Source organism: Phaseolus vulgaris, chromosome 8, assembly GCF_000499845.2.
Source record: "Phaseolus vulgaris cultivar G19833 chromosome 8, P. vulgaris v2.0, whole genome shotgun sequence".
NCBI classification, from domain to species: domain Eukaryota; kingdom Viridiplantae; phylum Streptophyta; class Magnoliopsida; order Fabales; family Fabaceae; genus Phaseolus; species Phaseolus vulgaris.
In genome coordinates, this window is record NC_023752.2 from 3,802,186 (window position 1) to 3,874,274 (window position 72,089).

At 29.5% G+C, this 72,089-nt stretch overlaps 7 protein-coding genes and 1 pseudogene across 8 annotated transcripts; 2 read left to right on the forward strand and 6 right to left on the reverse strand.

Moving 5' to 3' along the window:
• Positions 1–1,149: 1,149 nt before the first annotated feature.
• On the reverse strand, positions 1,150–3,551 carry LOC137826629 (MDIS1-interacting receptor like kinase 2-like). The gene is made up of 2 exons (XM_068632681.1): positions 1,699–3,551; positions 1,150–1,531 (listed from the first exon to the last, which is right to left on the reverse strand). The coding sequence occupies exons 1-2, from the start codon at positions 3,533–3,535 to the stop codon at positions 1,170–1,172; spliced, it is 2,199 nt and encodes a 732-aa protein (XP_068488782.1). The 5' UTR covers positions 3,536–3,551; the 3' UTR covers positions 1,150–1,169.
• A 3,351-nt stretch (positions 3,552–6,902) lies between these two features.
• On the reverse strand, positions 6,903–9,351 carry LOC137826633 (GDSL esterase/lipase At5g33370-like). The gene is made up of 5 exons (XM_068632687.1): positions 9,010–9,351; positions 8,645–8,772; positions 8,282–8,524; positions 7,766–8,018; positions 6,903–7,427 (listed from the first exon to the last, which is right to left on the reverse strand). The coding sequence occupies exons 1-5, from the start codon at positions 9,257–9,259 to the stop codon at positions 7,189–7,191; spliced, it is 1,113 nt and encodes a 370-aa protein (XP_068488788.1). The 5' UTR covers positions 9,260–9,351; the 3' UTR covers positions 6,903–7,188.
• A 4,462-nt stretch (positions 9,352–13,813) lies between these two features.
• LOC137823547 (MDIS1-interacting receptor like kinase 2-like) lies at positions 13,814–21,271 on the forward strand (annotated as a pseudogene).
• Positions 21,272–23,462: 2,191 nt separating this feature from the next.
• LOC137826631 (AAA-ATPase ASD, mitochondrial-like) lies at positions 23,463–25,266 on the reverse strand. The gene has a single exon (XM_068632683.1). It carries the CDS (start codon positions 25,166–25,168, stop codon positions 23,657–23,659), a length of 1,512 nt encoding a protein of 503 aa, XP_068488784.1. The 5' UTR covers positions 25,169–25,266; the 3' UTR covers positions 23,463–23,656.
• Positions 25,267–34,145: 8,879 nt separating this feature from the next.
• LOC137823552 (uncharacterized) lies at positions 34,146–35,082 on the reverse strand. Its single transcript, XM_068628738.1, has 2 exons — positions 34,681–35,082; positions 34,146–34,208 (listed from the first exon to the last, which is right to left on the reverse strand). Exons 1-2 carry the CDS (start codon positions 35,080–35,082, stop codon positions 34,146–34,148), a joined length of 465 nt encoding a protein of 154 aa, XP_068484839.1.
• Positions 35,083–40,151: 5,069 nt separating this feature from the next.
• Positions 40,152–42,073, reverse strand: LOC137826630 (AAA-ATPase ASD, mitochondrial-like). Its single transcript, XM_068632682.1, has one exon. It carries the CDS (start codon positions 41,976–41,978, stop codon positions 40,452–40,454), a length of 1,527 nt encoding a protein of 508 aa, XP_068488783.1. The 5' UTR covers positions 41,979–42,073; the 3' UTR covers positions 40,152–40,451.
• Positions 42,074–48,482: 6,409 nt separating this feature from the next.
• On the reverse strand, positions 48,483–55,168 carry LOC137826632 (uncharacterized). 2 transcript variants are annotated; one of them, XM_068632686.1, is made up of 15 exons: positions 55,036–55,125; positions 54,614–54,817; positions 53,970–54,055; positions 53,691–53,872; positions 53,027–53,099; positions 52,824–52,898; positions 52,624–52,734; positions 52,380–52,422; positions 51,532–51,625; positions 51,188–51,290; positions 51,013–51,108; positions 50,860–50,892; positions 49,961–50,060; positions 48,994–49,078; positions 48,483–48,910 (listed from the first exon to the last, which is right to left on the reverse strand). In XM_068632686.1, the coding sequence occupies exons 3-15, from the start codon at positions 54,045–54,047 to the stop codon at positions 48,781–48,783; spliced, it is 1,203 nt and encodes a 400-aa protein (XP_068488787.1). In that variant the 5' UTR covers positions 54,048–54,055; positions 54,614–54,817; positions 55,036–55,125; the 3' UTR covers positions 48,483–48,780. The 2 variants fall into 2 exon arrangements, with proteins under 2 accessions (XP_068488787.1, XP_068488785.1); XM_068632684.1 differs by lacking the exon at positions 54,614–54,817 and having other exon boundaries at positions 55,036–55,168.
• A 13,818-nt stretch (positions 55,169–68,986) lies between these two features.
• On the forward strand, positions 68,987–71,861 carry LOC137826634 (homeobox-leucine zipper protein HAT3-like). Its single transcript, XM_068632688.1, has 4 exons — positions 68,987–69,413; positions 70,058–70,365; positions 70,530–70,609; positions 71,376–71,861. The coding sequence occupies exons 1-4, from the start codon at positions 69,245–69,247 to the stop codon at positions 71,695–71,697; spliced, it is 879 nt and encodes a 292-aa protein (XP_068488789.1). The 5' UTR covers positions 68,987–69,244; the 3' UTR covers positions 71,698–71,861.
• The last annotated feature ends 228 nt before the right edge of the window (positions 71,862–72,089 follow it).

A 72,089-nucleotide genomic window follows, 5' to 3' on the forward strand; every position in this document is an offset into this window, starting at 1 on the left:
AAATGTAGTTTTTTTAATATTTATTTTTAAAAAAATCTGTAACTTTTTTGAAAAAATTATATTTTTTTTATCTGAGTCCGATAATATTTTTATTCAGAATGAAAAATCAGGAATTATGTATTTCTAAAAGTAAAAAAAAATATGTGTGTTGATATTTCTTAAAAAATTAATCTTTTTAACTAGTTTTTATTTTAATTTTTAATTATTAAAAGCAGGCTATCTGACAAGCCTATTCCATATATTTGACTTGACAGTTTGGTGAGTTAAGCGTGACGAAGCAAAGTGGACTCTTATGTTGGAAACATCAACCCGATTTATTAAACTTTTGCGAAGTCCTTTTGCCACCTAAAGCATATGAGTTATAGAGAGTTCATATTGCAACTTGTCTTGAGTATATATATTTTTTTATAAAATATTAAAACGGTGAAGTTTATGTTATTAAGGAAAAAAATATGATTACATCTTGGATTTTTATTCCAATAATATTGATAATGATGGTGTATTTTAGAAACAAGTTTAACTTTAAGCTTCTTTAATTTAAGAAAGAATCATTGTTTATCCAACTTAAAAATATTAAGAAACTGAAAGAAAGAAAAAAGGCATAACAGTGAGGAAGTTATTATATAAATGGATAGATCTAAATATATTCAGTTTTTTCGTAAGTAATGAATACACGCTTAGATTTATCTTAAAACTGTTTGAAATTTTATGAATTCATACTGTTAAATGGAATAACAAAAAATATATAAATTACTATTTAATAAGAGACTTATGAATTTTGGACAATAATTACTTATAAATTCATAATTCTGATATTTTGTTATTACTATTCCTATTATAATTATTATGTTGTGTTTTCAATGTCACTTAACATACCTTTTTTTAATCAGCAGCAAAGACATAGCATACTTTAGATAGTATTTTGTTATCATATAACAATTGTTTTAATCACCACGATAAAAACAACTTGTGTTAGACATTGTAAATTTGTACTAAAGCTTTGTAACTAATTTACAATTTAACTAATATGTAACTAATTTATAAAATGAAATACAATTTAACTTAAAAAGAACATAATTTGAACTTAAAAAAACATAATTTGAAAAAGTTTTGTATGATAAACAACTACAAAATCTTTATTGAAAGTTGAACTAAAGATTTCACAATGTTCACAATTTTAAGTAGTGAGTGAGTTCTTGACTCATAAGTTGCTGCAATGAAATATGATGTAAAGGAATGTTGAATGGTGTGAGCCGAGTAAGAAAACATTGAGAGATGCATTTCATTGTTGGACGAGAGCAAGGATTTGGATTTAAGCATGCAAAGGCCACAATGGCAACAACAACTATGTCTTGTAAAACTGAAACGGTTGGGTGTGGAAGACGTTGGTCCAATATTTCACATACTGTAGAAGTTGTTTGAAGTGATGAGAGTATATTCTTAGGATGTTTTCCCATCAAAGTTTCCAGTGCCACCACTCCGAAACTATACACATCACACTTTTCATTCACAACCGTTGTATACGCAAGCTCTGCATATTTTCAACATTACAATCAAACATTCAAAGGAAAATAACTGAAAATAAAAATGTAAAAAACTACTCCATATGCTTCTTGTATGTATTTTCATTAGGCCTGATTTGCATTAAATCACAAATATATAAACAAACAAAACTAGAGAAAAATATGAATAATTTACCTGGAGCTATGTATCCAATGGTTCCAACAACTATAGTTTGATTGGATGAATCAAGGTTCAGAAATCGAGCTGTACCAAAGTCAGAAACAGTAGGTTCCCAATTGGAGTTAAGCAAAACATTGCTTGTTGATACGTCTCTATGCACTATTGGAGGGACACAATCATGATGAAGATATGAGAGAGCATGTGCAGTGCCTTTCACGGTGTTAACCCTCTTTATCCAATCCAATTCCATTGCTCCCATGTCATCAAACAAGATAGAAAGCATGCTTCCTTTTTCCATGTACTCATAGATCAAAAACACAATTCTTTTGTGAAAGTAGAATCCGTGGAGCTTGACGATATGTCGGTGTTTTATTTCTGACAATACTTTGACTTCGTTTTTGAAACTCCCATCAAATGTGGGGACCTCTGCTTCAAAGCCATGGAGTTTTTTCACTGCAACAATCTTACCACTTGGTAGTTCAGCCCTATAAACACTCCCGTACGCACCTGTTCCGATACAATATTTGATGTCAAAGTCTTCAGTTGCTGTAATGATGTCTTCATAGGCTATGCTTCCGTCATAGTTCCATATGCAGAACAAGTCCCCATTCTTAGACGTTTCTGTTAACCTTGCATGTTTTTTCTTTATTGCAACACGATTGAGCCTCGTATATAAATATAGTATGAAGGCCATGGTTAAAAAAATGGTGATCAAAAGAATTATGACCAACTGATTCTGATTATGATTCCAATTTAGTGTTAGTTTCTTGTGGCGGACTGAACAAGGTTGAAATTGGTATTTTATTTGTATATTTAAATTGTCACTGCATACACCCTTGTTTCCTTTTAGCGCATATGGATTTAAACCTTCTGGAATGGAACCCTTCAAATTATTGAAGGAAATGTCCACATCATGGGAATTCAAAACTAGAGGCAGACCGGTAAGATTATTGTAGCTTAGATCTAGACTTTCTAAGAATGAAAAATCTCTTCCTGCGAAGGGTTTTAGGGAATCGGTGAGTAGATTATGTGAAACATCTAGATTTTGAAGGTTGGTGAGGTTTGAAAGTGAAAAGGATAAGGTTCCATTGATTTTATTGTAAGATAGATCTACATCACTAAGATTTCGCAAGAATGACAATTCAAAAGGAATGGAGCCTTCTATGTAGTTATTAGAGATTACTAGGCTCCATAGTTGAGTTAGATTTTTTATTGTGCTAGGTATTTCACCTTGAAGAGAATTGTATGATAAATCAAGATAAGTGAGTTTGGAAATGTTTCCTATTGTGGAAGGTATTTTACCTTGAAGAGAATTGTGGTATAAATTAAGATGAGTGAGTTTGGAAAGATTTTCTATTGTAAAAGGTATTTCGTCATGAAGAGAATTGTGGGATAGATCAAGAAAAATAAGTTTAGAAAGACTTCCTATTGAGAAAGGTATTTCACCTTGGAGAGCATTGAAGGATAATTCAAGATAAGTGAGTTTGGAAAGAGTACCAATTTCAGGTGGAATAGTCCCTCCTAGACAGTAGGCGACCTCAAAGAATTCTAAATTCTTGAAAGCAGAGAGGTTTAGTGTTGCTAATTGAATCCGTCCTTTGAAACACAAATATTTGATACGAATTACACTTCCATCATCATTGCAATGTATACCATGAATCAATGAACAGATATTATGTGAATCTGAGGAGGAGAGATTCCACCATCCACTATTGATTATAGCGTTTGCTTCCAATTGAAGCTGCGATGGTGTAGACGCGGATCCTAACTCCCAAACAGAGCTCAAAAAAAGCAAAACATAAATAAGAAGAAAGGACATACCATAGAAATTGGAATTAAAAAAGTGCATCATCTGCAAAAAGAGGTAATAGAAGGAATGTTAATGATGAGAGAGTAGTATGGTAGCTGCTGATTCTTATACTGTCATAACCCAAGTTGAATAAAAGAGCCATAAACATAGAAATTCCACAAGCCTTTTGCCCCCCATTGACGCTATGCATGCATCTCACGGCATTGCTTGACTTAGATAGTCTAATCTAGATATTTTTTTTGCCTTTTACTAATCTTTGTGTGTTAATTATATTACCTGATTTACTTTTATGTCTTTTATTGTATAATATAATCATTAATATTGAGTATTCTTTTTATAACGTTATTATTTTAATTTTTATTACCATAAACAAAGTGAATAATAGGTACCTCTGGCTCTACACAATTTCAAATATTTCTTTCTTATAATCTGTAAAAAGGTAATTGTACCTAATAATAAATATAATAAAAGTAATAATAAGTAAATGATATTATGCTAATTTACTGTATATACTAATTAAGATAAAATGTAATTGTAGCCTATATTAGTATGACATCACTTTCTTTTCACAAAACTCTTTTTTGCTAGGATACAGTTTTAGTAAATTTTCTACATTTTTATAATAGCTTTTATAAATAGGTTGGGAAAATTTTGGCTGATAAAGTGAAAGTTTGAGACTACGAAGAGTTTGAATAATATTCAAAATCATGAGTGGAAAATTGATGAGATGTTGATTTTGTAGCATGTTATGGTAATTAATAGGTATGATGGTGCAAAGAATTCCACAACGTTTTGGCCCCATAGACGGTGCCCACGCGGAGTGAACTTTGAATATTTGAATGCAACCATTTCTGCGTTGTTGCCTATCCTCTCACAAACACGTCCCATAGATGGTGTTATTTTCTAAATTTAGATTCTATGTATAGAGATTTTTTAGGTATAAATGAAGTATGATTAGATTTTATGTATAAAATCTTCTAATTTTAATAAAAAAATTATTTCAATATTGTTCTTGTGTTTTTTATTTTTTTATTGTTGAGAATCCAATAATTGATATCGTTTTTGGGAATAAGGAAAAAAAGCCAATAAGTAGAAAATATGACCACCAAATTTGACACTGAGAAGTTTTTTTGGGGTTAACAACTTTGGATTATGGAGAATCAAGATGGAAACAATCTTAATACAACAAGGATGTGTTGATGCTCTCAAGGGTGAGGTGAACATTTCAACATCTATGTCTCAAAAGGAGAAGAATGACATGATTACCAAAGCTAGAAACACGATAATCATATGTCTTGGTGATAAGGCATTGAGGGAAGTCGATAAGAAAAAAATTGATAAGTTGATATGGGTGAAACTTGAGTCATTGTATATGACTATATCTTTGGCACACATATTATGTTTGAAGCAACAATTGTATTTGTTATGGATGACACAATGGTGGAGCAGCTGACGAATTTCTGTAAATTTTGGATAACACCATGTACCTAACGCAATGAATTATAAGTTAAATATATTTATCATAATGAGATGTGTAAGTCAAGCAAAAAATGTGCCTAAAGTCTCTCCCACCAATTGGACCTTTGTATTGGACAAAGAGACTCGAGCAATAGCATCTCAAGCTTTATCAACCACCACTCATGTCCAATCAAAACAATGATCTAGGTAGACTGTGAAGTCATTTTGCCTGTCTGATTTTGTGGGAGTATCCTTCCATATTCGGAGTGTGGAGGTGGAGATACAAGATCAATTGTCTCTGCTTGTGCCTTTATGAGGCGTTCTTGCATCAATGTGTACCCCCTCGTGACAAAAGATGGAAGGCATCGTTTAGCTTATGCTATTGCTTGGCGACAATTCTTTTTTCATGTAATGCAAATAAAAATATTTGATGACCACAAATTGTAGGTAGAAATTTGTGTAAGTATAAAAATATTAACAAATTAATATGCCAAGACACATCGAATTGACTGACTCAAAACTAAATCCAATCCTCCTCAGTTATTTGGTTACACAGATTGTCATCTTTATGCTTTTTGAATATGTACTCCCGTGTCAAGAAAGACTTGAAGTCCCTCCACCTAGTGGCGATGATTGATAAGATCTTCTTTGTGGTCATCTCAGTATTTGGAATGCCAAATTTTGTTGTAATATATATATATATATATATATATATATATATATATATGTCAATCAATTGAGAATGTAAAATAATAACAAAATTAACTATTAAGGTGTTACCATAAAATGGTGTAATCCTATTGTTGTCACATGAGATTTTTCTCTGTCTCTTCGACCTCATCTCATGAAAAAATGATAATAGATTCATGTCGTCAAACTACTAATCCTAAATAACTACTAAAATTAGTACATTTGGGCCTAGTGATGATCTATGTCAACCTATATCATCTCTTTATCAAATTGTCTTGTAATGAGCTAAAATAATAAGGTCAATGATCTTTCAAGTTTACTCTTTCCACTATCAAATCTAAAGTTTGCCATAATCTTAAAAAATAACAATATCAATAAATTATTTAAAAAAAATTAAAAATACTATAAAATTAAAGTTTTAATGCAACAAATATTTAAAAATGCTATAAAAAATTTCAATTAATTTATAATCAACATCACATTCCTAACAAGTTTCAAACATTAAACTTCAACTACCTAAAACATAATTCTCATGTCAATAAGTCATTTTACAAAAGTATCTAAAAATATTATAAAAATAAATGTTTAAAATAAAACATATTTAAAATACTATAAATTACCAATTAAATATTTTCTAGTCAAAATCACATTCTTAACAAGTTTTGTTTAACTTCAACTACCTAAATCTAAATTCTCAAGTCAGTAAAGTTATTTCACAGAAGTATCTAAAAATACTATAACAAAATAAATGTTTAATACAAAAAAAATATTTTAAAGCCCTAAGATCTTTTCCTCTTCTTACCTTGTATTTAAAATACTTCTTTGGATTCATTCCATGTATGAGTTTAGAAGACCATTCAATTTGGATGCACCCAGATCAAGTTTATTAAGTGCATTGATAAATATTGTGATGTGAGCAGCTCTTCCTATTCTACCTACAAGCTTACTTGTTAATGCAACAGTTTAGAGTTTTTTTTTTTTTACATTTTTTAGTTTTCTAAAATTTGATTTTTCTATTTTTTTGTTGGAGTGAAGTGTTTCTTAAGTAATATGTTGGAATAACCACTTCACTTCTATGGTTAGGAAGTACAATTTCATGGCCCTTTACATAGGGATTGACTTAATTTAGACTTTGATGAATTAGGTACGTACGATTATTAATTAGTAGTTCTTTTTTAAAAAGTGTTGAAGTATCCACATTCTTATATTTAATATATTCTTTATTAATTGTTGATAAAAAAAAATTATTGACACAGTAAAGTTTATGAACCTAAGGGTTACTTTCCCCCCTTAAACCTTAACAATCATGAATATAAATTCTTAAGTGAAAATACATAATTTGTTATACAAGGGTAACAAATATTTTCTATTAATCATTTCCTATTCTACAGCTTGTAATTGTTAACTTGAAAGTTGAAACTTGAAGCTCATACAATATAAAAAATTACAGAAATTGATTCCATAAAAAGAAAAGGGTGCAGAAGCATTGAGGATGAGGATGAAGATGAAGTTAGTGATGAAACAATGTTTATTAGGGTTGTTAATGTTCATGAATGAGGTCGAGCATCCATGGCCAGAACGGTGCTGAGGTTGATTGGGTTCATATAGTTGGCAGAACCTGACATAATTTGTTGAACAACAAGTTTGTTTGTCTTTTCAGTTGGATGAAATGCATCCCAAAATACATGCAATTCTCTGTTGGGGCATAGGTTGGAGATTGGCAAGCATAACCCCATACCATTGTAGGGTCCTTGTCCACAACAAGCTACTTTTGATGTATCAAATCCTACCCAATTTCACAACATCAAAAATCTTAATACCAAACAACAAAATCATCTTCATTGCAACTAAGATTTTATTTGGTAATTAATTCAGTTGACATATGCTGAATATACTATAAAAAGCTATATCTTCTATCTTTCAGGGATAAAAAAAAATAATCAAGAATATTAAATTTGTCAATTCATTATTGTTGCTACTATTCTTTTACTATAATTAACTAAAAAGGTAATTTAAATTTGCTAAAAGAATAGTACCAACAAGAATAGTTCCCAACTTTGTCACCTTGTCACTGAGATGAACTAATTAACAACTTAAAAGAAATGATGATAAGAAACTAATTACCATAAGCTTTGGGATTGGTGATGAAGTCATTGTGCATCAGTGCTGTATTTGCAGCAATGAAAATGACAGTGCCAATTTTGCTGTTGAGCTCAACTATCATTTGCTCCAACTGAGGGTTGTACAATGCTGCAGCACGTTGTAGCTCAGAAGAACATTCTCCATTTTTGCCACGCATAGCCAATTCTGCAGGTGCACAACCCATTGGTCCTGTCCCTGTCACAATAACTCTTCTACCTCCCAGATCATACAGTTTCTGCATTAATACATCATGATTATTATTATCACTATAACAATGGAAATGCTTTTTGTGTCACACAGGAATTAGATGAGGAGCCCTTAACATAAACTTTGTTGTATATATTTGTTGAGAATAAAACTCAGTTCATGTATTTTTCTTTTAAGAAGTTAAATGTAAAAAGTTTTATACAAGAGTTAATAGTGTGTAAGTTTATATCAGCTTATAAAAAATATGTTCATTTTATGTTGTTATTTATGAAAGATTTATGCACTATATACCTGTAAGTGCTTTCTGTAACGAGAGATGAGAAAGTTGACATAGTCTGGGAGTGGATATTGACGAGATCTTGCAGTAGAATTCACCAGGAAGTAATTGTTTACAAAGTCATTACCACCAACAGTGATGAGAATTAAAGCTTCATTCACCAGTCTTTTGGTTCTCGAAATACCAATTAGAGAACTCATTCGTTGTTGGTACTCTTTAAAATTCTCCAATTGCTTATGCATTTTAATTATGTTCATCTGCAAAGCTTGCATGTCAGAAAACAAACTCCAATATTCCTTTTTTAGCACATTATCTTGTATCAGGTAAAATTAACTGTAGCAATATAAATTTCTGGTATCAGTTAATCAAGTACTTACAAAGTGATCTCCTGTGTCATTAAGGATTCCAACACCAGCTGAAGCAAAATTTGCACCAACTAATAGATTCTCTCTTGTTAAGTCTGGGCTCGAGTATGGCATTGTAGACTCAGCACCAAGTTCTTGACCTGAAGCAACAACACCCTCTTTATTATAGATATACATCAATTATAACGTTCAAGATGCTAAAACTACTGATAATATCTTTTGTATTCACAGATTTGTGTGAGAAAAAGTAATTAGGAGGATACTAAAAGTGGTTCAAACATGTTTTCTGTGACAAAAATTCGTGATCAACAAAACCAGCAATTACATAAACAAGTATTTAGATCAAGAATACAAAAAATTGGTTTTTGAAAACTTACTGATAAAATCAGGAATGTTGAATCCATTAGAGAAGCGCCCAGTTGGTCTGTGAGTTGGGTAGTCAATTCCATAAGGAGGGGCATTAGCACGAGCAACTGTTTGCAAATAGTTGTTGTTTCCATTGTCAACTAGAGAATCTCCGAACACAAAGAATGCTCTTGGCCTGGCTTCACTTCTAGGGACAATAACTTCAAGTACCAAAACTAAACTTAGAAGCACCGTAGGAACAAAACTTGACGAGGCTGCCATTGAAATGAACCTTTGAATTGGCTTGGTTTCTGAAGGGTTTGTTTTAGAAGTAAGATTGAGAGCTTGTTACATGGGATGAGTGTTGTTGTCCACGTAAATGTCATAAATAGGATCATTGCATGAGAATGGAGCTTCCTATTTTGGGTGCTCTTTTATTGAAGATTTTAAGTTCTAGAACTAGAAATTGTGGCAACTTTGCGAGCTTAATTGAGATGGGTTGGTGGCATTACGCAAAAACAATGTGTTCCACTTTCCAAGTTTATGCGTGCTTTGACTTTGGTTAGAAGTGTGGGTGAGATGGATGAAAATACCAATTTTTTAGATAATTAAATTATTAATACAATAATTTATTTATGTTTTTCTTATTTACAAAGATTTTGTTTAAATGATTTAAACTCGGCTTCAACAGACTAACCAATTATTAATTTTCATTGACCAATTTAATTATTTGTGGCATAAAAACTTAAAGGCTATAACATATGCTTTTAGATTGGTCAAATAAGTGTATTTTAATTTTGGGTTGCGTAATTTTGTTCTGTTTTTAATTCTTTTAAAATAAAATTATTGTTTTAAAAACTAACGTTCTTAGAACTTGATTATTTTACAAGAATTAAAAATACATTTAAACTAAATTTATATATACTATATATTTTACCATGATGTTTGGTGATGATCTTGCACAATGAAGATTTCTTTCAATGGTGGTGTTTATTTTTCATAGTAATTGTATAAGGAATTAATATTGAGCTAAGTCTACGGTGCATCGTCATTTTGTTACCCCACTTAATAAATTGTTCTTCACTTCTTCTTTTCCCACTTCTGAGGCTATTAAAATTCTACCAACGTTGGAAAAATGCTAATAAAAGATATTAATTTCTCCATTTACTTGGTAAACATGATGAAATAAAAACAAAAAAGTGGTCAATGCTTGTAATTTATCTACTCTATGTATCTTTTTTTTTTAAATTTGTATATTTAAAGTGAAAAATCATATTTATAAAAATGGTAAAACGAATTAATGGTTAAGATCTTTCAAAATAATCACGTTCTTTAAAATTAGAGTAAAATAGAGTAGCTAGTTACGCTAAACAAAACCCAGGGTCAGTGTGTTTGGTAAGCTTTGAAACTTGATTTTCTGTCTTAAACGCAGAAGCTGCTATGTGTGTAGCATCTTTCTGATATTTGACATCAAAGTAATTAATGTATACATATGAGTTGCAAAGGCAAGTCAAAGTCCAAACACAGTTATTAAGTTTGATTCATACACTTATTTTGGTGGAACAGAGGTTTAGACATACTTTATACAATTTAAGAATATATGTAATCTATAATTACTTAACATATATATATCGATAAAATACTACAAGAAAAATATGAAATAAAAATCAATTTTAGATATAAAAAATAATTAGTTGCTATGTAACTAAATTAGAGTTCATTTTAAAAATTAAAAAAAATAATTTCTAAATTAGTTTCTTGTTAAATGATTTCTAAATTGGTATCTAATTAGCTACCGAGGTTTTAACTATCAATTATTTATTTAGTTTCTAAATTTGGTAACAAAAACTTTGGTTACTAATTAGATACCAATTTAGAAACCATTTAACAATAATAGAAACTAATTTAGAAACCAAAATTTGTTTAGTCTCTAAAATGATCTCTATTTTAGTTACTATAGCAACTAATTATTTTTTGTCTTTAAAAATTGGTTTCTTTCTTGTAGGAAAAGTAGAAGTTGTACATAAAAAAAGAAAATTCACTTAATGTTAAAATATTTAGAGTGAGTGATTAATTAAGTTAGTTTCATTAAATTGAGACTGGATAGCAAATTTTATTAGTATGAAATCAGATAATATTAATGTTACCTATTTAAGCAATTCACCCTAAGTGATTAGTTTCAATGGAAACAAATTGGTTAAACAGTTTAAGAAACGTCATTGATTACAGATGTATGTGGAAATGTTTGAAGTTAAAAATTAAACACTTCATCTTTATTGTATTAACCTTTGTTATGAGTTTTTTAAGTGTTTAAATTCTATGCAATGTGAATATAAAATATTTATAAATTAGTAATTAATTAACAAATTGTCATTAATGTCTTACGACCTTCCACAAAATTGTTACGCATGCAGTAAATGTGATTGAACGAAATATAGTGCACTTTTTTTTACATATTTAATGTATAAACTATTGGCTTTTTCGGTGAGACATTGATTATTTGATCCATCTAACTATTTCAATTAACTAAGACGTTGTATTAAATTAAATTACTCTAATGCTATTGGCTGTAAAATAACTCTACAACTTAGACTATTTCTTGCGTATCTTACTCTTGGGCATAAAATCCAACATCTTTCGCTTTTAACTTCATTTATAGTAGTAGAAGAAATTATTTGATATTGCTCACCTACATCTCACATGTCACATGGTACACATAATACATTTGACATCAATTTTAAAATATTTATTATATCAATTTTATCGTACATATATATAAATGTCATTAATGTAAAAAGTCCATAATATTTTATATTATTTTATAATCAATGTATAATATAAAAAAATTACATTAAATTTAAATATTATAACCAATTTAAAAAAGTGAATTGAAGAACATAAAACAATACTTAACTTCAACTACGAAAATACCTATTACATCGAATTTTTGTCTAGAACCAATGAAATGAATCCTTTTTACATTGGTTCACCGATCAGAATTAATATAATAATTTTTTTAAAAATATATTATATCGGTTATGAATACAACCGATTTAATATCTATGATACAAATTAAAAAAATATTACTGCTTAATGTGATTATGAATATTTTATAAAAAATTACAAAAATATCATATTTTACATCGATTTTCATTTAACATTTTAATAATTTGTCGCAAAATTTGTATTTTGTACTAGTTTAATTTTGGAGTAAAGATTAAGTGTATTTATATTATTTTTTTCTTTAGTCTAACAAGATATCTTTTAAAAATAAATGTTTTACATAAGTGTTAAGCACTGAAATAGAGATATATCTTTAAGAATAAATGTCTTACTTAAATCTGAAGCACTGAAATGATCAATAATTTCAAAATGACTGACCGCAATTAATGATCTTAAAGGATTTAAGATTAAAATATTGAAGTTGTTTATCAGGAAAAAAAAAATTTCAAACCACTCCTACCCTTGACATTTGATTCGAGATTTGTTTCAATAGGGTGAAAAGTTACATATACTAAGAAGTTGATGTGAATGATAAGTTACACACCCCTCCACTCTTAAATTACTTTTGACCACATTTGAAGAAATAGATAGTGATGGTCTAGAAGAGACTATGAGGTTGGTGTAAATGGGATTTCAGAGGAACGACTTGTAATTTATTGTTTGGGGATAGAAGGTGATTCAGGTGTAGAAATATTAGGTCAAAACCTTTCATAACTTTAGACTCAATAAGTGAGAACATAGGAAAACAACGCAGAAATAACGTCAGAAGAGCGTTTATGGTGGCACAATCTAATTATCAAACTCTTCTCAAATCTTTACTACAAGAAAATCATAAAATAAAAACCAATTTCTAAACACTAAAATAATTAGTTACAATATTAACTAAATTAGAGACCATTTTAAAAACTAAAACAAAAATTGGTTTCTAAATTAGTTTCTATTAATGTTAAATAGTTTCTAAATTGGTATCTAATTAGCAACCAAGGTTTTAGAAACCAAATTTAGAAACTAAATAATTGGTAGTTAAAACATTAGTTGCTAATTAGATACTAGTTTAGAAACTATTTAACAATAATAGAAACTAATTTAGAAATCAATTTTTGTTTTAGTTTCTAAAATGGTCTCTAATTTAGTTACTATTGCAACTAATTATTTTGATCTCTAAAAATTGATTTCTATTTCATGATTTTTTTTTTAGTGTTTTACTCTATCAGCCAATTTTTTTTCCAACCTATTTATAGAACCTATTTACAATTTTTTCCAACCTATTTATAAAAATCTACAAAATTTACTAAAACCGTATCTAATAAATGTTTTGTGAAATATCAAAAGAAAGTGAAGTCATACTAATATAGACTATAATTACATTTTATCTTAATTAGTATATATACAGTAAATTAATATAATGTCATTTACTTATTATTACTATTTATTTAAAATTTTCAGAATGATTACAAATTATAAGAAAGAAATACTTTATATAAATTGATTATTCAAATTTTATACAAAAATAATTGTAAAAAAATATTTTTTATTAACTTTTGTAACGTTATAAAAATAATACACATTATTAATGATTATATATATATAATAAAACACAAAGTAAAACAGGTAATATAACTAATACCCAATTATTAGAAAAAGCCAAAAAAAATCCCTATTTGGTTCAGAATAGGCTCTCTAAGTCAAGCAGTGGCGTGACAAATGCATGCATAGCGTCAATGGGAACAAAAAATTTCGGCGTAGATGCCTCTTCTATTCAACTTGGGTTATGGCAGTATAAGAATCAGCAGCTACCATACTACTCTCTCACCATTAATATTCCTTCTATTACCTCTTTTTGCAGATGATGCACTTTTTGGATTCCAATTTCCATGGTATGTTCTTTCTTCTTATTTATGTTTTGCTTTTTCTGAGCTCTGTTTGGGAGTTAGGATCAGCGTCTACATCATCGCAGCTTCAATTGGAAGCAAACGCTATAATCAATAGTGGATGGTGGAATCTCTCCTCCTCAGATTCACATCATATTTGTTCATTGAATCATGGTATACATTGCAATGCTGTTGGAAGTGTAATTGGTATCAAATATCAGTGTTCCCAAGGACAGATTCAATTAGCAACACTAAACCTCTCGGTTTTCAAGAATTTAGAATCCTTTGAGGTCGTCTATTGTAGTTTACACGGCACTATCCCACCTGAAATAGGAAATCTTCCCAAACTTACTCATCTTGATTTTTGTTATAATTCTCTTAGTGGTAAAATACCTTTCACGATGGGAAATCTTTTAGAACTCACTTATCTTCATTTTTCTCACAATTCACTTTATGGGGAGATACCTTCTACAATAGGAAATCTTTCTAAACTCAATGATCTTGATTTATCCTACAACTCTTTTCAAGGTGAAATACCTTCCACAATAGGAAATCTTTCAAAACTTACTATTCTTGATTTATCCTACAATTCTCTTGAAGGTGAAATACCTCTTACAATTGGAAATCTTTCAAAACTTTTTTATCTTGATTTATCCCACAATTCTTTTCATGGGGAGATACCTCCTACAATAGGAAATCTTTCCAATCTCACTCATCTTCATTTATCCTCTAATACTCTTCAAGGTGAAATACCTCCCACAGTTGGAAATCTAACCCAACTATGGAGCCTGGCAATCTCTAACAACTACATTGAAGGTCCCATTTTTTTTGAATTGTCATTCCTGCAAAATCTTAATGTTGCAAATCTATCTTACAATAAAATCAATGGAACATTGCCCCTTTTGCTTTCAAACCTTAGGAACCTTAAAAATCTTGACATTTCACACAATCTACTCACTGGCTCCCTAAAACCCTTCTCAGTACAAGATTTTCCATCCTTAGAAAGTCTGGACCTAAGCTACAATAATCTTACCGGTCTACCTTTACTTTTGAATGCCTATAATATGGACCTTTCCTTCAATAATTTGAAGGGTCCCATTCCAAATGGTTTAAATCCATATGTGCTAAAAGGGAACAAAGGCGTATGCAGTGACATTTTACATGTACAAACGGAATACCAATTCCACCCTTGTTTAGTCCGCCACAGGAAACTAACCAAGAATCAGAATCGGTTGGTCATAATTTTTTCTGTCACCATTTTTCTAATTATGATCTTCTCTAAACTTCTATATCTGAGACACAATCGCACTGTAGTCAAGAACAAAGATGCAAGGTTAACAAAAATATCTAAGAATGGGGACTTGTTCTGCATATGGAACTATGACGGAAGCATAGCCTATGAAGACATCATTATAGCAACTGAAGACTTTGACCTCAAATATTGTATCGGAACAGGTGCATACGGGTGTGTTTATAGGGCTCAACTACCAAGTGGAAAGATTGTTGCGGTGAAAAAACTCCACGGCTTTGATGCAACGGTCTCCACATTTGATGAGAGTTTCAGAAACGAAGCCAAAGTATTGTCAGAAATAAAGCACCGACTTATCGTCAAGCTCCATGGATTTTGTTTGCACAAAAGAATCATGTTTTTGATCTATGAGTACATGGAGAAAGGAAGCTTGTTTTCTGTCTTGTATGATGACATGGAAGCAATGGAATTCGATTGGAAAAAGAGGGTTAACACAGTGAAAGGCATTGCACATGCTCTCTCATATCTTCATCATGATTGTGTCCCTCCAATAGTGCATAGAGACATATCAGCATGCAATGTGTTACTTAACTCCAACTGGGAGCCTACTGTTTCTGACTTTGGCATAGCTCGATTTCTGAACCTTGATTCATCCAATCGAACTATAGTTGCTGGAACCATTGGATACATAGCTCCAGGTAAATTGTTCATATTTTTCTCTAGTTTTGTTTGTTTATATATTTGTGATTTGCAACAAATCAGGTCGAATGAAAATACATACAAGAAGCAGATGAAGTAGTTTTTTACATTTTTATTTTCAGTTATTTTCCTTTGGATGTTTGATTGTGTTGTTGAAAATATGCAGAGCTTGCATATACAATGGTTGTGAATGAAAAGTGTGATGTGTATAGCTTTGGAGTGGTGGCGCTGGAAACTTTGATGGGAAAACATCCTAAGGATATACTCTCATCACTTCAATCAACTTCTACAGTATGTGAAATATTGGACCAACGTCTTCCACACCCAACAGTTTCAGTTTTACAAGACATAGTTGTTGTTGCCATTGTGGCCTATGCGTGCTTAAATCCCAATCCTTGCTCTCGCCCAACAATGAAATGCATCTCTCAATGTTTTCTTACTCGGCTCACACCAATTAACATTCCTTTACATCATATTTCATTGCAGCAGCTCATGAGTCGAGAACTCACCCACTACTTAAAATTGTGAACATTCTGAAATCTTTAGTCCAAATTTATTTTGTAACAACTTTCAATAAAGATTTTGTAGTTGTTTATCAGTTGACTAGTGATAAGTGTCAATGTGTAGTATTTATAATTGAGAAAATTGAACAATTTGAAACTTAAATTGTTGTTTAATGTCAGAAAATTACCTTAACCTGAGAATATTGAATCTTATTATATATTTTGAATTAGAAAACAAATGAAGAAATTTAATCTCAATTTTTATGTAAAATTCAGATGAATGTGAAGCATTAAAAAGAAAGAAAACACTTATAGATTGGATAAATAAAATAAAGAAAGAAATTGAAAGAAATTTTTTGTTATAGAACATAGGAAAATATATGGAAAAGAATTCAGAGAATGGTGTCATATGAACCCTAACTCAACTCATAGACTCCTATTTTCCAAATTCAAACGTACAATTTTCTGTCGCTGATAAACTCGAAAGTCACGTAAATAAATTGCTCTTAAAATTTAATTTAATAAATTCACGTAACCTTAAGAAAAGAAAAACTAGGTCGTGGCCAATTGTTTTGAGGGAATTACTTACTACACCCCCACCCCATTTTTGAACCTGCACCCCTTATATTTCAGTGAAATTACCAAATTGGTTCGGTTACTCCTCCCTCACTCACTCCACCCCATCACCAATGTCACCCCACCGCCCCGTCATCACAGTACCTCATAATGAACTTAGAAGAAGAAAAACAAAAAAATCATTCCATAATACTTTTTTAGAACACATTTCTAAATAAGAATCATTTTAAAAAACACTATCTAAAAAACTATTATACACGTTTTGAAAAGTTTAAATTTTTTTTCAAAATTTTTTTAAATGTATTTTATGAATTAGTTTCTATTTTATGAGTTTTTTTAGTGAGTTCAATAAGGTTCCAAAGACTCCGATAAAAATGACAACAAAGTTTATTTCTTGAGATTTATGTTCAATAACACATTTATTAATCATTTCATTCTTTTCCTTTTAAGACATAGATGGTATCATGTTCACTTCACCCTTTAAAAGATAAATATATTCTGGTTGTATAAAGATTGTTTCCATCTTGAAGTCAAATTTGGTGGTGATATTTTTCATTTCTTGATTTTTTTTTCTTGTTCTCATATAAAATTCCAATTATTGGATTTTCAAGAATAACACAACAAAGAAAAAAAAAACAAGAATAAAAGAAAACATTTTGATTGAAACTGGAAAATTTTGTACCCAAAATCAATATAAGTTTCTACCAGATGATCTCTTCTATTAGACGGTATTTGATTGAAGTCTTTAATAACAGAGCCATTAAAATATTTTTTTAAGTGACTCCAAATTGCGGTAACGATGGAGCTATGAAGTACACTTGCTAGCATTTCTTTGAATAAACATTCCTATTCATTGCACATGTTTGTGAGAGCATAGGCAACAACGCAGAAAGGCTTTCAAATATTCAAAAGTTGGCTAAAGTGAGGCAAAATAACGTCAGAAGAGCGTGGCACAGTCAAAAGCGGCACAACGTTGTGGAATTCTCTGCTACAAAAGTTAACATCTCATAATCAAACTCTTTTTCAGTCTCAATTTTTTACTCTATCGGCAAATTTTTTTCCAACCTATTTATAAAAGCTAAGTACAATTTTTTTCCAACATATTTATAAAACCTATTTATAAAAATGTAGAAAAATCACTACAACCGTATCTAACAAAACTAATTGTGAAATATCAAAAGAAAGTGAAGTCATACTAATATGGACTATAATTACATTTTATCTTAATTAGTATAAATACAGTAAATAAATATAATATCATTTACTTATTATTACTTTTATTGTATTTAATATTATTATTCATTTAAAATTTTCAGAATGATTACGAATTATAAGAAAGAAATATTTTAAATTGTGTAGAACCAGAGATACCTATTATTCACTTTTTTATGGTAATAAAATTAAAATAATAAAATAAGATATCATAATAATTTTTAAAATATAAATCGATTATTCAAATTTTATAAAAAATAATTGTTAAAAAATATTTTTTATTAACTTTTGTAACGTTATAAAAATAATACACATTATTAATGATTATATATATAATAAAACACAAAGAAGTAAAACAGGTAATATAATTAATACCCAATGATTAGAAAAGGCCAAAAAAATCCCTATTTGGTTCAGATTAGACTCTCTAAGTCAAGTAGTGGCGTGACAGATGCATGCATAGCATCAATGGGGACAAAAGCCTTGTGGAATTTCCCCGTAGATGCTTCTTCTATTCAACTTGGGTTATGACAGTATAAGAATCAGCAGCTACCATACTACTCATTCATCATTAACTTTCCTTCTATTACCTCTTTTTGCAGATGATGCAGTTTTTGGATTCCAATTTCCATGGTATGTTCTTTATTCTTATTTACGTTTTGCTTTTTCTGAGCTCTGTTTTGGAGTTAGGATCAGCGTCTACACCATCGCAGCTTCAATTGGAAGCAAACGCTATAATCAATAGTGGATGGTGGAATCTCTCTTCTTCAGATTCACATCATATTTGTTCATTGAATCATGGTATACATTGCAATGTTGTTGGAAGTGTAATTGGTATCAAATATCAGTGTTCCGAAGGACGGATTCAATTAGCAACACTAAACCTCTCGGTTTTCAAGAATTTAGAATCCTTTGAGGTCACCCATTGTAGTCTACATGGCACTATCCCACCTGAAATAGGAAATCTTCTCAAACTTACTCATCTTGATTTTTGTTATAATTCTCTAAGTGGTAAAATACCTTTCACGATAGGAAATCTTTTGGAACTTACTTATCTTCATTTTTCTCACAATTCACTTCATGGGAAGATACCTTCTACAATAGGAAATCTTTTCAAACTCAATGATCTTGATTTATCCTATAACTCTCTTTAGGGTGAAATACCTTCCACAATAGGAAATCTTTCAAAACTTACTATTTTTGATTTATCCTACAATTCTCTTGAAGGTAAAATACCTCCTACAATTGGAAATCTTTCCAAACTTTTTCATCTTGATTTATCCCACAATTCTTTCCATGGGGAGATACCTCCTACAATAGGAAATCTTTCAAATCTCACTTATCTTCATTTATCCTTCAATACTCTTCAAGGTGAAATACCTCCCACAATTGGAAATCTAACCCAACTATGGAGCCTGGTAATCTCTAACAACTATATTGAAGGCTTCATTCCTTTTGAATTGTCATTCTTGCGAAATCTTGTTTTTGTAAATCTATCTTACAATAAAATCAATGGAACCTTGTTCCTTTCACTTTCAAACCTTAGGAACCTTAAAAATCTAGACATTTCACACAATCTACTCACTGGTCCCCTAAAACCCTTCTCAGTACAAGATTTTCCATCCTTAGAAAGTTTGAACCTAAGCTACAATAATCTTATCGGTCTACCTCTACTTTTGAATGCCTATAAAGTGGACCTTTCCTTCAATAATTTGAAGGGTCCCATTCCAGATGGTTTAAATCCATATGTGCTAAAAGGGAACAAAGGCGTATGCAGTGACATTTTACATGTACAAACGGAATACCAATTCCAACCTTGTTTAGTCCGCCACAAGAAACTAACCCAAAGTCAGAATCGGTTGATCATAATTCTTTCTGTCACCATTTTTCTAATCATGATCTTCTCTAAACTTCTATTTCTAAGACACAATCGCACTGTAGTCAAGAACAAAGATGCAAGGTTAACAAAAATATCTAAGAATGGGGACTTGTTTTGCATATGGAACTATGACGGAAGCATAGCCTATGAAGACATCATTACAGCAACTGAAGACTTTGACCTCAAATATTGTATCGGAACAGGTGCATACGGGTGTGTTTATAGGGCTCAACTACCAAGTGGCAAGATTGTTGCTGTGAAAAAACTCCACGGCTTTGATGCAACGGTCTCCACATTTGATTAGAGTTTCAGAAACGAAGCCAAAGTATTGTCAGAAATAAAGCATCGACATATCGTCAAGCTCCATGGATTTTGTTTGCACAAAAGAATCATGTTTTTGATCTATGAGTACATGGAGAAAGGAAGCTTGTTTTCTGTCTTGTATGATGACATGGAAGCAATGGAATTCGATTGGAAAAGGAGGGTTAACACAATGAAAGGCATTGCACATGCTCTCTCATATCTTCATCATGATTGTGTCCCTCCAATAGTGCATAGAGACATATCAGCATGCAATGTGTTACTTAACTCCAACTGGGAGCCTACTGTTTCTGACTTTGGCATATCTCGATTTCTGAACCTTGATTCATCCAATCGAACTATAGTTGCTGGAACCATTGGATACATAGCTCCAGGTAAATTGTTCATATTTTTCTCTAGTTTTGTGTGTTTATATATTTGTGATTTGATGCAAATCAAGCCGAATGAAAATACATACAAGAAGTATATGAATTAGTTTTTTACATTTTTATTTTCAGTTATTTTCATTTGGATGTTTGATTGTGATGTTGAAAATATGCAGAGCTTGCGTATACAATGGTTGTGAATGAAAAGTGTGATGTGTATAGCTTCGGAGTGGTGGCGCTGGAAACTTTGATGGGAAAACATCCTAAGGATATACTCTCATCACTTCAATCAACTTCTACAATATGTGAAATATTGGACCAACGTCTCCCACACCCAACCGTTTCAGTTTTACAAGACATAGTTGTTGTTGCCATTGTGGCCTTTGCGTGCTTAAATCCAAATCCTTGCTCTCGCCCAACAATGAAATGCATCTCTCAATGTTTTCTTACTCGACTCACACCATTCAACATTCCTTTACATCATATTTCATTACAGCAGCTCAGGAGTCGAGAACTCACCCACTACTTAAAATTGTGAACATTCTGAAATCTTTAGTCCAAATTTATTTTATAACAATTTTCAATAAAAAATTTGTAGTTGTTTATCAGTTGACTAGTGATAAGTGTCAATGTGTAGTATTTATAATTGAGAAAATTGAATACTTTGAAACTTAAATTGTTGTTTAATGTCATAAAATTACTTTAATATGAGAATTATTGAATCCAATTATATATTTTGAATCAGGAAACAAATGAAGAAATTTAATCCAAATTTTTGTGTAAATTTAAGATATATGTGAAGCATTAAAAAGAAAGAAAAGACTTATAGATTGAATCACAAGAAAAAGTAAAGAAGGAAATTCAAAGAAATTTTTTGTTACTAGAAATATATGGAAAATAAGAATTTAGAGAATGGTATCATATGATTGGTGGTTCTAGAGTCTAAAGTCCAATGATTGGTAAATAGCGTATTTGAGACATTAAATTCAACATAAAATGGTAACTTACCAAAATATGTCTACAAACACATACTTGAATATGTCATGAACACATATACCTTTTGGTTTTTCATGTTACTAAGGAAAGAACTTACTCTTTCTAACTCCTCATGGTTGAGTTGTGGGACAAACCCTCCTTGATTCTGCAATTCTTCTCAACACGAGGTTTGTCTACATTTTCGAGTTTATAAATCACAAAAAACAATTGATACACACTTGGATCATGACAAATATGCAACAATAAAATCTGCAATTGTGTACAATGATGGATATCAGAGGCTATGTGGGCAGCAATAAAGATTTCAATTAGGTTTATACAACAATTCTACACAGTTAAAGACTCTCGAAGATCAAAATCTCTCATATAAAAAATAAAAAAAAGAATAATTCTCATTTATAATTTCTCATTACGTACATTGAATATATATATATATATATATATAAATGGACAAGATAATATGATAATCTTACACCTTAATAAAAAAGTGAGATTTATAATATGAAATGAAAGATAAAATATATACAAAATTAAAGTCCAAATAAATATCAAATTAAAACTAATATAACATAGTTAAAACCATTGAAATAAACATAAAAGGTTTCTTAAAATAATTCAGCAAAGAATTCAAGATGTCATCACATTTTCTTTTTCCTTAACAACATCTAACTTTGCCGTTTTAATATTTTATAAAAAAAATATATATAACATTACTCAATTTACTATACGAACCCTAACTCAACTCATAGACTCCTATTTTCCAAATTCAAACGTACAATTTTCTGTCGCTGATAAACTCAAAAGTCACGTAAATAAATTGCTCTTAAAATTTAATTTAATAAATTCACGTAACCTTAAAAATAGAAAAACTAGGTCGTGGCCAATTGTTTTGAGGGAATTACTTACTATATGCCACCCCATTTTTGAACCTGCACCACCTTATATTTCGGTGAAATTACCAAAGTGCTCCGTCCACTCCTCCCTCACTCACTCCACCCCATCACCAATGTCACCCCACCGCCCCGTCATCACAATGAACTTAGAAGAAGAAAAACAAAAAAATCATTCCATAATACTCTTTTTAAAACACATTTCTAAATAAGAAACAATTTAAAAAACACATTCTGAAAAAGGTATTATATACGTTTTGAAAAGTTTGTTAAGAAATCTTTTTCAAAAGTTCTTTTTAGAATGTATTTCATGAATTCCTAAAAGTTTATTTTGAAATTTTTTCTAACAGACAATACGAAACTCTCTCTAGAGAAAGGTAATATAGTCTTTTCAAAAACTGTGAGGGTGCAGGTTCAAATTAAGGGAATGCAGGAAGCAATAGGTTTTGAGTTCTTATATGAGCAGCACATGGCCCAAATTATATCATGGAACAGCATTAGTGATAAGATCTATGCTAAGTAAAATATAAAAAAAAAACATATTAAGTAGTCTTTCCAATTTCAAAAAATCCTTTAAATTAAACGTTAATAAAATATATTAACTTTGGAACAAAATTAGTAGATATTTATTATTACTCTATGGACCTTAGAAGAAAAATTGGAACAAATTGACGATTTATTAGTTATTCTTTTATTTTTTTTATTAGATGTTGAAGCTTTAATTGGGTAAGAACCGTGTTCGTACAAGAATTGACATGAAAATTATGAGTGATTAAAACTAAGTGTAAGAATGTTAAGATGATTGATTGTGGAATAGAGAGAAGAATTTTGTGGGTCAGTAATGAACCGTAACGGTGTTCTACCATGCAGCACTATGCTGTTTGAAAATACCTGAAATTGAAGTGGAATGATAAGAAGGTGTGAAAGAGAATGGTAGATGTAATTGAGCCCTTAAAGATGAACATAATAATATAGCTGAAAAGATGTTTCAACCACCACTTGAACTACAGGAGATGATTGCTATCAATTCAGATGAACAGATAGAGTGGACAAAATAATAATGTAGCAGAATAGATGTTTTAACCAGAAAGTTTAACAATCTCACTCAGAGTATTTCATTTCCCACTCAAATGGATGAATCCATTTCCCTTCACATCTTCCACAGTGTGACCATTATTTTTCATCTTCTGCTGCTGAGTAGGTTCCTCCTTGTCCTTTTCTTCATTCAACCCTGCATCATCTGATTCTTCTTCTTCTGATTCAAGTGCTTGAATCAAACTCAGCAAGCAAGTCTCTACATCTTCATTCACACACTTAGGCATGAGATTTTCAGCAACATCAGCAGGAGTCACATTGGTCACTTCCAACAAATTGGAAATCCTTGGAAACAAATGGTGTGAGTCAACATCCAAGTAGTTCTTGGCAAGCACCTTGAATGCTTCAAATCGGCAATAGGACAATTCAATGTGCTTGTCCATCCTACCTGTCCTAATAAGAGCAGGATCAAGCTTGTCCACAAAGTTGGTTGTGAAAATGATAATCCTCTCTCCCCCACATGCTGACCAAATACCATCAATAAAATTCAACAACCCAGACAGAGTTACCTTACTACTCTTGTTACTCTCCTCTTCTTCCTTTTTATTAGGATCTTTTGGTTCCTCTTCCTCACTCCTTTCCTTCCTCATGTTCCTCTGCCCAGTGAGATCAAGTGAGCAATCAATGTCTTCCACAACTATAATAGCCTTGCTAGAAGTTTCAATCAACAGCTTCCTCAACTCAGTGTTGTCCTTCACTGCTGTCAGCTCAAGATCGTATACATCATAGTTCATGAAATTAGCCATTGCAGCTATCATAGTAGACTTACCAGTCCCAGGAGGACCATAGAGTAAATAGCCCCGCTTCCAAGCCTTTCCAATCTTGGCATAGTAATCCTTCCCATTCCTGAACTTAACCAGGTCGTTGATGATCTCTTCCTTCTTCCTTTGCTCCATTGCAAGAGTCTCGAACGTTGCAGGGTGCTCAAATACTATGTGGCTCCACTTTGACTGTTTGTAACCATACCAACCACTGCTTGGATTGTTGGTGTACAACTTCCTTTGCCTGTTTCTCAAGGCAATCTCCTTCCCCTCTTCCAAGACATGTTTGATGTAAGCCACAGTGATGAGATCCCTGTGCTTTTTATGGAAAGTTAGCTTGAAATACCTCTTACCATCCAGGGGAGAGTAATAAGAGAAAGAATAGGCATGAGGGTTAGAAGCAGTCTTGCTAGCAGCCCACCAAAGCTTCACACCTTGGAACTCATCAGTAACCTCTTCATCATCATCCATGCTGAGCACCAGAGGGTTCTGACTATCTTTCACCACTTCAGCTTTGAGCCTTTTGGCTAGTTGGGAAGAGTTCTCACTGAGGTAAGTTTGGATGGCAGTGTAAGCTTCACTACGTTTGAGCCTCTCGCCTGAGAACTCAGGGAAGGTGATTTGCACATAAGGGTACAACAAATTCACGACTTTCTGAGTGTGGATTTGTAGAGTGTCACGAAGTGCAGCCGGGAAAAAACGCTCTATGATGGCATAGAGAAACATGATTGTGGCCATCAATGAGCCCATTTGTGTCCATAGTTCCCCCATCCAAAACACAGTACACTAAGAGTAATGTGTATGTGTGTGTTGTGTGTTATTTTACTTGGCTAGGGATGCACATTATATAAGAAGTAGAAAAGGGTGTTTTGTTTTTGGGTGGTGTCCCAAGAAGAGAATCTGAGTTGAAGTGGAAGAGGTCGGTGGCAGTGGCATAGTAAAGTTTTTGTTGGAAGCGAATCCATTTGACAGTGAGTGATGTTTGCCAAGTCCAAACCACTTTGGAGTGGAAAACTTGGTCCCCCCCATGTTTGTCAGGTACGATGGAAGCTAAGGCATGTTTGGATCAAATCGACTTCTCCTCCAACTAATAATGCTTAGCCCACATTTCCAACTTCCCACCACTTGTCTGAATCAAAATCCATTTTCCACACTTCTCTTCTCTTTTTCTTCTTTCCTTTACAAAACTCTTCACAAATTTATTTCAACTTAAAAGGTTGTTCTATTTGGATTATGGAGAAAATCTCTAAAAATTGGAGATACTAATCTGATTTGAGAGGAGAGGAAAGTATGAAAAATGTAAGGTTATTTGGATTAAAGTATTTGGATTTATATGAAAAGTTTATTGAAATTTGTGAGTAGTAGTATAAATAAATTTTTAATTTTTTAAAAAGGTATAAACTTTAAATTTTTTGTTTTTAAAAATATTTAAATAATAAAATATGAGATATTTTTTATAGATTTGAATTAATTAAAATTTTATAAATTATGTTTGAAGTAACATTGAATAATTATTTTTAAAAGAATTACAAAATTATTTATATTTTCAACTTCAAATAAATTTTGATGTAAGAAAAATATTTTTATTATTGCTATTATTATTATTTAAGAATGTAATTTATATTTATTATTATTGTTTTGAAAATTTATTTTAATTACAATTAATATTTATAATGTTTTTATTTTTTATATATTATTACTATTTTAAATTTAAAATATATTATTATTATTTCATAATCTTTACATTTTTAATACTAATTTATTTTCTTTAAATATTATTATATAAATACATTTATATTATTATTATATAAATATGTTTATTTTACTATTACATTATATTATAATAATTAATTATTTATAAATTTTATAACATAATCATTTAATACATAATCGATTATGTTACGCATTTTATATAATCCATTAGTCGACTATCTTATAAGATTTGCAATATAATTGATTATATATTAAATAACGTATTGATTATATATTAAATAACGTAATTGATTATGTTATAAATTTTATAATTAATTATTTTATTTTTATTTCTATTATAAATATATAATATTTTTATTTTTATTCTAAATATATTTAATATTTAATATTTTTATTTTATTATATAATTAATTATTTTATATTAATTAAGAGTAATTTTAGCTTTTTAATACGTATTATATAAATTTCTTTGATTTTCTTTGCTTGTCTTCACATTATTATGTAGGGAACTGTTTTGATTCTTCTTCCAAATTTTTCAATCTTTAAATTTGAATGGATTTAAACATATTTAATTCTTACTTTTCTATTCGAAAAATATTATTCACTCAAATCCAAACAAACATAAATGTTTTTTCATTTTCTTTTACTTTTAGTTTACATGTCTTCTCTTCATTTCCTTTTTATCTAACAACATCTTAATCTTAACATGTTTTATCATAAGTTAAAACATTTTAATTTTATTTATTTTCTTTTTATGTAAAAACACTTCAATGGACATTATTTTGTGTTTAACAATGTAAGCATCTATCATTTGATTTTAAAACTGGTCACTCAAAATGATGTCATAAGAACGTTTAAATGAGTGTTTTTGAGTGAACATAAGTTCACTTAAGTGATATCACTCAGTGCAAAATACGGTAGGCAATTAATTTGAAACATTCTTTGTGAATTTAACATCAGTATAAGATTATTGGAAATATTAATTAAAATGTGTACTGGTATGGGCGAGACCGAGATTCGGTCTTCCTGATCGAGATTCAGTCTACCTGACCGAGATTAGAGAAAACTGGTCGAGATGATGGAAATCACCACGGACGGCCCAACCGACCGACACATAAATCCATTAATGCTCAAACCAATGTCAGTGAAGTTAATCTGTCATTAAGGATTAGGTAATACATCCATAAGTGTGATTCATTCTACTAATTAGGCCCAATAAGGTAAGTTCATTAAAATAATATAAATAACACACATTTCAAGGATAAATGTACGTCATTTATTACTATGCACCTACCTGAGTGTCGATCACCCACTTTACTGACTTGTGTGTCAGAGTCCCTTCTGCAGGTACCCCTCATTCGATATTCACATAAGACCGAGAGTCGAAAAGGATCTCAGTGAAGCCCTAGCAAGCTACCCGATCGAAAGAAGACAAAGACTTCAATGGTTCTCTAGGTCCCATCTCCTAACAGGAATAATATGTTATTAAAATTGGTGTCATATTTAATATTAGAATATATTCTTGTCTTGTTGATTATTTGAATATGTTACATATATTTGAATGTCTTACATAATATTTGAAAGACATGAGTAAAAAAATATTGAAAGATATGGTCACAAAAGTCATTAACTTTCAATATTATATTTAAAATATTTACAACAATTTAAATAAACCTAAATAAATAAATTATTATTATTCTATTAAGTGTTATCTGTTGCATTTTCATTGCTGTGAATGCTAGAGGTAGACTCCATGCAATATTTAACTACAACTTGGTGGCTTCCCTATGTAGCGTGGTCCTAAATCTTGTTTGCCACAAAACATGAACATCATACTTCTTTTATATCGGACATTGAAATGACTTGAAAACACCAAGAAACATATGGAACGAAAATCTCCATAGTGTCCATAACAAATATTTTGGAAATATATACTTGTTATAGACCTTTATTTATGTATTTTTGTTACATATAATAATGACTTATTTTGATGTTTTTTAAGGGTTGAAATACAGAACCATATATTATGAATTAACACATGCAACACTTATAACTTCCCAACATACTCATTTTCCAAAAATCTCTCATATGAAATCCAATATACACTACAACAAAATTTGCAATTACCTACATTTGTAGGTAACAAGAAAATTTATAGATAAAACAACATTACTTATATATTAGTTACGAATCAAAATTCATATGTTTTTTTTTAATCAACAAAAAATCAATTCAATAAAATAAGCATTTCAAAAGTATTTTAAGTTTTCACAAATACGTATTCATCTATAAACTATCATATAGATAACTTAACTAAAACATTCTTGCTAATACACCTAGCTCTAAAAACTAAATAACTTGTATTAGAAGAAAAACATTTATTCATTACAATGAATCTTTCAAAAGTAGCCCAAAAACACTTAAAAAATATACTAAAACATATTTGGTCATAACAACCATAAGATAAAAAAAAAACATTTATTTTATATACACAAAATTCTGCTGCTGCACTCCATGCTATATAAATTAAACATTGATAAAATTAGCTACGGATATTATTTAGATATTATTTATATGTAAACTTTTTTTGATTGATTCGTTTGGAACACTTTATAATAATAGATTTATAAAGAAAACAGTTATATATTGATGGATTAAACGATGGAACAGAGGTTATAAACATTGGTGGGCACACAGTAAAAGAGGAACAGGATCGTAGGTAAGTCTATGAAGGAATTAAAATTGTGACTAGTCTTGGAAAGCCCAATCATACGGCACCGTTCCACGGCAGAAGCAGTGAATTAGATTAACAAATCTTTTGGGAAAGGACGCAGAAGCAATAATAGCTTTAGCATATGAACTTTTGCAATTAATTTAGTAATGAGCAACAAAATATATGTGGTCGTGGTCGTTTACTATGTTTAAATCACATTGTCGGCAACGTATCACGTTCTATGTTACCAATTTATTACACTCTCGTCAAATAAAAGCTTCCGGAATTCTGTTTTTTGTTTCGCTACTTTTATATAAAGCCATTTTACTTTCTACAACTTGACACTTGACGTGCTTTTTTCAATAACATTGTTTGATTCGACATTTCACTACAAAACGCTCTGTTAACGGATATACTTTATATTTCTTTATATTAATATACCTCATTTTCATTAAATTTAAATATTACTGGGGAACAAATTCTCTTACAAAAGAAAAACAAAAAAATAAACAGTAATTTTATTATATTTATGTGTCAGATACTATGTAGCACGATACGGATACGATACGAACACGGATATGGAGATACGTAAAATTTTTAAAATGTAGGATACGGGGACACAGATCTATATATTATATAATTATGAATTATATGAATTGACAATAAATATTTATGTGCACCAATATTTATGTGCACAAGTATGTTCCAGATTATTTTTTGAAGCAAAAAGATGTTTTTCATGACTGGTTCACAAAGATTTGTTTCTTATTTTTATAATCATAATAACAATTTATACAATAAAATTTGAATTTTGAGAAAATGAATGTATTTTTTTTTTAAATTGTGTTAGAACCGTACTAAAATTGTCAAAAATTTAATAAATTCTTTTTAAATTATACACTCACGAATACGTGTCCTACAAATGTCATACAAGTGTCAGTGTCACCATTTAAGAGGAGTATCCGAGCTTGAAAGGTCAGATACAATAATATTATATAACTAACTTTTTAAAAGTCTGTTTTTAAATCTTTTAGTAATTACGGTTCAGAAACTCAGTTGATATATATAAATAAAACTAAAAGTCTGATTAAATCCCAAAATAAAATAAAGAATAAAAAAACTAAAATGTTACCTTAAGATCTACAGGTAAAATCAAATATAGCATATCATGAATAACTTAGTGTAGGATTATTTCATTTTAATTTCTCATTGAGTTTAACTTTTAAATATAAATATTTTTTTAGTTTTTAAAATAATGTTTAATTTAATTAATATAATAATAAATTATCTTCTTACTTTAAAATTAATATTTATTTTATAATTTTTTTTACGGTTATTAAGATGTGAGTATATGCATACTTAATATTAATATTACATAATTTAGAAATAAATAACTTGCACATGCTTTCTCTTTCTTCTTATATCTCTTTTTTATAAATTTTTATATGAAATTCGTGTATGAGTATAATTTCTCAAAAGATTTCACATTATAGCGTTTTGTTTTAGTTAATTGTACATGTATAGGATTTTGCTGATAGTCAATATCCACATTTTAATGGGATCTCCCCTCTCCATTTTTTTCTCCTGGAACTTGATTTTGAGATTTTATTTAAAAATAGGATCCTGATACACATCACAACTCTGAATAGTATTATTTAAAAAAAAAATTATAACATTTAATTACAACCATATTCTTTATTATATTGTTTATTATATACTACTTTAAAAACATATTTTTCTTTATTTATCGCCGTCCTACACTTCATCTTATTTTAATTATAAGAACTTATTATATTAAAATAATTAACTTCCTTATAATTTTAGGAGAAGATATCAAACAAATGTAATAGAGTAACGACATCATAAAGATCAATATATTATTAAAACCATACAACCCATTAATATACAAACCATGTACTATGCTAGCACATAGATAGCTTATATGCTAAGTAGATAGCTTATAAATACATTAATATAAAATCCTAATATGCAAATCATATACCACTAGACTTAATTACACAATATATATACTTACATTCAAATAATTATTCACACATTCACATGTTCCTAAATGGGTACTAACATCCTCATTGTTTCTTTTGTAAGAGAATTGACCACAATCAAAATAAATGCTTCTCCTTACATGGTTTTCCTTGCAATACAACAAACATCTTTCAATCTAATAAGGTTGAACCACATTGAAGAATATCAAGAATATTTTACCTATCCATCACTAGGATGGTGTCATTCTTAATGCCCTCTTCTTCTTTGCACAATAAAGTTCCATATTCGATTGTGTTTCCAAATGAACCTCAATTTCACATTTCTCCTTGCGTCTTTGGTTCCATATTACGTCTCGTACAACTGTAGTTTTGAAATTCTCACTATATAAAACCTTTTTCTCACATGAATCAGATGATAAAAAGAGTAAAAACTAATGACTTTGGTTGCATACATTTATAATCCAAGTATACAAGTCGTAAGTAATCATTGGCTGAAAGCCTCCTTGCGGCTTGTGCATCATTTAATGCATTATGGACATCCAAATGAATATCTGGTGTTCTTGTTTTTAAGCTTTCATTGTTTGTATCTAGCCTCTTGTGGGCAATACTTTGTTGTGTATACTTTGTGAGTTTTGGCTCCTTAATACTCTGCCCACAAGTATTTATCATCCCACAAGCATTTATATACTTTTTGTCTGTATTTTTTTAACATCTTTATCTATTTATATACGTAAAATCTTGATTAAATTCCAAACTACTTTCCACTTTCAGGATGTTCATGAAACTACTGCAGGGGCACTATGGAATTTTGCTTTCAATGCTAGTAATGCTCTACGAATAGTACAGGAAGGTGGTTAATGTCCTTAATCGAAGTTTGTTCATTCGTATTATTTGGAGAGATGGTGGATCTTTGTTTACTCTGTTTCTGTTCAAATTTGATTTGTTCTGTATTTATAGTATGAATATATGGAAAAAAAGAAAATGACTTTACTGTGGTAAATTTTATTTTATTTATCAAAAAATAATTAAATTAAATTAAAAGGAACAAATCCTTAAAAAAAACCATCAACTTATTAACAAGGTATCCAAACAAAAGATACATCCAGAAACAAGCATGGGTTACCAAAAATGCTGAATTTACTGCAGAATTATGCAGCATATATACCAGCAAACGCCCCTTTTGAAAGTACATAAAAATGGTCCTAGTGCAGATACTGGCTACATAAATCTGGATTGCATAAATTACCAATAAGGTTACCATTGCACAACTACTGCACTTAACACTGCAGCAGCAGAACCAAAGGGTAGTAGTCTCTTGCTTCTAATGCATAAACCCTGCTGATCTACATGGAAGCTTAGCTGCTACTCCCTCTATACTTCCAAAACATCTTCTACTGTGGTATGAGAAATCATTTTATGCATAATATTTTAGCATCATGACATGTTACTGAAGGTGCTCTAAGATGCAGGTTTCCTTTCCTCCTTATACCATGTCAAAGTTGCCTTTGTTGTACCTTATTACCTCATGTATGCTCCTGTTTTCTCATGTCATAAAGCCTCTGCTAAAATTTAGTATTGTATTTGTAAAGATAATTTTTTTTAACTTTTGGGAAATCTAAGAATATTAGATTTAAATTACTTTTATTTCAAAGTGTTTAATTTTTAAATATTTTATTTAAAGTTTTAATAGAGTAATCCAGATAAAAAAAATTAACAAATACAAAAATTATCACAAATTTATCAAATACAAAAAAAAAATTACAGATTAAAAAAATCTTAAACTAAAATTGAATTAAGTTGAACCTAGGCTGTAACACTAACAACAATATAATTGATTCATCGATTAATAATACACAAATACATGTTTTCGAAAGAGAATAAGAATAATGTACTTATTTGTTTGTTTCAATGTCTAAGTTTCTGTGTAGAATAACCCATTGTTGGGATTTTTGTTTAATTAATTATTATACTTTAATTATGTTTTTTAGAAGAAAAAAAAATTACTTCTCCTAATAATAAAATATTTATTTAATTGCTAATGACTTTTACTCATTTTTTTATAAAGACTGACGACTTCACAATACTCGTTTATCTCTTTTGAGGATCTATATGTATAAAAATGAGCAGATAAAAATATATAAAAAAAAAATAACAGATATAAATAGACATCAATGAAAATTGAATTTTATTAAAAAAATTGAATTTATTTTTCTCAATAATGGTTTGATTTAAAAACTAACAATCGTATTATTGTATTCAAATATAATATTGTATATTTTAATTTAAAAAATAAAAAATAAACATACATAAAAATAATAATTAAAAATTGTTTTATAGTTTATCTATATTATATTAACAATATATTTATATTTATAAAAATATCATATTTTATTTTTTAATTATAACATTATGAAATTTATTTATGGATATGAAATAAAGTTAAAATTACAACTATTGATAATTATAAAAAATTTATAATATTTTTTATCAACAAATGTAAGGAAGAAAAGTGATAAATGAGATATGATAGAAAAATATAAAAAGAGATACAAATAAATATAGGTTGTAAAGAAATCTAGGTTGTAAATAAGATGGAAAGAAAAAGTAATTAATTTCATGATAATTTGTTACATTTTTTTTATAAACAAAAAAAAAATAATAGAGATATTTTAAGGATATTTCAACCCTTATACAAGAGGTGTAGACAATTCAAACCGATAACATCTTCTACCCATAAATAGAACTACAATTCCTACCACTTCACTAACCTTTATGTCTTTTTAATGGATTTAATACATACCAGAAGTTCTAGACACCCATCAAAATAAGAAAAATAAGTTAAGCGTACCTTCGATGTTACCCATGACCATATCTTCAAGCACCATCGAGAAAATCTTAGAAAAATTTGATGTCTTATGTTCAATCCATGTGGTTTTGCATGATGATTTGGGAGGATGAGATTCTGAAGAAGCAGTTAGTATTGAGTGGGCTGAACATTGCCTAAGCCTGGAATTTAGGTGTCGATGTGGAAAAGGTTACGACGTTATCCTTTCAGAAAATAATTGTTACTATAAGTTGGTGTAAGAAAAAAGTAATATGTTTGACCCTTTTTATTTAGTTGGAGATTGTTTTTGTTTTTATTATATTTTAACTTGACCTTGTCAAGCTAAAAGAAAATAAAAACAAAAATGATTTCAACTAAACAAAAGGATAAAATACACTATTTTTCTCTTGCACTAACTTCTAATAACAATTATTTTCTGAAATAAGAACATCGTAGCCTTTTTTCACATGGACACCTAAATCCTAGATCCTAAACTTAAACAATGTTAAACCCTCTGAACATAAACCGCTTCTTCTGAAGCTCCTCCTCCCAAATCATCTGCAAAGACACATGGATTATACATAAAACATCAAATTATTCTAAGAATCAGTCGAACTATATATCAAACAAATAATAACAAATGATGGCTTTAGACTTACATATTATTATTAACCTTAACTTCTACTCCCTTTCAATATAAAGATTTTTATGGTGTCAACAGTGAAAAATAATCTCAAGTGTGATTTTTAGAACAGTCACCATTCATAATAATTTGTAATAGATTATCATAAACACGTAATTAATTTTTCTTCTCATCTTATTTACAACCTATTTTTATTCGTATCTATTTTGTATACTTTTCTATCATATAGCATTTATCAGTTTTCTTTTTTGCATTTTCCTTTTTCTCTATCATTTTATTTCCTAAACCCCATTCATCCTAAATTGGAATTACATAACGAAACACATTAAAGATAACACAAACTAATCAAACCCCAAAATAAAGAAACCAAAGCATAGATACATAAACCTGAGGCATCACTTTGTCATCTTCAGCGGCTACACAGTTTTCTTCTTTTTCATCTTCTTCCTCATCCTTCATAACTTCATCCCAAATTGCCTCATCTCTTTCAATCGCTCCTTCATCCTTCTCGGTTACTGCAATCACAGGCACAAAATAAACAAACAAAGCGCCGAGACATCTGAGACGCTCCTCCTGAGGCTCGGCGGCAGGGGCAGCAGCCGGAGCCTCTCTCCGCAAGAGTGGGAGGCGCCGGAGGACGGGGAAGGAGAGGCGCATGAGGGAGTTGAGGTTGAGGGGAATGGGGACGGCGGAGAAGCCGTAAAGGGAGGGGTCCTCCTGGTCGCAGAAGAGTTTCTTGGCAGAGGGCTCCCCGGAGAAAGAGGACGAGGGAGGCGATCGGCGCTTCATGGGATTGCTGACCGCGGAGCATGCGGCTGACGGTGGCAGCAATTGTGGTTGAGGTGCATCATGGACAAGAGGTCAGTGGGCTCCCCCACAGACGTGTGATCAGCGTGTGATCGTGCATTGGTTGCGACGGTGTGGGACATTTGTATGGCGTTGGTTGTGGAGAAATTGCAGTGATGGGCGTTTATTTCACCCATTTTCTTCAACTCTTTCTTTCTTTCTTTCTTTGCGTTGAGAAGAAATGGGAGTAGTGACAAGGAAGAAAGGAGAAGGGGTTTCACTTATATAAGTGTGTAGTGTATAGATGATTTTGAATTTTTAACGGCTGTTGGCGGGTTCTTTTTAAACTTTTAGAATAATAAACGCACTTTATTAATGTTACAAATTTTTTAAATTTCCAAAATTTTAAAATTTTTCAACTTTTTAAATTTTTAAAATTCAAAATTTTAAATTATCAAAATTTCAAATTTTTTAAATTTTTAAATATTTTTCTCTTTAACCTCCTTTATTTTATGCTTATATTAATATTTGATTTTATTTCATTATTAGGTTCATGTTATCATTTTCTCCCTTTTCAAAAATTTCAAAATTTTTAAAATTTTAAAAACACTTAAAAATTTTCAAAATTTAATTTTTAAAATTTTCAAACCCTAAAACCTTAACGAAACACTTCAAAATTCAAAATTTTAAATTTTCAAAATTCAAAATTTTAAATTTTAAATTTTCAAAATTTTCAAATTTCTAAATTTTTAAATTTTTAAATTTTTAACTTTAAAACAAAATGGAAGGTTTTATAAAACCATCAACCTTTTTTTTCATTTTTTATTTTCATATTTCTATTTGATATACCACAATTTTCCACAGTTTGAATAAGCGAGGGAGTAATTTTCCATCTGATATAAGGAGCAATTTTTCTATTTGATTTACTTATCAGTTGTCCATTTGATTTCGTCATTTCTTACCATTTTAGTTAGTTCAATCAAAGAACTTACGATCATATTAGCACATGCTCTTTTTTCTGTGTTGTTCCTTTTCTCTCTTTTGATTTATATAGAGTGAAAATTAGTGTTGTCCTTTTTGTTGTTGATTGGTTGTGGATATTCAGGGTTTTCTACAGTGTCTTTAGATCGCTGATTGGGAAAATCTCTATAAGCTTTGATGTTTGCAGTATGTTATGGGAACATCTCTCTAGGGTTGCTTTTTTTTTTTCAAGGAACAAAAGAAGTTGACAATTTATTGGCTTTAGTTTTGTTTCAGTTTTGTTTTAGAGTATGCAATATACTGATGTAAGTTACTGGGAGGAAGAATTTCTTGAAGACCTTCTTGAGCATCATAAGAGGTTTTTTTTCTGATAATTAGTTTAGCATTTCTTCTCTTTAAAAATGAAAAAAAAAATCTTCTACCATGAAAAGAAATCGTTGATAATATCCCACTGCAGAGACTTCACCAGAACTCCAAATCCGGTTGTATTTGAAATTATGAATGCTCGACAAAAAAAGCACATGAAGGTTTCGCCCAACATGTATCATGCTGATGTAATGTCTGTGTGATTTCCTCAACAATTAAGATTGTGTTTCTAATGTAATTTCAGACGTTATCAAAGACGATTGTTGAGGAATGGAAATGCATATTGAATGCTCTTGACATGGATGCTAACAATGGGAATTACTTGGAAGGTCATGCATTTTTACAACTAATAGCAAGTTTTGGTATTGCATCCGGTGGTTTTAATGAGGAGGAGTTATCGTGTGGTATCTCCACGTCATCAAGTGTTAATTTGTGTTGTTACCTTAGGTATACATATTTGAGTTATTTTCAAATTAAAATATTTGTATACAATATATCTACCATAAACTAGAGTCAATGGTCATGTTGTGTTCTAAATATTACTTGAAGATTGTGACTTTAACAACTACTTTTCTTTCAATTCTCACTATTATAACATTTTGATAAAAAAAAAATCTTTTGTAAATCTTGGCTCCTCCCTAAACCATCATATATGTGAAGTTGGAATGGAATAATAATTGGTGAGGATGATAGCAATGGATGTGAAAAACAAGTGTGAAGAATCATTGAACTATTCTATAACTAGAAACACACACTCAAACCAATCTATGTCCAACTGTTTTAGTTTTGTAAGCCAATTTTATGTGTCTTTTTAGTTTTCTCACCAAATATTCAACTACATTTCGAATTTTCATAACAGAAACATCAAATGTGTTTATTTTAAAATGAGAATACCAAAATTATAGATTCAACAAAATAGAGGACAAAAGTTATATATTTTAAAATATGATGGTAATTTTCATGTATTTTGTAATTTTTCCATTATCAATTAATTACAATTTTACCTCAAATAACTTTAAAAAAAACTTAAATATGATTATAATATTGGATACATAATAGAGGACAAAAGTTATATATTTTAAAATATTGAATACATAATAACAATAAAATACAAATATACATTAAAAACAAAAATAAAAAAATGTGGATACACCGGCACACGAGAGTGTCTGTGTTCCCAGTAGTAAAAATAATTAGTTTGAATAATTATTAAATACTCTAATTCAAAATTTATAAATATAAAAATATTTTAAAAAATAATATACAAAAATTAGTGACTATATTTATTATACAAATTATTATTATTATTAATCTAGAAATATTATATCGTAAAAGACGTTTTATTTTATATTTGTTATCTTTCAAAAGTTAATGTCATTTTTTAATTATTTTTTAAGTATGATAATTTATTAATTTTTTTTTGTGATTGATTATTTACTAGATTCTATATTAAAGTGTAAGTATTTAGATTGTTTAAAGTTTAAAAAAACAAAATTCAATTTTGTATTATAGTTAGGGGTAAAAAATCATATTTATCCTAGATGAAATTGAAAGTACAAACAAGTTTTGTTATTAATTTCTAAAATGATAAATGGTGTTCTACTATTTCTTTAACAAATATTGTAAGTTATCTGATGGTGTTACCATTTCGCATACAGTCTCTAGTTTTGGACAATTTTGGACAGGTTTTTTAATCATATCATGGTTAGGGAGGAATAGGATATTCCTAATTGAATTTTTTAATTATTTTTTAAGTATGATAATTTATTAATTTTTGTTGTGATTGATTACTTACTAGATTCTATATTAAAGTATAAGTATTTAGATTGTTTAAAGTTTCAAAAAAAACAAAATTCAATTTTGTATTATAGTTAGGGGTAGAAAATCATATTTATCCTAGATGAAATTGAAAGTACAAACAAGGTTCTGTTATTAATTTCTGGAATGATAAATGGTGTTCTACTATTTCTTTAACAAATATTGCAGGTTATCTGATGGTGTTACCATTTCGCATACAGTCTCTCGGTTTTGGATAATTTTGGACAGGTTTTTTAATCATATCATGGTTAGGGAGGAATAGGATATTTCTAATTGGATTGTAGATGAATCTAGTTGTTTCTCTCTTAAATTAGCTAGGACTTTTTTCTTAGAACCAAAAATTCATTGTGCTTGGAGTAATTTCATTTGATCTTCATCTATTTCGCCTTCCAAAACTCTAGTGCTCTGGAAAGTTTTTCATAGGCGGCTTCTTACATATCAATATATTCAAAATAAAGGTTTGCATATATGTTGTGTACTTTTTGTGAAAAGCATGAGAAATATATTCAGCATTCATTTTTTGAATGTTCCAATGCTTTGCATATTTGGAGTTAGGTTCGGCAGATTTTTCTTACTTCTCATTACTTTAATGAGGATTATCTTCTTTCTTTTATTAAGAATGATGGAAGTCCTTTGGTTATATTGATTAAGCTTATTGTGATAACTTTTTCTATTTTAATGATATGGCGTATGAGGAATTATGCTAAATTTCAAGATAAGATTGAGGTATCTAGGCTTATTTCGGTAATTAAATATTTAAGTTGTCTTGTGGGAAATTCGTCTAAAGTTCCAATGAAAAATGATATGTTGGATTTAAACGTGATAAAAAATTTTGTATTAATACTCGTAATGGTAAAGTTCTTCGTCCTCTTCCCGTTAGATGGGAGTTTCCTTCACCAAGCTAGGTTAAAATTAACACTGATGGGGCTGCTAGGGGTATTCTGGTCTTGCTACTTGTGGAGGTATTTTCGTGGAAGTATTGGAGAATTTATTGGTGCTTTCTCTTGATTTCTTGAAGTTCAAACTATTATGGTTGTTGAGTTTTATGGAGTTATACATGTTATGTTATGAGGAAAACCCAAAAGACGGGACTTACTAATGTCTGACTTGAATATGATTATGTCTTGGTTACTGTTAGGACTAATGTTCCGTTGATGCTCTGTAATCTATGAAATACTTGTCTTAATTACTCAGGAAAAATCAGGTTTAGGGTTTCTCATATTTTTTGTGAAGGGAATGCATGTGCCGATAAGTTGGCTAATTTAGGATTTATTCATAGAGAATAATTTTATTGGTATAACAGGCTTTCATCTAGTATTTTTTAGAATTTTTTATGAATGGGTATAGTATAACTATGTATAATTTTGGTATAGATATCTATTTTTATATAAAATGTTTTATATAAAATTTGTGTACGATTATGATTTCTCAAAACATTCACATTATAGCGTTTTAGTTAACTGTACATGGATAGATTTTTGCTGATAAACAATATCCACATTTTAATGGGATCTCCCCTCTCCATTTTTTTCTCCTGGAACTTGATTTTGAGATTTTATTTAAAAATAGGATCTGATACACATCACAACTCTGAATAGTATTATTTAAAAAAAATTATAATAACATTTAATTACAAACATATGCTTTATTATATTTTTTATTATATAAATAGTCAATGAGATTCATCAGGTTGCTACTATAAAAAGCTGAAAATTATAATATTCGTAAGAGGATGTTACTCATACAAATTTGTATATACTACTTTAAAAACATATTTTTCTTTATTTATCGCCGTCCTACACTTCATCTTATTTTAATTATAAGAACTTGTTGTATTAAAATAATTAACTTCCTTGTAATTTTATGAGAAGATACCAAACAAATAACAGAGTAACGAAGCATGCGCATCATAAAGATCAATATATTATTAAAACCATACAACCCATTAATATACAAACCATGTACTGTGCTAGCACATAGATAGCTTATATGCTACCTAGATAGCTTATAAATACATTAATATAAAATCCTAATATGCAAACCATACACAACTAGACTTAATTACACAATATATACATAAATTCAAATAATTTATTCACACATAGATCACATGTTCCTAATAGAATCTACACTGCAGCAGAAGCATTTTGCATGCATATTGACTTCAATCTTTAATATTTGTTTTATCCTTCTTCTTTTTTCCCAAATCAATGGAAACCATTCTCCTTCACCTCTTTCCCAGCTTTCTCATCACTCTTTGCCTCTTCCACTGCTAACTGTTCCTGCTCCTTTTCCTTCTCTTCCTTCAACCTAGCTTCTTCTTCTTCCTCAGCCTTCTTTTCTGCATCTTCTTCAGCCTTCTTCTTTGCCTTCTTAAGGGATTCAATCAACTTCTTCAAGCACGTCTCCACATTATCACTCTTCGACTTAGGCATCATGTTCTCAGCAACATCAGCAGGTGTTATCTTGGTCTCTTCCAATAACCCCTCAACAACAGAAAACAAACGATGATCATCAACATCCAAATAATTCTTGGCAAGAACCTTAAAAGCCTCATAGCCACAATAAGATAGCTCTATTTTCTTGTCCATTCTTCCACTTCTGATGAGAGCAGGATCAAGCTTTTCCACATGGTTTGTAGTGAAAATAATGATCCTTTCTCCTGCACAGCCTGACCAAATCCCATCAATGCAATTCAACAAACCCGACAATGTCACCTTACTCTCCTTGCTATCTTCTTCCTCGGCCTTCTTTATAGTATCCTTCACATCCCCACTCTTTTCCTTCTCCTTTTTCACCGCTCTCTTCCCAGTAAGATCAAGAGAGCAATCAATATCTTCAATCACAATGATAGACTTACTGGTTGTCTCAATCAGCAGTGTCCTTAACTGCGTGTTATCCTTCACTGCTGTCAACTCAAGATCATACACATCATAGTACATGAAATTAGCCATGGCAGCAATCATGGTAGATTTTCCGGTCCCTGGAGGACCATACAGCAAATAGCCACGCTTCCAAGCCTTCCCTATCTTGTCATAATACTCCTTTCCATTCTTGAACGTGAGAAGATCATCTATAATCTCTTCCTTCACTGTTTTCTCCATGGCAAGGGTTTCAAACCTCGCAGGGTGCTCAAACACAAGGTGGCTCCACTTGGATTTTCTATACCCTCCCCAACCGGTGTAACAACTGTTGGTGAACAGCTTCAGTTGCCGATTCTTCAGTTTGATCGATTTGCCTTGCTCCAACACGTGGGGGATGTAAGTGCGTGAGATGATGTCTCTGTGGCGCTTGTGAAAGGTGAGGGTGTAGAACCTCTTCTCATCAGAACTAGGGTAAAACGAAAAGGACTGCGTTTTGAGCATGGTTTTGTGAGAACCCCACCAGAGCTTCACCCCTTGGAAAGTCTCAGTGATTTGTTCGTTGTCGTCCATGGAAAGAAGAAAGGGGCTGTTGCTGTTGTTGGCGGGTTCAGCTTTGAGTTTTCTGGCTCCCTGAGAAGAGGTTTCGACGAGGTAGGTTTGGATGGCCGTGAAAAGCTCACTGTGTTTGAGACGTTCGCCTGAGAATTCAGGGAACGTGATTTGGATATAAGGAGAAAGAAAACCTATTAGTTTATGAGCGTATATTTGAACATAAGAACGGATATGGGCTGGGATGAACTTGTCAAACACAGTGTATGCTATCATAACTGTTGCAGTGAATGACCCTAACATAGTCCACTCTGAACCCATTGCTATAATCTGGTTTTTCTCAGAAGTTTTTGGCTTATTTTTTCGTGTTTAGATCGATGGAATTGTGTATTTATAGGGAGGAAGATGTACATAGAAACACGGTAATTAACTGAACAAAGTAAAATATAAACCAAAATTTCAAATAACAATTATTAAATAGAAATATAAAAAGGGATTTTCCTAGTGGGAACACTTCATTTTCGTGGAAATACCTAGTATACTTTTTTGAGTGTTACGTAATATTTTTGTTTGTCTTTATGTGTAACTTTTTGGTATTTGTAGTAAGTATCAGGCAGCCATTTCTGACCTTTCTTGGACCTCAGATTTTATTTGTCCCACTTTACACCGTAATGCCTGCATTAAATATCAGAAAATGTTATTCAAAATTTCAAAACTCTTTATGATAATGATTTTACAGACAGTGGCAAGGCCTGAGAATATAGCTGAGGGGACCATTTTGGGAGCCCTCCAGTTATTTTTCCTGGTTGGATTTCTGTTTTGGGTTTCTAGAATTTTGTCCTCAGTCATAGCATTTGTGTATGTAGTTTTGCTGGTATAAGAAGTAATATTGGTTTTTCACTCCACAAGAATCCTGATCCTATGAATATTTGTTATATTTGATTTGATGTATATAAAAGTTATTCGTGTTGTTTTGTATCATGTGTTGGGAGAGTGCGTTTAGGAATGATCTTGGTGTTCTTTAGCTATGAAACTATAGGCTCGCATACTTATGTTAAATAACGTATCAAACACATATATTTGATATCGACACCGTAAGTTTGTAGTGGAACGTATTCCATTTAAAAAATATTTATTAAATTTCTAATAATTTTAGCATAATTTTAATACAATTTTAAAAAAAAATATATTAATTTTTCTAAAACTCAAATTTAATTGTATAAAATTTCATTATGATGGTAAAAATAAGGAACAAATCTTTTTGAATCAGTCATGAGAAATATTTATTTACTCCAGAAAAAAATAGAAACATATTTATACACATAAATCTTTATTATCAATTTATATAATTTATATTTACATAATATATAAATCCGTATTCACCGTATCTTTATTATACATATATTTTTGTCTGTGTCATATCAGTGTCTATGTCAGTAGTACTTGTGCTACATAGATTATAACTTAATTGAATAAATTTTGTATATGAATTAATAATTGATACTCCTATTTATTAATAAAAAATAATAAGAGGAGAGTAACAGACAACTCATTTAATATTAAAAATAGAGTTTCTTTGAAAATCTAATAGTAAAAAATTAAATAAACAACATTTTGAAAAAAAAAATTGTAAAAATCATACCAGATTAAGATATACACTACAAGAAAATTATGAAATAGAAACTCATTTTTAGAGACCAAAATTATTAGTTACAATAGGAACTAAAGTAGAGACCATTTTAGAAACTAAAAAAAATAGTTTCTAAATTAGTTTCTATTATTTTCTATTATTGTTAAATAGTTTCTAAATTAGTTTCTATTACTTTCTATTATTGTTAAATAGTTTCTAAATTAGTGTCTAATTAGCCACTAAGATTTTAACTACCAATTATTTAGTTTCTAAATTTGGTAGCAAAAACCTTGGTGGCTAATTAGATACCAATTTAGAAACTATTTAACAATAATAGAAAATAATATAAACTAATTTAGAAACCAATTTTTTTTAATTTATAAAATGGTCTATAATTTAGTTACTATTGCAACTAATTATTTTGGTTTCTACAAATTGGTTTCTATTTCATGATTTTCTTGTAGTGATATATAAACTAATAAAACCATACTCAAACTTATAAGATTTCGTAAATTTACTTAATTAGTGTGTGTTTGTGGAGATGTTTTAAACTCATGAACCCTTCAATTCAAGATCTTAAAATAATGCAAAAGATTATTGAAAATAATTCTAAGGTAGAGCTGGATGGTGACACTGTAGTAGAATCATAGCTTAATTCACTGAATCTATACGAATAATCTTTTTTTTTTTGTTCATAGCATGTTACAGCACCTAAATATTGTTTGTGAATTTTTATGGTGGAATTCTTAAATATTATAGTTTGGTATTGGAGGATAGGCTGTCATTGATAACCATCTAATTGTTAATTAAAAGACATATTTTATTTGAATTTAAAGTGTCTCTCAGTTTAAATATATTTATAGTCTCACTCTTACTAACCTCTAAGTTGACCATACATTAGCTTTTACTTTTCATATGTCACAATTTTTTATAAATATTTTTTCTTTTTATCGTGACGTGTTAAAGTTCAAGACGGTTTCGATAAGTTTTATTCTTTTATTAAAATATGTCTCATCCTAAATTCACATTAATCAATAAATTTATTTTAATCCCAAAATAAATATTTATAACATAAATTATTGATATTTGAGTTTTTTCTATTGAAATTTGGCTACCCAATATTCATATTGTTGAATTATTTATACTCTTTTCTGCAATACGATTTTTATACTTAATAAATATTATGGAAATTAATAAACAAGAAAGGTAAAGAACAAAATAAGAAGTTAGTAACACTTTTAATAAAATCATACTTTTATTTTAATTGCCCAATTACAAACATTGCGTGTTAGACATTCATGTTCCCATTAATGATTTATTTATTTATTTATATATATGCGGCGGCTCATAACAGGAGAGTGACGTGGCATTTTTAAAAAGTGGATCTTTTCATGCTTAGAACATAAGAGAATAATTTTTCAATGACAATTAGAAATCAACATTTTTAGAAATCTATAATTAGAAATCACATCTGGCAAAAAGTCGTGATTAAAAATTACGAATCAATTTTTTAAAAGAAAATAATTATTAATAATTTGAAAATATAATTAAAAAATAGAACAACAAATATTATACTAATATTCTAACCAAGAATATCATAAAGGGAAAGGGAGAACACAGTTTTTCTGTGTGAATCCAAAGATGCTATTAAAGGATAAAACATATAAATAAATTGAAATTGTAGTTTTATTTTAAAATTAAATGTAACATGATTAAATATTAAGAAGTAGATTTTAAGTTTAATTCAACTTCATAAAACCACTTATAAAATAAGGTTTGCACTCACTTATATACTACGAAATGTTTTAATTTTTAGTCTGTGTGGATCTGCAACGTTGAAAGAGACAACCCGTTTGGGATAGCATATTATAGACGGTCTGATAACGGCTCGATAACAGGTGGTCTGATAAATCCAACAAATACTTGTCAGGATAAACTCGAAAATGACTCTTATATCATATTAAGAATGAACTTTAAACCTAACTTATCTCGTAAAATCGATTTATAAAATAAAATTTAAACACGTCGTGGTATCTCCAACTTTAAAAGTTATATTGATTGTTAATTGTTGGATTGTGTTACATAAATCTATATTGGATCTCAAAAATAATATACAAAGACTTTTACCTGCCTCTTGTAACTAGTCTGAATGTTTATTTGTCATGTTCTTCCTTTGGCCTAATTTTTCTCTCCAACCATTCAAAAGTTTCTTGATTGTGACATTCATTTGGCCTAATTTTTCTCACTTTCCCATTGACCCCAAATTGACCATATAGTAAGAAGAACCAATATCTTGGACCCCAAGATACTGCTTCTTTTATATTAATTGCTCTTGGTATACTTCCATTTGAAAAGTTCATGGAAGTTTAATTCGACCAATCAACAATGGTTGCGTCTAAACATTATTTATTCACTTTTACGTGCATGACGTGATAGATTTTGATTAGTTTCAGTCTTAGAATACACAAAACAAATCTAGTGATGATCAGAAGGTGTAATTTGAAAAAAAAAAAAAGAGTTATGATATAATGAAAATCCACTAGTAATTTGCTCCAAATTATATTAAAAATAAAAGAATAAATCTTTTTTTTTAAATATGGACTTATGTGAGAAGATGGAGAAATTTTTAAAAAAATTATAAAATAATATTTAAAAAAAAAACTGAAGAAAAGTACATTTTGTGGCAAAAAGATTTTTTAAATATATGTGGTTATGGACCAAAATTGTATGTTGTTATTTAAATAATTGTTAGAATGTTTTTAAGGTGATTATTATAAGAAATAATAAATAAATTTATTATGTGAGGTGGTTTATAATCTCATGAAGTATAAAACGTAGGTTTTTTTCTGCATTTATAACTGCACTCAATCAGTTCAAAATCCAATTTATTAAATCCGTTTTTATTATTGTCCATATACTTTATTATTCAATGACATCGTTTTTACTATTATTTTAAGTAATTTAATTAGACGTTGAGTTCAATTTAATAGCTTCAAATGTTTCGTAAATAGATTTTGCGTTTCATTCACTATTTATAAATCACAGCAAAATTTAAGATTCCCTAAAACTACAAAAAAAAAAAAAATTGAGTTTTGAATTAATTAAAAAATAAATATCTGAGGTTTCAACAGGAGATATGGCCAACAGAGATGCCGAAAGGTTGGTCATTTCGCCTAATTATATTTATATTTGTGGTCAATCCTTAGGAAAAAAAACCTTTAAAATATGACAAGTGGTGAAACTAAGCCTAAAGAATAGAGATTAATTAATTAGCATTACAACAATTTGAACTGTTATTAATACTAATAACAAAGACTGCAGTTATTTTTCAGATAGTCGTCATTTAGTAAAAAATATTGTAAGCGTTGTGTATAATTATCTCATAAGAAATGTTGGATGACATATTAGAATCGTCATCATATTAAATAAATAACGACAATTATGTGTTTTTTTTAATTTAGTTTGGTTTCAACATTGTATTTGAGAAAATTGATAAAAAATTCGTTGTATTTAACGTAAAGATAAATTTATTTGAGTTTTGTACTCCATTTTTATATATTTTTCTGGGTATTGTTGTTTTCAAAAAAAATGAAAAAGAATAAACAAATAAAAAGATAATACCTTTAGTAAAAATATCATGAAACTTATCTTAACCATTAACGTTCTATCACCAACTACCACTATCACTTGAAAATAATGAAAAAAAGAAAAAGATGTTATGTATTTTCACCGTACTAAGATAATGTTTAAATTAAAAATATATATAGGAGTATAGAAGAAAGTATTGAGGTGGGGAAAAATTTGTCTTATATCTCAATGGTTAAACTTTTAATAACCTTTTAAGTGGATTGTCACGGTCATCCAACTCTCATTCACAAGCCCCAAGGTAAGGTTAAAAAGAGACAATTACTTTCTTCAACTTATCAAATTTGAACATGTACCCCAATTTTTATGTGAAGTGAAAAAAAAAAAAAGGTGTAGATAAAAATACATTCTAGTGGATAAAAATACGTTTTCAGATTTTTTTTCATAATATAATTTTTCATTCTTAAATTGTTTTTTCACAATCAGATTTTAATTTTTAAATTCTACTTCGAATTTTCATTTCCGCAACACTATAATCTATTCCGTATTTATTTTTGTAGAATGTATTTTTTTTTAATTCTGAATTTTTATTTTTGGAATAGAAGATAATTTTAGAACTTTAAAAGTGTGTAGGGTTCAGGTTAAAAATGTTGGATGTAGAAAGAATTTGCCTTCTTAAAGTGTGTAGGGTACAGGTTAAAAAGGTTGGATGTAGGAAGAATTTGCCTTATAAAGATTGTGTCAGGTTTTAATAAAATTATTTTAACATGTATATATATTTATTCATAAATTTTATGGAAACAAAAAATAGCCTTTGAACTAATAGTACCGACATTCAATAATTTTTGTTTTTTTTTAACTATAACTAAAATATCTAAACGGGCTCTAAAACTTATCTAGTCAGGACTGTTTCTTCCTGCACCTCTATACCTTCTTCTCTCACCTCCATATATTTTTGAATTTCCAAAAATACCCCGCTATAATATTTCAGATTACATAATTCGAAAATCATTTTTCAAATTTATATTAGCTTCCGGATTATGTAATCCATAAACCTTTTTTCAGACACATTATTACTTTTCGGATTACATAATCTGGAAGTCTTATTTAGACTCCGAATTATGTAATGCAGAAACCTTTTTTCAAATTTGTTCCGGATTACATAATCCATAAACTAGTTTATGAAAGTGACAAAAAAGATAAAAATATATTTTCATATTGTGTATGGAGGTGATAGAAGAAGATATAGAAGTGCAAGAAGAAACAGTCTCTAGCCATAAGGCTAATTTACGAAGTTTCCTTTTCTTGTCACCTACAAAAAAAAAATCTTGTGTCTATAATTTCTTCTTATACTTAATAAAGAATTGAAAAAATCTAAATTGATTATGTAATACATTTTTATATTATACAACCTATAATATATTTTTGAATTATACAATATAAAATACATATTCAAATTGTGTAATTTTTAATCCAAAAATATATTTTGGATTATATAATCGTATTCTTAATTGCACACTTAAAAGTGTAACTTAAAGTAAGATCAAATTGACCCAGAAGTTAGATCACCATGGAATTGGTTTTCTTCACACTCCAAACAAGAAAGCCAGTATAAGAATAGTCATTTCTCAATAATAACAGGCAAATACAAGAGTTAGACTTTAACTTTTTCCAATTCTAATTTTACATTCCAAAAGGCTCAATCCAAAATGAATGGAAAGCAGTCCAAGAAATTGATAGGAATACCCAGAAACAAGGCATCTGAAGAGATTTACATTGTCTCATGAAGGAAAAAAAATAATGAAATTCATCGAATAATAAACATAATATAGGAGACAAATTAGTGTACAACATGTTAAGGGCAAAACTGGGATGCCAATATTTCTGTCTGACAACCATGATAATGATTTATGAGGCTGCGGCAGATGATCTTTGTGTCCTCGTTCCAAACAGATTTTCGAATAACTTCGGAGCCATAGGAGGAATATTGGCAGGTAGTGGGGCCATAAAATTTACTATCTTTTCATGAACATTATACCTTCACCAAATCATTCAAAAATTGTTCAGTTCATAAACGACTGCAAGATATATATATTACGGTTAAATGACATCTTTCAATACCTTATCTTGCGACTTTTTGAGGCACGACGATCAACAACTTTTCTTTTCTTGGGATGCATTCTCTTCAAAGCATAAAATGCTTTTTCTGCACAAATAAAACAATAGAAAATGAAATGAAATTACACACTTAAAGAAAGCACAGTTAAGTCTTATTTTAGGAGCAGATAATTGAACGACGGTGAGAAAATGCAACATGTTTAAATTCCAGCCTCTGAAATTTTGAAGTCACTGTTGAGGGAATTGTACAAAGGTGAACAACCAGAAAATTCTAAAACCCTTGTTTTCAATTATCTGATTATTCAAAAATAAAAGTTGGCATTTTTCTCATTATCATCGTAAGCTTGACAAAGATGGCATAATTTTCAGAAGCGGCAAGCATTTGTGAATCCTTCACATTTTATTTGTTGAAGGGAAATGTTAATAGTAGCTACTCCTTTGGTACTACTGCAAAATCTAGACCTAATAGAAAGTTAAAATTCAGAAAAGTCATGCTGGTCAGTCCTGCTAAGCAAAACTCAAATGTAGTCATCTGTGCATGTTAGAGGTGGTGTGTGCTTTTCAAAATCCTGTACTCCTAAGTTTGGCAAAGATGGCATAATTTTCATAAGCGGCAAGCATTGTGAATACTTCACATTTTATTTGTTGAAGAAAAATGTTAATACTAGCTACTCCTTTGGTACTAATGCAAAATCTAGACCTAACAGAGTTAAAATTCAAAACCGTCATATTGGTCAGTAATGCTAAGCTAAACCCAAATTTAGTCATTTATGCATGTTAAAGGTGGTTGGTGGGTGCCTTTCAAAAGCTTGTATGCAATTAAAAATGTAATTCAAAAATGCAAGAACATCTTGTGTATCATTGTGACAGTATGATTGTAAGCACAAAAATTAAAAGCCATAAATATCCAAAAATTGTATTTGACATAGAAATATTGTTATAAAAAATTAGACAAAATAAAATTCTCTACCAGATGATGAAGGATCAACTGTCTCAAAAAACTCTTTCAATAATTGCTGGTAAAATTCAGAGTCATCCAGAAGTTCAGGATCACCAGCAGTAGGTGTCTCCTGCAGAGCAATGACCAGGAAGGAAAGTTAAGATTGTACATCTTGTAAGATCCTACAAAACTCATGCACACACAAGCACAGCACATACATCTAACAGATGAGATAGATATGAGGATAATAGAGAACCAAACAGCTAGCAAATTCGGTTATTCAGTTACATGTTTTGCATTCATATGATGTATTGGTGGATATTCAGAAATGAAAAAATAAAATCAAAAGGGACTTTCCTCTTCTCTTTTTATTTTAAAATTCTATTCTTTCCCTCATTTTTATGGAGTAAGTCCTCACTCAGAGGTCATCTATACATTTCTGCATTTCCTTGAAGGTTGTCAATCACACACTACCATCCCATAATCCTGCATGGGCTCTCACCTGATCTCGACCAATTCCAATTGAGTGAAATTTACAAAGTGAGGTAACTCTAAAGCAGTTGAAAAACCTAATTCACACTACCATCCTATAATCCTGCATGGGCTCTCACCTGATCTCAACAAATTCCAATTGAGTGAAATTTACAAAGTGAGCTAACTCTAAAGCAGTTGGAAAACCTAATTCTCACTTTGGTATGTATAACATGTCTCTATTAGTAGTGTAATTTCTAGCAATTAATTTTTTTTTATCACTGGACCTATTGATCATAAAACAAAAAAAAAAATGTTAAAAAAAAGGGACGTTTCTAGACCCACAGCTAAGCAGCATACTATAACCTCCAAAAGATATTAAATTTTGAACATCCTGCACATAAATCATAAATTACTAAGAAAACATAACAAGGAAATTAGGACTTTACAAGGCTTACCACTTCTTTAGGTTTATCGTCAACCTCTGGAACCTGGAGTAGCAGTCAATGACAGATATATTAATCAGCTTTTTAATTTAACAAACTCCTTATGCCTAACCTAATATGGAAAAACACAACTTAAACCAACTAAAGATTAAGAGAATGACTTACATATCCAAATATATTCACATCTGATCTTCTCAGCTGCATCTGCTTGATCACTCTACTGGGATCTCTCATATAAGCAGAGACTTGATTGCTAATATCCTATGATGGGGTAAAATTAGGAGTAAACACCCATCCATCACAAAAAAGAAAAATCCCAACACCAGTTAAAGAACCTGACCTGATTAAAAGCATGCAATTTTCCCTTAATGGCAGCAGCACCAGTTGTCACTTGTGTCATTCGCTGCCATTTGTTGATTGACTTGTCTCTGAAAGATGCTATACTGCAAGACACAAACATAAATAGCATTAAATGCATAAAGAATCAAACACAGCACAACATATTTAAGATAGAAATGTATATGAAGTGCAAAATCAAGTATAACTTGAGAAGTTTTGTTTCGAGCATAGTTGATAAAAAGAAAAGGTTCACAAAACAAATAGAAGCCTCAATGCTGCAACACCTTGATAGAGAAAATGAATGCGTAACAGAATACTACTGCATTTAGAACACCATAAAAATACCTCTTGTGCATCTGTGAAATTTGTGACCATTCCTGATCGAGATTGTCATTCAAATGCTTAGAAACATCTAAATCTTTTGATAACCCTTCTGAACCTTCAAGTGGAGAGTGAAAAATTCGTTACTCAGAAAAAATATTCAAGGTTCAAGCAAACATGCAACAAATATTGAAGTAATATTAGGATATTAACATTAATTAAGAACATAAATCGAGACTTTTCCAGTGAACCTGTAAACTTATACAAGAGGTACACGAATGAGCATCATAGTAAAACAAAACTTTAGCAATACAAGAAATGGAACACTTTCCTACCTATATCTGTAAAGAAGTACATAGATAACTCTTCCACACATATACTTCTTTCCCACCAAAAACTTATCAACTTCAGATGATAATCAGTCTGACTTCTAACTTTTTCCTTCATTCAATTCTTCCAACCATTTTCAGCTTCATGACTATTTTTTTTTTATTCACAAATGTGTTCAATTTCATTAATAAGATTGGTGAAAGATAATATGAACCTAGTCACAAACATTTCACGAAAGTCTAAAGCTATATGCTTTGAGTACGTCCCACATATTACTAAAATGAAAGTAAAGCATGGTCCATATAATAGGGACATCAAAAAAGGAGAAAACAAAAATTCTTGAATAAAATCCATTTTCCTAAAACAAATGCAACAATAAATTTACCATTTCTTAAAAGGAATGTTATAATGCGTAAAGCAACTCCATATGTCAACAAGCATTAAAGTAAACAAGGTATCAATCAAACACAAAGATAAGAAGACAGCTAAATCATATAAAAAAAACTAGAAAGGGAAACAAGAACAATAGAGAAACAAGTTACCAACTGTGGCTTGGGTAATTGAAGGATTCCTAGCAGAGAGAGCCTGGAGCAAAAAAAAAACAGTGACTATGAAATCAGTGGTAATATTAATTATTTTATATAAATATATAACTTCATGAAAGTTGGTGAAATATAGAAAGGAAACATCCAACATAAACAAGTCTTGTCCCCTAAAACGTATATGATACAGGTATGAGAAAAATATCTCATTCTTTTTATTTAAAATTTCAGCCAAAAAACCCACCTGTTGCAGTTCCAATATAGAATCTAAAGTCTCCTTGGACGAAGTCATCAAATCTGAATATGCTACTTTAACTGCCTCATCTGCTTCACAGAATGAAGACTTGATTGGTTCCTGCACATAATTTAATTCTACCAAGTTTAGCCACAACATTCAGGTAAGATAAAATAGCAAGGCACATTAAAACAGTAGTAGGAAAATACCTGTGGTAACCTATTTGAACTTGAGAATGGCTTCTGAAGTAAGAACCTGAGCTCAAGAATTTTGTACCAGAGGGCCTTCAGGTGAAACAAATTTATGGTTATCTTACTACATATTATTACAAAAGAAGACACAAATATTAAATCTATGGAGAAAACATAACCGAAGACAATTGCTTGCACTATACTGAAACAAAAAACTATACCTTTTGGCTTTTCACAGCTTGACCCTTAAGAAGGTCTTCATCCTTATGATGCTTCAAGTTCTTCAAAGTATCTCTAAAGGTAGCAAGTTAAACTTGAGATATTTCAGAATCCACACAATCTTAAAGATGAAGGAAAATAATAAAACAGGTTCACTATAACTCAAGTAATTCATAGAAGGAACTAATTAAATTGACTGCATTTCTCTCAACATCAATACAGTCCATTTAATAAGAAACTTTAACATTATACAAGGAAACTTTGGCTATAGCTATACAAAAAAACTTTGCCCGGTAGATGACTAAATTACAGTAATTCAAATTTGTCAATTAATGAAACAATACGGCATAAATCAGCTGTTCAAATCTATTCAAACAAATACTGTAAAGAAATTATAGGGGAATCAATAAGATATAAATAAATCAAGTATTTTGCTAAGCACATTGACATCAATAACGGTTAGAAATATGACTCCAAATCTTCTTTTACACAATAAAATTTATCCTCATTTAACAACTAGCACTAGCAAAACAAGTACAGTATACCCAAAACGAAGACTTCATTGAAACTTGTTAGTGACAATTCCAAAATGTTCAATATAGGAATAAAGATTAAGTACCATCTATTTTAAACTAAATGTATATCAAATGTTAAATGGAATCTCACAGCTCCTGATGATGAAGATCTCTATATTCTTTCTCAAGCTGTTCCATCTCATCATTCTTCCATTCACTATGCTCTCCTGTCCCATCATCCTCATCATCTGTTACCTTAAGTTCATCTTCCTCGTCTTCACCATCATCATCAAAATCATCCTCCTCACCATCGTCATCATAATCATTCTCCACCTACACTAGGAAAACAACTCTTAAATAAAAATTCATAAGAAACTCATTAAGGTTATATAACAAACTAATAAATTTAAAACTTTGCAGCAATTCATACCTCTTCATACTCCTTAGTATTGTAATCATCTGAATCACTCTCACTTTTTCCTCTTTTTCTAGATTTTTTGGCGGCCATTTTCACACCTAAATTTATTTTTAAACAAAAATAGCACATTATATATCTACCTAAAAAGTATTAATTAATTAACTACAGTCACAGGTGCCAATGAAGAATAAACAGGTAGTTGGCCATGTGAAGCCCTGATCAAGCACCTGAATTAGCAGTAAACCAGTACTATACAGTCATTACATAATATAGACAAGAATCAAGACATAAATTCAAATATGGTAATCAAAATGTTATATCCTAATTACAAGCTGAAAATAGATTTTATAGAAATACAATTAATCAAGTGAATGTTCCACTTTCTAATAAACATTACATTCCCCAACCATCACCCTGAAAGAAATTGCTTAGCCCACTGCAATATCAGCAAAAAATAACTTTGAAGTTTATAAAAATTATTACCCATAGAAAAATGCATAAAATCACTTATAAAAATGTTCAAGTCTGTGAAATTAGTAGTGGTCAATCCAATCTAAAACAAATATTCAATTCATGTTTTCCTAGTTCTATTTCTACATCTAAGATAATGGGGGGAAATACCCCCAAGTTGGTACTCGCGCTGCGGAGTAACTCACCGGCATTACTCACAGCAGCGCCTGCTCTCACGACCTCCTCACAGGGGTGGTTCTCGCGCGGCGCTGCTGATGGTGTTGTGGTGGCGCGGCAGCACGGTGACGGCCTGGTACATGGCAGTCACGCTCTTCTCTCACTCCCACGTTTTCCAAATTTACTTCTAGGATTTCTCATATGTCCAATTTTATTTTTAGGGTTTTTGTGGGCTGCAGGGATGGGAGGAACCAGTAGATGAAGGAAACACTAAGTCACGCTTACAAACTGGAGTTGGTGTTGCAAATTTGCAAGCAAACGAACAGAAAACTATATGAAGTGTGTTTAGGGTTTGTTAAGAAATTGAGAGTGAAATTCAGTGAAATCAATTGAAAGTGTGCTATAAATCCAAAATCAACATACATAGCAACTAAATAGTGAGATTCATTACCGAATAGAACACCGTGATGAGGTGAGGTTGCGGCTTTGTTCTTCAGTTGTGTCCTTGAGATGCGGTGGTGAGGGTGTAGGGTTTTAGCTCACAGGGATTAAAATAACAAATCAAATTGGTATCTTTTATCATGAAATAAAAAAGAAAAGTCTAATTAAAAAAAATCTCTTGAGGTCATTTTAAAATATTTAATTCAATGAAAAACAAATTACTAAATATAAAATTAAAAACAGTAACATTTTGTAAATATTGCTTAGATTAAATTTAATTAATTAAACATAACAAATTAAAAAATATGAAACGTTTATAATCAATAATTGAAAAAACAGAAACTATGTATTTTCCAACAACTTTGCACAAAAAATCCACATGTATTATTTTCCTTATTATAAGAACTTAATATATTAAACAAAAATCAATTGTATAATTATTTTTAAATATTTAAGAAAATTGTTGTAAATAGAATCCTAAAATGCTAAAAATATATTTAAATGTATATCACTCTATCAATGTATTTTTAAACTAAAATATTAACACATTGTAAAGAGAAACATTTCAAAACTAAATAACTAAAATTAAAAATATATTTATATCTCGTGGTATAAATATAGAATGTTAATGTTGTTGAATATGTTCAAAACTTTAATAAGAAAAATAAAATAAATTATATTAGATTAACATTATGGTAAATTTAATGTATACCAATTTGGAAATTTATTATATTTTAGCATATTTTGTAGTACTTAAGAATACATCTAAAAATTATTGCATTACAATATAAAATGTTAATGTGGATGAAATTTGCTCCAAATTTAAATAGGTAATAATATGGAATTATATTAATAATAACATAAATTTAATGAATACTGATATTAATATTAATTTAAAATTATTATATTTTAATGTAGTTAGAAAACAAATTAACATTTGAGTTGAGCTGATATTAGAAAAATAATAAAAGAAATTTAAAAAATGAAGAAAAAAGTATATTGTATTTTTTTATTATAAATTACTGTATAAAACAAATAATTTGTTTTCCATTTAAAAGTTAAGTAATATAACAAATGAAATATGATTTTTTTTTCTTAAAAAACACCGTATTTTATCTCTTTAAAAGCAAAAAAGATATATATATATATATATATATATATATATATATATCATCTTTAGAAAAGAAAAAAAAAAATTACATTGAAGAAACAAGATTAAGAAAAAATATAACATTTGTTTTATATCTGAAGTATATTTGTTTTATATTAGGATGCTCATATATTAACACCGGTAAAAACACACACTTTACACTATAATAAATTAATATTTTATTTTTTAATTTTAAAATAATATTATATTATTATATATAATATCAAATGTATATTTTTTTATTATTTATGATGTCAACAAAACTTTTCTATTTGTATTAATGGTTGCTTACATAAAACATAAAATTGAAGTGAAAATTATGTTTGAAAAAAAAAATAGCACTTAGAATGGTTATAGAACAAGTGAAAGCATAGAGCACCTAACTTATAATAATTATTTTTTTATTATATTTTAATTTTAATTCTATTTAAAATAAAAACAAAAAATAATTTAAAATTAAAAAGGTAAAAAATAAACTAAAATTAATTAAATATATATATATATAAGTGTGTGTTTTTAAGTATATAGAACTGGATGGTGATAGTGTCCTTCTTTCTCATACTCATGACAATTAAACTTTTGTTAATTGTGATGTTAGTCATGATTGTTGTCTGTTTTCTGTTGTAACTTCTTTGACTGTTGATCATAAAGAATTGTTGACTGATTTTCAACTTCAAAAGAGATAAAGGCATAGACCTTGGAAGACAAACTTCTTCACTATCGAAGAGCTTGTAGTGGATTGTTTTCCTCTATTCAACAAATTCAATTTTTTCATGAGTTTTTACACCTTTATTCTCCTAATGATACACCCAATCTAAAATAATTGTAAGGTAATTGGTTTAAGAAGTTTTTTTTAATGTGTATATTATTATTTTGCTCATTATTATCTTATATGAAACTTTCAACTTTATACTTAAATTTCTCATAATACTTTTTTTTTTGTTAAGTTTAACTCCTTAATTCACATCCAGATTTTCTCTCAAAAATTGTGTTATACACAAAAGCTTTTTACTTGCATCACATGATAAATTCGATATCAGGCTCTAATAACAAATTATTACTTTTTGACAAAAAATTAACATTATGTTTCGAAAAATAAAAAAAAAATTGATTAAGACAAATATTTAGAACAAACTATCTATATTTTTTTTATCTTTCTAATTAATATAAACTATAAGTTAGACACATACGAGAAAAATGTTTGTGATTGTATTCTTAAACATCAAATAAAAATATAAAAATGAAAGTACTTTAATTATTGGTTGTGACATATATACTTTTCAGAGTTATATTTGCGATCAATTTTGAAAAACATGTTATAGACCAATAATATCAAGATGGTCGCAATGTAATCTTCTTATTTTTTAATTGACCTTTTCAATTTTTTTAAGTTTTTTTTTATCCATACACTAATTACTTCATCTATAAACTTTTTAAAAAATTATGTGATTTGTTTTTTTATAGTGTAATAGACAATAAAATTCATTTAAATGGGACTCGGATAAAAGTTATAATTATTGTAGATATTACTAATTTGAACGAAAATTATATATATATATATTTGAATAAATTTAAATTCATTTTAATGAAAATTGAAAATAAAAAATAATTAAATTTATTTTATTTAAATATTTTAGATTTTTTTTATGATTGTTGTAATATTAAATAGTTCAAATTCAAATAAAATATTGCATTTATAATTTGTATACAAATATTTTGTTTTATTATTTATTAATACTATTCTACTGCTATAATTTGTTTTGATTACAAATTTTAGATTGGCGCGAAAACAAATCATATATAAAAAAGATAACATAATTTACATTAGTTATTAGTTATTGACCAAAAGTAAAAATGCATATTTTAAATTATATAACTTTTATTTTAAATTGTGCTGCGTTTACTGCTATGACTAATGTTTCGTGGATGCTTCAGAATCGATGGAATACTTGTCTTAATTTTTGTGGAACAATCAGGTTTAGGGTAACTCATATTTTTCGTAAAGGGAATGCGTGTGCTGATAAGTTGGCTAATTTAGGATTTATTCATAGAGAATCTTTTCATTGGTATAATAAACTCCCAGCTAGTCTGTTCTTAGAATTCTTTATGAATAGGTATAATCTATCTATGTATCGTTTGTGTTAACATATGGGTTTTGGTTTAGTCCCCCCATATTTTTTATTTTTTATTTTTTATTTTTTTAATAATATTTTTTTTTCATGTGATGGCAGATGATTGTTGTTACTTGAGGTGTCAGCTTAGCTGAGATGTCAAGTTGCATAGTGATGCCTAACACGAAAACTTTATAAAAATAAAATACAATTATATAACTTTTATTTTATATCATCAGTTAAGGTAACTTTTTACGTTCTTTTATCTCAAATTTATTTTAAACTCACATACAAATATTTTTTATATCATGTGTAAATTTGACGTGATATATATACATGTCATTTGTAACTCCATATAGTAAAAGTGGTATAATTTACTAAAAATCAATTGAGATAGAAAAACATACTTTGACATTAGTAGGCTACGAACACATCTTTTTAAATGATGTGTCTAAATGATATGTTTATGTTAAATATATATTTTGGACAATGACATTTGTATAATATTTATTAGATATGTATTGGTAAAATGTTTAATTTAAAAAATATTTGTTGAATTTTTAATAATTCTAATATGGTTCTAACACCATTTTAAAAAAATGCATTAATCTTCTAAAAACTCAAATTATTCATGAATGATTATAAAAATAAAGAACAAATTTTTTAAACCAATCATGAAAAATATTTTTTTCTAAGAAAAAAAACTAAAACATACTGTCAATTTATATAATATAATTATATAATATATAAATATTTGTCCTCGTATCCTATATTTTAGAGATTATACTCGTGTGTACTCATGTTAGCGTTTGTGCTACATAGCAAGTAGAACACTAATAGATTTAAAAAATATAAATATAAATTAAAATGTCTAATGCATGTATTATTGAAACTCTTGATAATGTAGTATATGATAATTTCCAGTATAATGAATTATTGTATTTTATATGATTATTGAGAAGTGGTTAATGAAGGATTTGGTTTTGATTTTGGTGTGTGGTATATGAATAGAAGTAGCAGTTTATGTTAAAAATGAATTGGATTTTGTATGAGTGAAAGTGGCATTGGCATAAGTTAAATATGAAAATGGGGAGGAGAGGTGAGGGGGACGCGCGAGGAAGGAGCGTGAGAGGGAGAGAAAGGAAAGAGTATCCAATGATTATTGGGAGATTGCGTGTCTGGTTAGGAAGACACAAAGAGAGACGCACGGGGGCAATGATGGGACCACGTGGCACGACATGACATGCTCATGCACGTGAACTTCGATGTGTTCCCCACGTGACTCACCTCCCTCTGTCCCCCACCCCACTCTTCCTCAACCTTCACTTCCTTTTATGGATGCCCCCTCTTCACCCACACTCCACTCATCAATTCCCCCACTCCTCACCGTTCAACTCCTTCAAATATTTTTTTTATTAATCACTTCAAAACACTTCCAAATTTTAAGCATATATAAAATTTAACTTATTAACTAATTTTATCAAATTAAAAATATATAATTAAATGTGAAACTCACTTTATAAGCTAGGTTTTATAAGCTAGGTTTTGTAAAATCTATTGTAAAAGAGTTATACAAGGTCTAGTACATAATTTTTTAGGATAATTATCTCATTCATTCTCTATGAAGTTTGGACACTCCTCTTAAATAATGTGTCGATGTCGGATATTTGTTTCAGATACCGACACTCGTATGACACTTGTAGGACATATCTTTGAAATGTCTAATTTAAAAAGTATTTATTGGATTTCTGACAAATCTATAATAAGATTCTAACATAATTTTAAAAAAATACATTAATTTTTTAAAAACTCAAACTTATTGTATAAGTTTTATTATGATTATAAAAATAAAAAACAAATATTTTTGAACCAGTCATGAAAAACATTTTTCTGCTCCAAAAAATAATTTGGAACATACTTCTGCATATAAATTTTTATTGTTAATTTATATAATTCATAATTATATAATATATATCTGTGTCCATGTATCCTATATTTTAAATATTATACATATCTCTGTGTTTGTATCCATGTCGTATCAGTATATGTGTCATCACTTACAAGAAAATCATCATCAATATGAAATAGGGTGGAGAAATTATCATTTTCCCAACACTAAACATCACTTCATTAAACCGAACCTAATGATTCATCCCATTATTGTAATTGAATGAAGCAATTACTGAGTTGTTCATGAGAATGAAAGAATTAAGTTTTGCAGAAAAATGTGTGAGCATATAGAGATGTTGAAGTAGAATTATTGTGGGAACAAAATATTTGTAACGTGGGAAGTTTGAAGTGGACTGTAAAGTTTGGCAATGAGAAAGTAGATTTGGTAAGGAGAAATGAATATAAATAATTTAGGAACCATGTGCCTCTAGCAAATGGACATGACAAGAATCTTTTCTCCTAATTTGTTTGCCCCTTGTAAGAGTAGAATATTCTGCTCACATCACTTTCATCCCTTAATTTTGGTGTGAAAATATTGGAATGGATATTATTTATAGAGTTGAATTTGGAGTAGGTTGCAATCACATGATGGGTGGATGATGAAAGGACAATGAATGATGGTAAGTTTGCATGAACTTTATGGAGTGTTCCCCTCTCTTCCTGCCTCCTCGCACTCTAATTTCTTCAAACTCTCTCACCCATCAAATCTTTCCTCCATCTTTTTAGACTCTCAATTCTCCCTTTCTTTTCAGTTTTCAATTATCAACACACCTTCTTCTTATATTCTTTTTCTCCTTACCTTTTTCTTTTCTTTAGAGTCTTCATACTTTGATACCACTAAAAGATAAAATCCATTCATTTGATACCATTAAAAAATATTCATTTTTTTTTATATAAAATCATAATGTATTGTTATATTATTAAGTAAGAATATTTTTTAAGTGTGTCAAAGTAATCTTTTTGTTTACTTTATCTTCAACTTCTCCAAACCCTTTTCTTTCTCTTACTTTCCACTCTCGCCCAAAACAAAACTAATTATTTTTTCCTCCATTTTTTACACATTTCTCAAGTTTTACCACTATGTCTTCAAATTGCACATTTTCTTATTTCATTTTGACTCATATTGTTAAATATATCTTATTTATAAAAGAAAAATCGTGTTCATTTTGTCATGGTTTTATTTAGTATATTAAAGATATATGTAATTTTAGAGAAAAAAACAAAAATAGAAATATTTCCTTATAACTCTTACTATATATATGTTGTCGTGTATAGTTATAAATTATTAAAACGAGTTATCATAATTCAATAAATATGGTATTTGGAATAAAGAAGAAATAATGTTGAGTGGGAATATGATCAAATAAACATATGTTGATGAATGATTTAACTAACAAAATTGTGAAAAAATATAGGGTGGACAAATGAATGTGGATTTATTATGAAAATGATAGGGAGGACAAATGAATGTGAAAAAGAAGTGAAGTTTCAAATATTAAGTGTTAAGTCAGCTTACGATATCTTGTGCATAAACGATTTTGGAAGGAAATTGTTATGTATAGAACTTTTTGAAAAAATTAGTGTTTTACCTTTCTATAGAGTTTCTAGTTTGAAGAGTTGTTAAAATAAAGTGGTCACAAAAAATAATTTTATAAGGGTAGTAGATTGTAATTTGTGTGTTATGAATGGTGAAACAAAAGAATTTGTAAGTTCTTTATGTTAACATTTAAAATTGCAAAAATATTTTGGAATGCATACTACATATGGATTTGAGAGTTCACACTGGTACACTATGAACCAAATAAAAACTTTAGACACTTGTTAGTCCGTCTTTAAATAAAGTCATAAACAACGTTGAGATTGTATGTGGATAACAATAATAGGTGAAATTTGGAAACAAAAAAATAACATATAGTGTTTAGAAATGCAATAGCAGATCCAATGGAAATTTTTGCTTTGGCCTAAGTTAAATCTTGGTCATAGATCACAGGTAAGATGGGTATTGCTTCTTTTTCATACTCTAATTGATGCTTAAATCATGTTACATGCCTGGAATTTGTAAAGCAATAATATGGTATGGATCTATTTATATCTTCTTATATAACCTTGTTATGCTAGGAGGTTGGAAGTATTTTTTGTAGATACGATGCATATATGACTTTTAATGCTAACAACTATAGTAAGATGACTCAACTTGGATGAAAGTGTGGTTTTCTGAAGCAGTGAACAGAGAACAATTGTGATTTATCCCGGTGGGACATACCCTAAAAAATTTACAAGTGTCAACTCACTATGTAGATGAAGCAATGGTAAGAATCTATGAAGCTAAATAGCTTTTGGGATTAACATACCATATGCAATAATGTGACGAGGAAAGATTGATTAGTTAAAATTTTATTGTAGTAACACACAATTTTATTGACATTATTTTGGGGTGGATGTATTTTTTATCGTGCTTGATTTGTGGGGTTTGAAAAGTTGGTAGCAGGAAGTTGATTATGGATTCACTGTGAGATTGTTTTGATGAATATAGAGTTGAAAGTTATTAGGAGAACATATTTTTTTTTATAAGCATTGAGACATTTCTCAAATGACTCTTTTTTATTTATTTTATTCTTAGTTGAGAAAAAAAATGTAAAACTTTAATCAATGATATAATTAAATATATCAATCATAATTAGTTCTACTAAAGACATCAAATAAATTATATAAAATAAGTCTAAAATTTAATGATTTTAAAAAAAATTATAATATATCTTATTAACATCCATTGTATATTAAAAGAAATATACCTTTTTCAGTAGGGTGAATTTCCTTGAGTCCAAAAAAAAAATCTACAATTCCCCTTTGATGGTATTTAGTAGAGAGAAATGAAATCCGTTGAGTTGAATTTATATTTCTACTGAGCAAAATTGATTCTAGTGAGTAAAATCCACCCAAAATTTACCATTTCTTCCTCAACAGTATTTACGTTGATAAAACTGTTTATTTTGAGTAGATTATGCATATCTCAATACACTTCAAACTCAAACTCCAACAAAGAAAACAAAACTTTAAAATTCAAAACATTTCCAAAATATCAAATCAAATTATTCCATTCAACATAATAACTTTTAAAACTAGAAACTAATTTACAAAAATCATATTAAATTTTGAATATAGTTATAAAATTACATGTGTGAAATCAAATTAATTTGTTTTCATTAGCTTAAAATATTTTCAGAGCTAATTAACACATTAAACAATTCCAAGTTAAAATAAATAACTCTCAAAAAAAAAAATCTTCAATTTAATATCATTAAGTTAAAACTCTCAATACATAATAACAATTAAATGTTATACAAAGAAATTTCATAGAATTATACTTTTTAAAGTCAAGCTATAGTACAAACATTATAAAAAATCAAATTCACTCAAAACCTACCAATATATTAGACCATCAACATCTTAAATCATCATCCAATTACAAGGATTCATATTACAAACACTTATTCCTAAATTTTAAGTATCTAACATAACTTTGAAAGGCTCAAAATTAAACTTGATTAAAATATTTTAAAATTAACACTTGATTTTAACTTATCCATTCACTCATAAATAAAACTCTAAAAAATTAAAAAATAAAATAAAATCTGTCAGCCTACATCAAAATCTTTGCATGATATATTTTTTGAACAACCCAACATCTTTCTACTTCCTATAAATATAATATTTAGTTAAAATTAAAGTTAACTTCTCAACCTTAAATTTCTTATTCAATAATGTAATATATATTTTGATAACCTTAATTATCTAAGAAAACTCTTGAATTTTAAGGATTTCATCATAACCCTCAACCATCTAAAGGAATCAAATTTCAAACCCAAAAACCTAACATCCATGTAATTAATCAAGTTTCAAACCCAAAAACCTAAGATGCAAGTAAGATTAGGAGAAAATAAGAGGAATTTGAGAAGATTACCCAACTCACTTCAATACTTTGAAGTTTTTACAAGGTTTCTTATTAACAGAGGATTAATTTAATTTTCAACAAAAAAATATGAATGTTCGAAATCATATATATATATATATGAATGAGAAAGAGAGAAAAAAACACTAGAAAATAAAGGAATGAATGTAGCACAACGTATATTTTTAATCGTATAAAGTATTTTAAATAGTACTTCTATACGAACCTCGCTAATCTCACCTTATATCTTGTTCAAGTCCCGTTAAAGTCTAACTTTATTTCTTTCCATATTATCTATAAAACTATTTTCACTTTCTAATTATACTTACAATTATCCATATACTTTTCATGCATACTTTAAATATGTAATTAAATAATTAAAAAATAAATAAAGTTCAAGTACTAAATTTTTTTTTTACATATATTACGAAGTGAACTTTAAGCCTAACTCAACCCCATAAAACTGGCTCATAGGGTTGAGGTTTGCACCCACTTATATACAATGAAAGGCTCTAATCTCTAGTCGATGTGGGATCTCCAACACACCCCCTCACGCCGAGAGTGATAGATAGAAGCTCGTGCGTGAGACTATATATTATGGATGGTCCGATAGCGGCCCGATAGCGGGTGACACGATAGGCCCAACACAAACACTCCCTAGGATAGGCTCGAAATGGCTCTGATACCATATTACGAAGTGAACTTTAAGCCTAACTCAACCCCATAAAACCGGCTCAATAAGGTGTATATATAAGAGAAAGATTAAGACCTAACTAAAAAAGAAAAGGAAAGCCCAATAATTTACAATAGAAAATTAAATATTGTAACACCCCCTCAAGTTGGGGAGTAGATATTTGTCAGACCCAGCTTAGATTTGAGAGTAGAGAACTGTGCGGAAGCAAGGGGTTTGGTGAATATGTCAGCAACTTGCATTGCAGAGGTAATGGGCAGCAGTTTGAGGAGACCAGAGTTAAGTTTTTCACGAACTAGGTGACAATCAATTTCGATGTGCTTGGTTCGTTCATGAAAAACTTATTGGAAGCTAGATTTGTTGTCACAATACAGGCTTCAGAGAGGAGCTGCGAGAGATAGTTGGCTGCTTTTTTGATTTCCATGATATTAGGGAGTCTCCTAAGTAGATGGAATATCCAGTGACAGATTTGCGTGTGGTAGGGCATGTTGCCCAGTCAGAATCACTAAAACCACAAAGGTGAAGTGAACTAGTGTGAGAAAAATATAGTCTTTCACCGGGGTGCCTTTGAGGTAACGCAAAAGACGGGAGACAGCTTATGATGAGTTGTGGGTGCAGATATGAATTGGTTCATATAAAAAATGTTAAAATATTTAAAAAATATGTTATAATTAATATTTTTTATATTTAACTCCAATTTTTCACATAAAAAAATCCTTTATATAAAAAATGTTTAAAATTTTAAAAAATATATTATAATAATTTTTTTTGTTTATATTAAAAAAATATTACAATAAACAATATATATAAATTATTTCATATATTTTTAAAAAAAAAATAAACTATGCATTTATTTTTAATTTATAAATATTTTTTTTCTAGAAGCTTTTACGGTAAAACCTTTTTACAATATGAAGATTTGTTTCATTTAGTGCATTCCCAAATTTGAAGAAAATAAAATTTAGATTGAAAAAAGAGATTATTCATAATACTTTTTAGAAAAATTACATTTTTTAGTTTTGCTTAACTTGTAATGATATATACTTTCAAATTGATAAATACAGTTTTGTTATAAATAAAAATATTAATTATAATATATTTTTCAAATATTTAAATATTTTTTATATAAAAAATATTTTATGTAAAAAATTAAAATTAAATATATTTTTAATTCTTCAACTTTTACATAATAGTCAAAATCTAACTCACATAAAATTTTAACTGTTTACGAAAATCTAAAATTTTATATAATTGTTCAATAAGTTAAAACCATTAAAAGAATAAAATGAAATACCTCAATATAAAAACTAACTTTAATTTATTAAATATTTAAAATGTTCATGCATAATTTGTAGAGTAAATTGTTATTTTATGACGAAAAAAAAAAACTCCCATATCATTATTTTTGTGTTTGAAACTATGACTCTGGTTTATGAAACAATAGTGTTGCATGTTACATTAGTAATCAAAGAAATAGTTATCACCGACCCCATTTATGAAATATAATTTCTTTGACTCAGATCAAACAATTAAAACGGTGTTTTCCTTTATTAGTCATAGACAGGTATAATATCTTATGCTCCATTAATGACTATACTCATGAAGCATTCGTTATGTTGACTTACATCAATAGGTTACTTATCTTTTTCAATTAGATTAATTTATAACAGAAATAGCTAATTTTGTCATTAATTAAAAGGTACTTTATGATAATTTCAATTTACAAAGAGCATCGAGTTGTGAAAAATTGACCATTCTGGCTCACCATGTTTTTATTTTCAACAACATTGAAAATATCATAGAAATTTCATTTTAGATATGAATTAAAAATTAACTGTGAAACATTAATGGTTTCAATTTTAGATACAAAGAAGGTGGGACTAATTAAAGACAAATCTAATCATTGTTTATTTATTTCCAAGTATTGATAATATTTATACGAATTGTGGAATATTTCTTATTTTAATTTTGTTATAGAAGGTCAAGTGAGTTAAAAAAAATTATACTGTAAGGTAGACAAAATATTATGAAAGTCACTAACATATGATCACATAAAAAAATTATGAAATTTTGATTTTATTTATTTATTTATCTATCATTTTCAAAATTTCAAATAATACTAATTGTTCATTCACAAATGATTACAAATAAATATGTTTAGATTAATTTATTTTATTCTTCTTCTTGTATCAAGCCTACAAAATAAACATCTCTTTTTTTATCTTTTCTACACAACAATACATTTTTCCAATTTATTACTCCTAATGATACTAATGATGGATAGCATAAGATATACTAAATTTAATAGTAAGATTAGTTTTAAATATCTTTTTATTTACTTTCTTCTATTTAAAATTATTAATTTTAATTATTTGAACTTTCTAATTATTTATTATAATTTTAAACTTTTAGAAAAATATTATAAATGTTTTTTTAATTAAGAATAGTTGGATATTACATTCTAAATTTGTTGATTTTAATTATTTAAAAATTGATAGATAAAAAAAAACAAGTTATAAATGATTTCTTTAAACTGAAGGCAATTGAGGTAAAGTAGTTATCTTCAAATCTACAATTTTTATCAATTTTTATCCTTAGTTGTAACAAATTATTTCTTTAAATTAAAAAAAATGCAATGAACATTTTTGTAAAGTTAATAACTGTTGCGATTAATTTAGTAGTTTGAAAGTTACTACTTTTAAATTTTTACTTATAACCATTTAATTATGATTATTTATTTTCAGTAATTATATAATATTAATGACTTGAGTGTATATTCTTTTGACTCAATGACTGTTTTGTTAGAATACCTTTCGCCGTCTGCATCATTCATGTTTTGTATGTTATTTCACATGTTTTTTTTTCTATAATAATTTATAAATGTATTCAATTTATTTTTTTAGTTCTTGTTACAGTATACCATACGCATAAAGGTGGTAGGTACACTTAGTTTACGTATGATTATGATTAAATATGCTTTAAGTGTAATTAAATATTATTTATTTTAATATTTTACTTTTATATATTGACGTATTGTATTTTATTTTATTTTTTATTAATAAATATTAATTAGTATAATTAAGGTAATAAAATTTATTTAAGTGATAGAATCAGTTATTTATAAATATATGTACGGGTAAATTTTTTTATAATTAAGTAATTAAATAAAATAATTTTTTAATTTTTTTTGGTCAAGTATTAAGAATAAAAATTGGAGCACTACTGTTTAGAAATTAAGTAGTGCTATTTTTAATTATTAGAATTAAAACTTGTATAGAAACTATCGAAAGAATAAACATTTTTCTCAAAAAAATTTAATGGATTGACACGAGTTCTGTACCATCATTCATTATGAAGCAGAATTTTGTTCACTTTGATTCGGTAACATTGGAACTTCCGAGGCAAAGAAGTGAAAATTATACTTTTGACCCTTGAGAAAAATAATTTACAGAGCATGCAGATCACGCGCAGCTGCCGCGTGGGTTTCAAACTCTTCTCTCGGCTACTGTTATGCCTCGTGATTTGGGGCTACCATGCCATTGAAAATCCATGTCAAACGGGTCCACACACCCTCACAAAATCCGCTACAAGACCCATCATCGCATCATGCCACAACTCTCACCATTGTAGAATACAAAATTTCAAATTTTCATATCATAATAATAAAAAATAAAAATAAACTTTATTTGCTTTTAAACCTCTATTTTAATAATAATATTTATTTATTAATTATAACAGATATAGATGGGTGAAAGGTGGATTGAGTGATCATGTCGATGATGATGAGGCTATAATGATGGTGATGATGATTCAAAGCACATCATCACGTGAAACAAATGCGTTGCTCTCTCTGGTCAACATTGGTAGCGAAAAAGTAGCAGTTTTCATGAACAGAACTACTTAAAGCTAATTAAGCTCTGGCATAATCAGTTACTACTACTAATCCTAATCCTCATCCAATCCCCAACACTAACTATACAAACTAAGTATGCTAAAAGTAACCAGAGTTAAAAAGTAACCTGAGTTAGAGTTGAAGAATCCAAAATCCTAACATGTATGCAATGAGGTAATAGTTTTAAAATGCCTAGGATAGCCATTTAAGTCATCATTGAGCCAATTTGTCACTCTGACCCAGGCCATAATTAACTATGTACCATCCTTCACTATTTTTCTCTCTCTCTATATATATTTAGTTTCATCCATCAGTTTCCCTTCATTGCAAAAAAGCCAAAGCCTGTTACACACACTGTCACCAAACACCATCATTTTTCCTTAGTTTTGCCTTCCCCAAATCACACTTTTTTTTTTTTTTTCAAGTGGCCACAGAGACTCACACATTGGTGGTTGGTTTTTCTCCTCTTAAGAGAAATGGCTGAAAAAGATGATGGGGTTGGGTTGAGTTTGAGTCTGAGTCTGGGAGTGAATCAACAACCTTTGAAGGTGAATCACATGCAGCATCCTCAACACCAACAACAACCCCAACCTGGTCCCATAAATCACAACACAACTCTCTTTGCTGATTTGTTTCAGTTACCAGGTATGAGGTTCTTCTTCTTTCAATGTTTCCTCATTTTTTTTGTTCTAGATTCCCCTCTTTTTATGGCTGTTTTTTCACCCAAAAATAGAATTTATTCACCGACCAGTTTTTGCTAGTTTATCTCTTCACACACTCAGTTTTTTTTGGTTAATAAAGTAAAAAAAAATTCTTCCTCTGACCCTTCAAAGTTGAAACCTTGTTGCTTATAATCTAACTCATGCATTCAAAAAACTCAATTCAGATCCGGTGTTTCTCTACACGAGGTTTGTAGAAACGTTTTTGCCACTGCGATTTTGGCGGTAACGTTCATGTTTTTGGTGCCTTTGACTGAGATTATTGTTGCATAATTACAAAGCATTTAATAAGGTTTTATAAAGAAAAGTTTAAACAAATTTGGCCTATTTGATTTCTTATTTATCAAATTTTAAAAATTAAACATTCATGCAATGTTAATAATTTTTCTGTCTATCTGCACACGCGTTTTCCATTTCTGCAACATTATTTTTTTCATTTCGACTTTCTAATTTTATTCTGATATTTCCAAATACAGATACTGTTATTTTGCAGAAATACCCTCAGCCTTGTCCTTTAATTACAAAACTGCCATTCCTGAGTTAATATATTTGAAACTCTTGCATGTACAGATAGGAGCTCCGATGTGATACGAGGAATTGAAGTGAAATCGACGGCGTACTGCGAGGAAGACAACGGCATTTCCTCACCGAACAGCGTGGTGTCGAGCGTTAGCGGCAGCAAGCGGAACGAGAGGGACGATGATAATGCTGCGATGGTTGCCGGAGAGAGGACCTCGTGCTCGCGGGGGAGCGATGATGACGATGGCGGCGGTGGAGACGGTGGAGACGGCGATGGTGGAAGAAAGAAACTGAGGCTGACTAAAGAACAGTCCATGGTTTTGGAAGAAACGTTCAAGGAGCATAACACGCTCAATCCGGTTAGTTAGTGGCATTTGTGTAAATTCATTTCCTATGATATTTTTTTTTTTTGCAATTTATTATTATTAGAATTTATTTCAAAAGTTAATAAATTTATTAGTAAACGGGATCTATTTTATTACTAGAATAATGATAATGATGCTTATTTTGTTTTGAATTTTAGAAACGAAAGCAAACTTTAGCAGAGGAGTTGAATCTGAAGCCTAGACAAGTAGAAGTGTGGTTTCAGAACAGAAGGGCAAGGTCAGAGGTTTATAATTATTAAATAATATTTAAATTTAATAATATTTTTGACTTTATAATGCCTTTTATTTTTCTTTTTTGGGTACGTTCAACATGTTCTCTGAGTTGCTACGTGTTTTATTATAAGTTGAAGCGAAACTGAAGTGCGTTAAACATAAAATACGAAAAGTATAATGTGCTCAGAAAGATGCTATTTTTGATAATAAAATTAAAAAGGTGTCGTGTTAGTGAATGGTTTAAAACGACATTATTTCCTTAAGTTTTAAGTTTTGAACAAGGGATTGCCATTACATATCTCTTTTAGTTGTTGTTAATTTGGTTATAATTTTTTATAAGTATTTTTTTTTAAGGGACAAATATAGATGATGTTAATTCTTGAATGAGATGTTCATGTGGTATGGTTTTGTTGTTCCTCTTCAATGTTAATTATTAATCTAACTGTTTAAATGCATTCAAAGCAACTTTAGCATAACGTCAAAACAAATAATGGGTTTGACTACACCTCCTTTGACAATGATTCAGCGACACAATTATGTTGCATAAATCCAAAATTATAAACAATTATGTTACCAAAAATAATAATTAAAATAATGAGGTGTCAAATATCAAACACATGGTAACAAATTCAAAGGGCCACACAAATATAGTGTAGTAAAAAAATGTATTTGAAGATCCAAGTTGGATATTTGGATTTTGTATTTAGTAATTTTTTCATGAGATGTGCCAAATACATGCTCTTCTAAGATTATTAGTTCAATTGATACAGAACTAAGTTGAAGCAAACTGAAGTGGATTGTGATTTCTTGAAGAAATGCTGTGAGAGTCTAACTGAAGATAATAGAAGATTGCAGAAGGAGGTCCAAGAGCTTAGGGCATTGAAATCATCCCCACAAATGTACATGCACATGAACCCTCCCACCACTCTCACAATGTGCCCCTCTTGTGAGCGTGGTCACTCCTCTTCATCCTCCTCTCCTGCCACCGTCCATTCGTCGGCGCCGACTACTCGCAAACTGTTTGGGGCAAACATCCGGCGGCCGGTGGCGGTCAACACTTGGCCATTTGATGGCTCAATTCCTCGGCAATAATTGGCAACCGGCAATGTGATAGTGATATTTACATGGGTGTCTAGACATTTTTAGTTACTAGGCATGTGGAATGTGAAGAAAAAGAACCATTTTGCAACGGAACACTAATTTGTGGTTTTTTTGGACTCGGGATATATGAGTTTGGACTTGGTTTTAACTCTTCACGTTCTATTGTGTGTATGTGTGTGGTACAAGTTCTTGTCAACTTAAAGATTTGCGTAGGGTAGATATGTGTTAAGAGGGGTTATGGTTTGGGTGGGGGTAAGATTTCATATGCCAAATCGTACAACCATTTAATAGTTTAGACTTTAAAAAGAAGAGAATTCGAATCTATGAAATTCTCACCAAATTGGGATGCCACTTCCTAGAGAAAAGGTGGGGTGGTGGAAAGA

Coding starts and splice junctions, on each gene's coding strand:
- LOC137826629 (XM_068632681.1), bottom strand. CDS start 3,535: ATGATGCACTTTTTTAATTCCAATTTCTATGGTATGTCCTTTCTTCTT. Junction 1,532..1,698: donor CATTGGATACATAGCTCCAG/GTAAATTATTCA, acceptor GAAAATATGCAG/AGCTTGCGTATACAACGGTT.
- LOC137826633 (XM_068632687.1), bottom strand. CDS start 9,259: ATGGCAGCCTCGTCAAGTTTTGTTCCTACGGTGCTTCTAAGTTTAGTT. Junction 8,019..8,281: donor GTTACAGAAAGCACTTACAG/GTATATAGTGCA, acceptor GTATTAATGCAG/AAACTGTATGATCTGGGAGG. Junction 7,428..7,765: donor CACCAATCCCAAAGCTTATG/GTAATTAGTTTC, acceptor GAAATTGGGTAG/GATTTGATACATCAAAAGTA.
- LOC137826631 (XM_068632683.1), bottom strand. CDS start 25,168: ATGGGGGAACTATGGACACAAATGGGCTCATTGATGGCCACAATCATG.
- LOC137823552 (XM_068628738.1), bottom strand. CDS start 35,082: ATGAAGCGCCGATCGCCTCCCTCGTCCTCTTTCTCCGGGGAGCCCTCT. Junction 34,209..34,680: donor ATGACAAAGTGATGCCTCAG/GTTTATGTATCT, acceptor GTGTCTTTGCAG/ATGATTTGGGAGGAGGAGCT.
- LOC137826630 (XM_068632682.1), bottom strand. CDS start 41,978: ATGGGTTCAGAGTGGACTATGTTAGGGTCATTCACTGCAACAGTTATG.
- LOC137826632 (XM_068632684.1), bottom strand. CDS start 54,047: ATGGCCGCCAAAAAATCTAGAAAAAGAGGAAAAAGTGAGAGTGATTCA. Junction 51,109..51,187: donor AATTGCATGCTTTTAATCAG/GTCAGGTTCTTT, acceptor ACCCCATCATAG/GATATTAGCAATCAAGTCTC. Junction 49,079..49,960: donor AGTTGATCCTTCATCATCTG/GTAGAGAATTTT, acceptor TTATTTGTGCAG/AAAAAGCATTTTATGCTTTG.
- LOC137826634 (XM_068632688.1), top strand. CDS start 69,245: ATGGCTGAAAAAGATGATGGGGTTGGGTTGAGTTTGAGTCTGAGTCTG. Junction 69,414..70,057: donor TGATTTGTTTCAGTTACCAG/GTATGAGGTTCT, acceptor TTGCATGTACAG/ATAGGAGCTCCGATGTGATA. Junction 70,366..70,529: donor AGCATAACACGCTCAATCCG/GTTAGTTAGTGG, acceptor TTTGAATTTTAG/AAACGAAAGCAAACTTTAGC.